At 37.4% G+C, this 72,089-nt stretch overlaps 1 pseudogene; it reads left to right on the forward strand.

Annotated features, from left to right (window-relative positions):
• The first annotated feature begins 11,557 nt into the window (after positions 1–11,557).
• LOC119524031 lies at positions 11,558–37,011 on the forward strand (annotated as a pseudogene).
• Positions 37,012–72,089: the final 35,078 nt, after the last annotated feature.

Genomic DNA, 72,089 nt, shown 5'->3' on the forward strand with positions numbered 1-72,089 from the left:
TGAGGAAGAGGCAGAAGCCAAGAGGACTTACCCCAGATTTCCTGACTCACATACCCTTTCCACCACCGCTGTCGGGGCTTGCCCTTTCCAGCCTGGCGTGTGCTCCTTGGATGACAAGCAAAAGGTCTCAGCACAAGGGCTCTGTTTTCTTGCCTGCAACAACAATGAGCTTAAGGAGAAAACAGATTGATTAAAGTTGAATTTATCTTAGTGGGAAACAGCATCTCTGGAGAGTCTCAGGCTGGACCTGGATGTCAGGATGTGGCCTGCAGCCTGACTTCCCTTCCTGGACCTCCCTTTGTCTTCCTACCCTCTTACATTGCCTTCTGCTCCCTGACCCCACTTCCCCCTGTTTGGGAGCTGAAAAGTAAGTGGCTCAGAAGGAAATAGCTTTTGTTATTTAACCTGAATAAGTGTCTTCATGTGCCTTCTCTGGAAATCTACTCATGGCTGAAGGAGGGGGACGTGGTCACCCTAGTTTTGTTTGTTGTTTTTCTTTTGGGGTCCTAAAGGCAAAGCAGTCAGCTCCTTACACACATCACTGGTTTTGTCCCCACTCCCTTTCCAATCATTGATGCTAACCCTATTTCTATAAAACATAGTAGATAAACATACAGACCCTTAGACTGACATTTTTTTTAGGATGGAGAAATAAACTTGCAGGTGTTAAGGCACTGAGATTTTGGGGGCTGCTCGTTACCCCAGAATAAACCTAGCCTAGGCTAACTATTACACAACACTTGTTTCAGAAGATGAGATAAAGATGTCTACAATAACATGACATAAATGGTGTGCTAGAAAAGTGAAACAATTACAGAGGAGGAAGTTATAAAGTCCTTCTGGTCCATGGAGTTAGCCATAGTCAGCAGTGTCAGGTGGCACGTGCTTCTCGCTGCAAGACAATATTTGGTCCAGACTCCAATCCGGGCTCGGTTACTATGGTGGTTTTCAAGCTGTATGTACCCTAGAAAAACATGTTCTTAAATTTAATCCATTCCTGTGGGTGTATAAGTAGGACCTTTTGATGAGGTTACTTCAGTTAATGTTGGCCCAGCCCAATCATGATGGATCTTAATCCTATTCCTGGAGTCCTTTATCAGTGGAATGAAATTCCAACAGAGAGAGAAAGCCACAGAGGGAGCAGCCAGAGGTTGAACATCAACAGAACCTGGAAGAAAACGGAGAGGCCAGGAGAGGCTGCCATGTGACAAGCTAAGGACCAAGCATTGCTGGCAACCAGCCCCAGAACACCAGTCTTGGGGAAAAACATTGCCTTGATGGTGCTTTGATTTGGATGCTCTCTTAGTCTCAAAACCATGAGCAGATAAATTCCCATTGTTTAAGCCGAACTATTGCATGCTATTTGCTTGAGCAGCCAAGGAAACTAAAACAGTCACCAATCTCCTGTGTCACCCTGGGTTAGCCTGACATTTAAAGTTACCAACAAGTCGGTCCCAAGCAGCCTTTCCAGTCTTATGATCTACCATTTACTTCCACAATTCTCATTTTCCTGCTGATTAAAATACCCACCATTCTCCATACATCCCCAGATTTCTAGTCTCCTTGTTCCTCCCATCTGTGCCTATTAAGTGGCTCTAAAGGATAGTAACAGGAGTTAGAATCTGAAGCCCTAAGTTTGAATGGCATACCTATCAGGCACAGACTGTTTGCTAATCATCCTCTATGAGCTTCAGTTTCCTTCTTTCTACAACGGGGCTCATGATACATAGCCCACCTACCTTGAAAATGGTTGGGATGATGACACAGAATAATATGAAAAACACTTCGTAAAATCTAAAACACCATCCAAACCTCATTTATTATTGTTCAGGGAAAATAATCCATCCTTTAAGGCTCAGGACAGTGGTGCCCCCCCCCCACTCCGGAGGCCCACCTAATGCCCTGAGCACAAGTGGGCACTCGGTCATTTTGCAGTGTCACAGCACTTGGAGATTCTTTATGGCATATGTCACTTTTTGCCCAGCAAGGGTTATTTGTGTCCAAGTCTGCATATCCCCTCTCCAAGGCTGAGAGTTATGTGGAGGGCAAAGAAGTGACTTAGACATCTTTGTTTCCCACAGGGCCTAGCCTTGCCCACAGCAACATTTACTGAACTGGGAAAGCTAAAAAAAAAAAAAAAGAAAAGCCACTTCTGTGACTTTGAAGCTAATCTTAGATACCACTTCTCTGTTCCCTCTAGGAGCTATGTGTGAAGTGAGGGGAAATGATGAGGGTGGTGATGGAAATCTTTCAAATGACTTAAATGAATCAGTTTCAAATCCCATTGACTCCTAAATTTTTAAAGTTTTCAATCAATTCAGGCCGCAGGATTCCTGTGACCCTGTCCCACCACCCCCAGGGAGAAGAAAGTTAAAAAAGTTAGTCCTGTGTTTATTATCTCAGGCTTGCCCTGAAGTCTGAGGATTCACCACATGTTTCATGTGGGTGAGCCAAAGAGCAGGACACAACTTGAAGACCTTGCCCAGTGGACCCCATGCTCTGCAACAACTGAGCAGCAATGAGGTGTCCTGGAATTCTGAAGCCTCCAGATATGACAGTTTCTAAAAAAGCAGCCTGTGCTATATCCGCAGAAAGTAAAAATAGGGTCTCAAAGAGATGCTTGTACACCAATGATTATAGCAGCATTATTCACATTGTCTATCCACAGATGAATGAATAAACAAAATGTGTTATATACATACAATGGAATATTATTCAGCCATAAAAAGGAATGAAGTCCTGAAGCATGTGACATTAAGCTGAATGAAATAAGCCTGACACAAAAGGACAAATATTGTATGATCTCACTATTATGAACTAATTATAATAAGCAAGCTCATGGAATTAGAATCTAGAATATAGGTTACCAGGAGATAGATTGGGGTTAGAGAGTAGATGCTTAACTTGTACAGAATTTTCTTTTTAGGTTGACGGTAAAAGTGTGGAAATGGATGGTGGTGATGGTAGCACATTATTGCGAGTGCAATCAGTAGCACTGAACTATAGAGGTGAAAGTGGTTAAAAGGGGAAACTTTAGGATGTATATATTACTAGAATAAATATTAAAGGATAAAACAGGACTGTACAACACAGTGAACCCTACTGTGGATGATGGACTATAGTTAACAGTGCAAGTATAACAATGTTCTTTCACAAATTAGAACAAATGTACGATACTAATACAAGGTGTTAATAATAGGTTAGTATATGGGAAAAGTATCCTAGTGTAAATTATGGATGATAGATAATAGTACAATTTTAATATTTTCATCAGTTGTAACAAAGGTGTCTACTGTTTTTAAAAAGTACAGTTATTTTTAAAATGCTATCATCCATTGTAACAAATGTTCCACATCAGTGCAAAGTGTTGGGTGTGGGGTGGTGTATCCTGTATTTTATGCAGGATTGTTTTGTAAATCCACAACTTCTCTGAAAAAAAAAAAAGCTGCCTGTGTGTGAAATAAGGTAGAGGAAATGCTGATCTTGAATCACAAAGCTACTAGCTACTTTGAGGCCACATTGGTGATCCTCAGGCCCTGCTAAGCTCTTCCTCAGCTCAACATTTGGGTCCTCCCCTGTCCTTGTTTTTAACATCTTTGAGGTAAAATTGACCTCCAATAAATTACACGTATTTAAGGTGTACAAGTTGACGAGTTTTGACATGTGTATACAACCATGAAACCATCACCCCAGTCAAGATAATAACAATGCCCATCACCCCCTGACATTTCCTCTTGTTGATTACCTTTAATCTTCTTCATAGCCTGAGTTTAGGGGAAAAAAGCATAGGTTTATTGGTGACTCTTCTTAGATTAGAACTCTTAGGGCAGTGGCCTTCGAGTTTTGGTACTGGGGCCAGCAGAGCCTTGTAAGTCAGTTCTCTGTGACAGCCAGTTTTTGCAGTGCTGGCTGTAGGGACATTCTTCTGTCACAGTTTCATTTGAATGACCTGAGGTGGACCGTCCTCTCTCTGGGTCTCAGTTTTTCCATCAATAAAATGAGAGGGTTGGACCTGATGATCTCTAGGTTCATTCGGGCCCACAGAACCTTTCTATGCCATGACCTTTGTAAAAAGTAGGTTTTTTTTTTAAAGTATAAAAAAAGTGCAATCTATCTTCTTTGCCTTCTTGTGCCTTAAGTCACAATCGGGCCGAGTCCTGGCTGATGATCAGAATACTGCAGGGTTCTGAGAGTTCTAAATGAATTACGAAACCCATTTTACAGAAGAGAAAGCTGAGTCTCAGAAAGTCCCAACTCAGCCAATAAGTAGCTGAGCTGGGATGCAAATCCAGCCCTGACCCCTAATCTAGTACAGTATTCTAGGCACTGCCCCACACTCCATTCAAAGATAATATTCCCAAGAATGCAGGTTTAGTTCTTTCCATGTTGTTGGGATAAGTCAAAGTTTCTTGCATCCAAGAGATAGTTCTGTTCCCTGGCCTCCTGGCCCAGTCTGAGGGCCATAGCTCACCTCCTCAGTTGGGGACAAGGGGGAAAAATATTGGACTCTTCTGCCCTCCTAAACCACCAAATCAGAACACAGAGCTGGAGCCTTATGTTTTTGTAGATTGGAAGTTTCCAGAAGGCAGAAACTCTCTGGGCATGTAATTCATTGTATTCAGTCTCCTGGTACCACATGCTGGGAAAATGTTCAGTGACCCCTGATGGTGGGAGCCCAAGGTCAGCAGGAAAAGGAGAGATCTTGAGAGAAGGAGGTAACTGTCCCTGCCAGTTGTTGCCTCATGGGCTGTCCCAGAGGTACAGACCTTCAAGGGGACCTGGGATAGGCTGGGGTCAGGGTAGCACTAGGCTGAGCTGCACAGTCATTTTGGAGCAAGCACATGTTCCCAACAGCTGCATCTTTTATATCTTCCCAGAGGAAGGGAGGATTGCCAGTTAATCTCACCATCCCGCATTTAATAATACTTCCTGCCTGCTTGCTGTGCCCCAGGGTAATGTGGGAAAGGAGTGCCCTGGAGATAAGTCTCAGCTAAGGGGAATTTGAGGTGGCAGCAGGGTTCGGAGCAGACCTAGGATGTTTACATCCTGAGTACTAAGCAAGTACCCAGAGTAAAGTGCTCAATAAGTATTTGTTGACTGACTGAATGAACTCTTATTCTGTGAAGCATTGTGGGGGTTACAAAAATGAATTTGTCCCAGTCCCTGCTCACAGTATAGAAGGAGGGATAAGACAAACACATAAATAACTGTTTCACGCCAGAGAGTGTGATAAATGCCTGAGGAGAGGAACAACAAAGAGATCTGGAGGAGGGGGGTTCACATCTGGCTCTGGTGGAGGAAGAAGCATCAAAGAAAATTTCATGCTTAAGGCAACATTCGAGCTGAGCTTGAATAGGGACTGGGTTTCTACAGCAGAGCGTCTTTGTGTTGTAGAGGTGGGGCTTGAGGGTAGAATGCATTACAGGCCCCAGCAACAGTCTTAGGGCCAGAACGCTTCCTGAGAATGTCCCCAGAGAACACAGAGAACTGCAAATTGTTGATAATCCCACAGCCTCAGTGTAGCTGAATTTTCAACCCTCTTTCCACCACATCTTGATCGGAGTCAAATACGCCACAAAGTAGTCAGATGAACTTAGCTGGGACCCTTGGTGGCCAATCCTGGTGGCTTGGCAGTAGTTTCCTCACGAAAGCCTTCCTTCCCAGCTCATCTCACTGGTGGGAACAACAAAGGTCCTTGACCCTGGGAGAAGGTCACACAGAGAACATCAGTTGCTGGCTTGCTTCATCCATCATTCACGTGACTGACATGGGCCATTGCTGGGCAGCGCTGGGGCCAAATGGGGAGGGTTCACATTATTTTGCATAAGATTGTTCACTAGGCTGTCCCCCAACTACATAGTGGGGAATTGGGTAGCAACATTCCTGGTCATGCTATACATAGGCATGAGCCTGGGAATAGTATCCAGCCCTGTCTCTGCCTCTTTGTTTCCAAGTTCCTGACTAAAAGAAGTTAGTTGCTATTTGCTGGTAAATGCAACAGTTTCACTTAACATTGAGACAAGATGTGGGTTCAATTCAGCAGGCACTTTCAAATACATTATCTCATTCAGTCTTCAGAACAACTTTATAAATCAGAATTGTTATCTTCACTTTACAGATGAGAAAACTGGGACTCAAAGAGGCTAAGTGACTTGCCAAGGACGCACAACTAGGGAGGTGAAATTTGAAACTAGGTTTTCTAACCTCTAGAGACCCCAGCTGCAGAAAGTCTGAAGGCTGGGAGTTAGCTATAAATTAGTTACAGACTGTCAACAATCCTCACCTGGATTGTTGCTGATGTTCTCACAAACATTGAGGACTGGAGGTTTGGTGTGCTGAGCCCTCTATCTCGGGACTTGCCCTTATGAAGCTTGTTACTGCAAAGGAGAGGCTAAACCTGCTAATAATGGTGCCTAAGAGTCTCCCCCTGAGTACTTCTTTGTTGCACAGATGTGGCCCTCTTTCTCTAGGTAAGCCAACTCAGCAGGTGTTCTAGTTTGCTAATGCTGCTGGAATGCAGAACACCAGAGATGGATTGGCTTTTATAAAAGGTGGGTTATTTGGTTACACAGTTACAACCTTAAGGCCATAAAGTGCCCAAGGTAACACATCAGCAATCGGGTGCCTTCACTGGAGGATGGCCAATGGTGTCTGGAAAACCTCTGTTAGCTGGGAAGGCATGTGCCTGGCGTCTGCTCCAAATCCTGGGTTCAAAATGGCTTTCTCCAAGGATGTTCCTCTCTAGGCTGCAGTTCCTCAAAAATGTCACTCTCAGTTGCTCTTGGGGCATTTGTCCTCTCTTAGCTTCCCCGGAGCAAAAGTCTGCTTTCAGTCGCCATCTTCAAACTGTCTCTCATCTGCAGCTACTCTCTCAGCTTCTGTGCATTCTTCAAAGTGCTCCTCTTGGCTGTAGCTCCTCTTCAAAATGTCACTCTCAGTTGCACTTCAAAATGTCACTCACAGCTGCACTGAGTTCCTTCTGTTTGTCAGCTCATTTATATGGTTCCAGTGATTTAATTTAGACCTACCCTGAATGGGTGGGGTAACACCTCCATGGAAATTATTCAATCAGAGTCATCACCCACATTTGGGTGGGGTGCATCTCCATGGGAACACCCAAAAGATTCCAAAATCTAATGAATACTAATATGTCTGCCCACGCAAGATTGCATCAAAGATAATGGTGTTTTGGGGAACATAATGCATTCATAACGGCACACTAACTTTCTGAGGAACTGCAAAACTGTTTTCCACAGCAGCTACACCCTTTTACATTCCTAGCGACGATGAACAAATGTCTCTTTCTCCACATCAATTCCAACACTTGGTATTTTCCATTTTCTTAATAGCAACCATTCTAGTGGGTGTGAAATGGTATCTCATTGTGGTTTTGATTCACATTTCCCTAAATGGCTAATGATGTTGAACATTTTTTCATGTATTCACTGGCCATTTGTATATCCTCTTTGGAGAAATGTCTATTCAAGTCTTTGACCCATTTTTTAACTGGGTTATTTGTCTTTTTGTTGTTGAGTGGTAGGATTTCTCTATATATTCTAGATTTTAAACTTTTATTGGATATGTGGTTTTGGTTTCCAAATAGTTTCTCCCATTCTGTAGCTTGTCATTTTACTTACATGATGAAGTCCTTTGGTGCACAAAAGTTTTTAAGTTTGATGAAGTCCCATTGACCTATATTTTCTTTTGTTGAACATGCATATGTTAAAGTCTAAGAAACCATGGCCTAATACAGTGTCCTGAAGATGCTACCCTAGATTTTCTTCTAGGAGTTTTATTGTTTTGGTTCTTATATTTAGTTCTGTGATCCACTTTGAGTTAATTTTTGTATATGGTATGAGGTAGAGGTATACCTTCATTCTCTTGCTTATGGATATCCAGTTTACCCAGCACCATTTGTTGAAGAGATTATTCTTTCCCCATTGAGCAGACTTGGCACCTTTTTGGAAAATCAATTTCCCATAGATGAGAGGGTATATGTCTTAACTCTCAATTCAGTTCCATTGGTTTATATATATATCTGTCCTTGGTGCCAGTACAATGTGGTTTTGATGATTTGGTAATAAGTTTTTAAATTGGGAAGTGTGAGTACTCCAATTCCATTCTTTGGCAAGATGGTTTTTGGCTATTCAGAGCTCCTTATCCTTCCATATAAATTTGATGATTGGCTTTTCTGTTCCTGAAAAGTAGGCTGTTGGGGTTTTGATTGGAATTGCATTGAGTCTTTAAATTTCTGGGTAGAATTGCCACCATTTTCTTTGGCATGTCTTCAGAAATTTTCCCATTCAGAAATGGTTTCATGCACCATTAGAATAATAATTTCATAGAGTTATAGAAGAATCTGTTCTGAAATCACAACATGCAGTATAATAAACTACCTACAAGAAAAATACAGGAATTGTTCCATATTCCAGCTACTGAAAGAGGGGAAAATGGCTGCTCATAATTTACTCTGGTATTAGCTTGGTATTAAATAATGCACTGAACAAAAGAGTGGAAAGCATTCCAGATAGTATCTACCAAGATCTTCTGAGATTAATGTAATGTCAATTCTTAAACCAATTGAGGAAAACTTGTGACCATTGTCCTTATATTACTTTATAGTTTCTTTTCTAGAGATTGATGATCAGAAGCTCAGCTTTCTATCTTGTCAGAAGAGCAACTCAATAAAGTAGGCATTTTTTTTGCTGAAAAATATATTTCCTAAAATGTAGAAGTTAACATTATAGCCAATATGTCTTCTCTCTCTTTAAATTTAAAATGGTGACAGGGCATTTTCTGCCTAATAAAGTTATATATGTCATACAATATATATGCATAAATATACGTGTATATACACATATATAACATATGTGTATATACACATATATAACATATGTGTATATACACATATATAACATATATGTATATATATTTAAATAAATAATATTATCTAATGATGATGGAGATGTGGGAGATTTGATAATACCATATATTGCTGGTGACACTGACAACTGGAAAACAATTTGTCAATGTGTAATTTAAAACATAAATACCTTCATGAGCGTAACTAGTAATTCTCTTTCTGAGAGGCTGTCCAAATATATCTCTACTTTGGCACTACTTCAGTAACTATGGCCTCCTTGGGATCCAGGGTAAATGCGGATATGAGAAAGAATAGCCTGGCTCAAAAAACTCTTAAATATTTGCTAATTTCAAAGTGCCTGCCTGCATCATGACAAAAGGTTTGACAGAAATTAATGTAGGTTAAACCTTTTCTCTCTTCTTGACATATTTTTTACACAAAATATTCAGCTCCCAATTCAGCTCCATTACTTTATCAATCCACAGCCTAGGAGAATAATAGGGACACAACCAGAAGACTTGGGCAGAACGAGCCCAGAATTGTGACCATCAATGCTGATGCCAAAATACTTGTCATTTCAGGTCCCATTTAGTACCCTTTAGTCTTTTTATTGCTTTTGGTACTTCAAGACCTACAGTACCTGCCAGTGAGCATGAACAGTCCTCAATTGGATCCCCAGGCTTCTGATATCTCTGTACCAAGTGTATCATTTATGTAACAGGATAAGTGCAATTCCTCCTGTAGGCTCAGAAAGAGGCCACAAAGGCTGAGAAAAGAACAACAGTTGCCTGGTAACCACATGATCTAAACCGAGGGGCTGGTTCATCTATGCCAGATTTCCAAAGAGGATAGCCCAATGCTGGGTCTTCCCATTAATAGATCACCACCACAAGCTCATGTAGGAGATTGAGTCAAGAGAGCTAATTTCATTTTTGTTGGTTTATTTTTATTGTGTTCTGTTTTATAATTTTATTGAAGTTTCACATCTGGAAAAGAAGTATGTGTCTTTTAAGTGTGCAGCCCAGTACATTTTTAGGAAGTGAATTTACCCATATAACTAGCACCAGATCAGAAAACAGAGCACTACCCAAACCCCAGATCCCTCCTCTTGCCTCCCTTCCAGCCAACCATCCCACTACTATTGACTTCTAACAGCATAGAGTAACTTGACCTCTTGTAAGGATTTTATATGAATGGTGTCATACAGTATGTATGACTAAAAGTATGTACTATTTTGTGCCTGGCATCACTGGCTCAATATTATGCTTGTGTTATTCATGCATTTCAGTGTGTGCTGTTGTAGAGCAATTATCCACAATGTCGTATTGCATTCTATTGCATGAATATACCATCATTTATTTTTCCATTCTTGTTTGTGATGGGCAGTTAGGCAACAGCTTGGGACTATGACAAACAGAATTTCTATGAATATTCTTTTGATGAACATATGGGAACATTTCTGATAGATATATACCTAAGGAGTACAATTTCTAGGTCATAGAGAATGGCTATATTCAGCTCTAATATAGAATGCCAAAGCATTTTCCAAAGTGATTGTGCCAATTTATATTCCCACAAGCAATATAAGAGAGTTCCCGTTGCTCAACATCCTCACCAATACTAGGAATTTTCTGTCTTTTTCATTTTAGTCACTCTGGTGGTTGTATAGTGGTGAAGGGATTTGCTTCGAGAAAGATTTCAGTGTGCTGTGCTTCACTTCACCTCAACTTAAGTGAGAAGAGCTTCAATACCCATATGGGAAGCCTCAAATGTGTTTCCCAGAGTATGAGGAATAAGAAGACAGGCATCTGGCTCATGCCTATGAATTCTAAAGGCAAAATCTGTGGCTGTTGCTGCCCCTTACTGATGGCAGAGTACAGAGGGCTGCCTGGGAGTCAGCTCCTTTTCCAGTAAAGGTGGGGCAAAGGTGCAAGTCTCCTGGGGACCAAATATGACCTTGAGAAAGGGATCTAATCTGGGATTTTCTTGAAATTCATTCCCATCAGAGGACCGTTTAGAAAAACATAAGGACCCCGACTGAAGGGTAAAAAGCTGAAAGCCCAGGGACTAAGGGTGGATTTGCATATAGCCAGCCAGAGAAGAGGCATTCCCCTCAGCAAGGGTTGAAGTGGAAGATCTCCAATAGGAAGACTGCTAAAGAACCCATAAATGTACCCCAAGGGGGAAAGGGACAACATTGGAAAAACAGTATCGCCAGCGTTCCAAAACCAGATTCTAATGGCACCAGCCATATAAACCCATGCCATTTTCCCCTGGGCCCACCTATATAGGAATGAACAAACAGCTAACGGAAGAATCAACAGTCATGCCCTTTTCCAGCTGCGGGCATCTAGTACTCAAGTAGGTCTGAGCTGGAGAAGGAGATAAGTTTAACTCTAAATAAGTTTGGCATTTGAAATAACACTAGATTGGATTTAAGCTACTATGATATCAGATTGAATTCGTTAATGCTTAAAAGACCTTTTTATTATTTAAGAGGGACTGGAAAAACTAGGGGACATGTCCAGGATTTCAGCCAGGAGCAGGAAACAATAGTTCCATTGTAAGAAATAAAGGATTTTGATGGGCACTAATAAGATAGAATTTCATACAATATGAGTGATTGGGTTAGTGTTTCAAAAAAACAAAAAAGTCTGAAAACCTGTGTTGATCCTCCCGTGATTTTAGTCTTTCACAGATGCAATTGATAGGCAAGCAATAAGCAGCAAGATGTTTAAAGTGAATGTGAAAATTTCTGCAGTGCATGTAAAAACAAAGCATCTTCAACTACTACCCTAATCATGTGTTTCAGAAAAGGGAAAAACATTCTACAGAAGCTGTCATACTGACACCTGTAAAAGACAGAAACCTCTTCTTATCAATGGACAGTGATAGAAGCATGTTCTGTGCCTTCACCTACTAGTGCTCTGTAGACTGAGCTATTGAACTGTTTTGACAGCTCTTGGGGCAGAAGCAGTTCTGCCCCAGATCTAATATCAGCAACTGTTACCAACATAAAGGCTAATGAAGTTTATGTGCCACAAGTTAAAGTCCGGGAAAAGCTAAAGGATACATCAAGTGAAAGTATTCCTTATACTGCCACACAACCAGCTATTTTTCCACCACCAAACCCAATAGTCTCTAGAAGCATTTTTTCAATATGCCTGGTAAACCAGCCACCTTGACATCCAAGAAAAGTAACAAAAAAATTACCTAATCTTATAGTAGGATCAAGATGTCATCCTCATTGCATAAAGAAGAGTATCCCAAGAAAACCAAACAGAAGAGGATAAAACAAGTGAAGGTGCTGTCATACTTTGAGTGGACTTGATAAAACAGAAATGAAGAAACAATCTGATATAAAGAAAAGAACAACTTAATGAGAAACTATTCTGACAGGTGCTTCTCTGAAAATACCCAGTATATAACTTTATGATACTCCTGCTTTCCCTGCAAATCCTATTTCTTTTATTAAGAATTCAATAAAACTGATATTGAATCAGTCAAAACAACCTCAGGGGTCCATAAACAATATCTGCCAACTCAACCTGTTGTCTTCAAATGCAAAAAAAAAAAAAAAAAAAAAAGAGAGAGAGAGAGAATAGAGCATATAAGACTAGTTGTGAATAAAAATGGATTTAGGTTTATTTGGTTGCCTCCCTTTTTGGGCTAATCAACATTTGATTGGAAGTTCAAGTTAGATGTACATCCAAGAGTGCTATTATTAATTTGTTAGCAACCGTATGAAGGATGCCAGGTATTGATAAACTTAGTTTCTCTTTCTTAATCTGTACAAAGCAAACCTAATAGATTTTTCTGATAAACATGCTTTACGAATCCTCCATTGTGCTCCATTCTATCATATGTGCATTTTTCATCTTTAATTGCAATTACTTAAACTCTTCCCCATCCTAAATTAATTTTCTGAATTGAAATACTGTCTTTCCCTCCATAAGCTATGGATCGAGGCTTCCTTTTCATCACTGGTTTATGATGTCTAGGATACAATATTTCTACTCCCTACATTTTTGTTCTTTGCAGTCACCTTGCCCTCCCTCCCACCACCTAAGAAAACATGGTCATATTAACAGGTGAAATATATAAAGTGTCTGTGTGTTTTGTTTTTGCTATAGAGTTAGACTGAAATTGCCAGGCACAAGTTTAGTCTTGGTATTATGTTTACACATTGGGGAAAATAATACGTTTATTAAACAGTTCATTAACTATACCCAAGTTTTTGCCAAGCTGTAAACGTGGACCTTTTCCATGTGGTGACTTTTTAATTCTAGTTTTTATAACATGGATTGGGACTGTTGGTTTCACGTGAAGTACATAGTATCTCATGACTGGAGTTTGCTTTATTTTCTGTTATAGCATCTATACTCCTGGTATTTCTCAAGAGCTATCTTGTAAACAGGTGATGTATATCATCATTGAAAACATAATTAAAAAAAAAAAAACCTGATACAAACTTAAAAAAAAAAAGATACCCAGTGAAATAATAAGAATAACAACCAAGCTTTAAGGGAAAATAAATTAGGAATGAAATAAGCAAAATGTTTAATATTAAAGTGGTTGGGGTTGTGAATGAATTTAACTGTGCATAATATTTCAAATTCTGTGTGATACAGGAATGCAATGCTGGTAATTTTAAGAATATGAAAATAATAGCTTGGAACTGTCAATTTAGAACAAACTTTAGAGTATTAAGGAATTAGGTCATACTTTAAATGATTAGGTAAATGTAATGATATTTGTAATCGCTTTTACATTTGAAAAGTTATTTTGGAAAATAATGTATAGCATTTCCATCTAGTTATGTTGTGATATATATATATTCAAATATATATAGGTATATACGTATATGTGTGTCTCTATATGGAGATTCAAAATCATTTTATTGTCTATTGTATTGTATCTAATAGTTTTTCATTTTAATTGCAAAATATTCATATAGCCATAGAATCATGCCTTTCTGGAACTTGAAAACTGTAAAGCAATAAAGAGCAAAAAATAACTTCTCATACATGTGTTTTCCTGTGGTTTTAAGGGTAATACAGGTCAGCTCCCAGAGGGCTTTTTAAACATGTTTAAGATTTGAGACCTCATATTAGGTATAATGAGAATTCCTTGAAATGTTTTATGCAGGAGAAAGCATGATTCAGTTGATAATTTAAGGGAACCACTCTGTTGTTTATGGAGGATAGATAGATGAACAACAATGAATGCCATCTGTTTTCATCAGCGTAGAAGAGCTTCTGAAATGGGGAATATATAACACAAGTTAGAAATAAAACAATAGACCTTTTCTGGGAAGAGTTAGGCAGCAGGAAATATATACTATTTGTCTAAAGAGAGAGGAGTTACCTATTAGAAAAACTAGAAATCTAGAATTAAATTCCTAGCAGATGTATTACATACATGAACTTCCTCATGTAGGTAAAGGTATCAATTACTTGAAATGCCTTTACCCGTTTGATCATTAAATGGCACATACTGAGTCCGATACGCCCATGTATCAAGGCCATGTAAGGTCATCCAGATAGAATGTCATACAACAAAGGTATTCAAAGTTAAGTCAAAAATTGCGAGTCAATTTATATTGCTTTTGCCTTCACACACTTCCATATAGCTGACTATGTGATTGCCACAGTGAAGAACGGGGATCCCTATATTTGAAAATACATTACCCATAACACATCATTTATATTTGTCCTAGTCACTTCACTCTATTAACTATAAAACTTGAATATAAATTCAAGTGTCACTGTGATGACTAAAAGACAGTACACACAGCACAACTGGCATGTAATATGCTGTTGGTGCCAACCACTTAGTGAATATGAGAACCTTTATTATAGGTTCACTAGGTATTTTTTCAATCGAATTTATACATTTTAACAACTGAATTGATTGCGTGCTGATTATAACAAGGAGGTAAGGATAGAGGGCCAACATTTGCTAAAATTGGTATTGTTCATAACTGCAAAACCGTGTCACATTAATTTCATGTTAATATCCAGATAATTTGAGGGGGGCCTTTGCTTCCTTTTTTGTACAGTTTTGCATTTTCCTAGCAGCTGGGGGTGAATAAGTTTAAATTTGGTGTAAGTTGGTCTGTTCCTCCAGCATATTTCCTTCCTTGCAAAACTACTGTGGAGCCTTTTAAATTTGAATGATCACAGTAATTCAGAGGAAGCTCTGCTGCCTTCCAACCCCTGAGCTCTTAATAGCTCAGTCACATGTAATGACACATGAAGTAGGCTTTATTTTGTATTTTACAAAATTGGGTGCATTGTGCCTTTCTTTTCTGGAGGTTGAAAAGTGTAAGTAAGAAATGCCCCCAAGCATAAAAGAGATGAAGATAAAGCACAATTGGTTGGACTCCCTACAGTTTTTCATAACACCCATTCCTAATCTTTCAGAAAAAAAAATCCTCATCTCTGCTTCTTGTGAAATAAAGAATATGTCCTTTGGTTATTACCCATTCTTGTCCAAACACTTAGCCCATTCATTCACTTTGGGGAACTTTTAAATCAATAAAACAGACCCCAATTTCAAAAATACTTCATGCCATTTTCAGAATTTGTTTTTAGAGGGTGCCACCAAGGGATTCCTATAATCCTAAACTGGTTCTTGGTTGTCTATACTATATAAAATATTATTTTTGTTCTCTGCCATCACATTGATGGAAATTATAAATGAATGAGGTTAAGATAGCCCATGGTATAGTTTTTGTTCTCTGCCATCACATTGATGGAAATTATAAATGAATGAGGTTAAGATAGCCCATGGTATTGTTTTTCTGTCTTTTGATTAAGATCAGGTGTAAGCTAGCTCAAGCAATCTTCTTCCCTAATGTCATGAATAAGGGAAAACAAAGGAATTGGTCTCTCTGAATTTAATTCATCTGAGATGCATGGGTGTTGGCTTGGGTGAGATTCAAGACTCCTACCCAACCTTTGCCAGCCAGTTCAGGGACTTTTGGTTGGGTAGCAATGGAGAGACAGGCAAAATAGAGAATGATGGAAGATGAATTTATATAATTTATTCTGGAAACAGCAGAGTAGGTGGTGAACACAGAAGAATAGACTGAGTCGAATCTGGAGGAAACAGGATATGGGCTGGAGAAGACTAGGTTTGAGAGTTGGGGAACATTTCAACAGAGAAAGGAGAAAGGCTTTGATTCTGTTGCCATAGATGTAAGATATTTTGACAGAAAGAAAAGGAGAAAGGGTTTTAAGTTGTGTTAATTGTTAAAATTATAAACCCCATAAATTTTTTTTTAGAGACTAAAGTTTAAAAAATTAAACGGCTCTGCAGTTTGTTTTGTGTGGTTAATTGTTTGTCATCTAATGCAGCACAAACATTGGGCTACTTGATGTTTCAGCTTGATATAAACTGTGCTTATGTGCCAGTTTGAATGTATTATGTCCCCCAAAACACCATTATCTTTGATACAATCTTGAGTGGGTGGACATATTAGTGTTGATTAGATTGTAATTCTTTGAGTGTTTCCATGGAGATGCGACCCACCCAACTGTGGGTGATAACACTTATTGGATAATTTCCATGGAGGTGTGGCCCCATCCATTCAGCATGGCCCATGATTAGTTTACTGGAGCACTATATATGCTCAGACAGAAGGAGAAAGCTTGCTACAGCCAAGAGGACACTTTGAAGAATGCACAGAAGCTGAGAGTACCTGCAGATGAGAGACAGTTTGAAGATGGCCATTGAAAGTAGACTCTTGCTCTGGAGAAGCTAAAAGAGGACAAACACCGCAAGAGCAACTAAGAGTGACATTTTTGAGGAACTGCAGCCTAGAGAGGAATGTCCTGGGAGAAAGCCATTTTGAAACCAGAACTTCGGAGCAGATGCCAGCCAAGTGCCTTCCCAGCTAACACAAGTTTTCTGGATGCCATTGGCCATCCTCCAGTGAAGGTACCCAATTGCTGATGTGTTACCTTGGACACTTTATGGCCTTAAGACTTAACTGTGTAAGCAAATAAATCCCCTTTTATAAAAACCAGTCCATCGCTGGTGTTTTGCATTCTGGCAGCATTAGCAAACTGAAACAGCTTATGTTGGAGTTCACGTCTAAATGAGGATTCTCTACCACTTTTACCTCCAGGTGAGGGCAGGAAGGCACAGCTCCAACTTAGCCTTGTCTTTATATATACAGCTATCATTTACTGAGAACCTACTATGAGTTGAACTTTTTGTATACAATATCTGGAATCCTGAAAATGTAATTATTATTGTGCCCATTTTGCAGTTGAAAGAACTGAGGTTCAGAAATGTTAATTGGCTTGTTCAAAGCCACAAAACTATAAAGTGGGCATACTGGAGATTCTTAAAGAAACAAGCAGAAAATTCTCTGATTCAGCTAAATTTCTTGGGACTTATAACTTCAAATAGACACTGCTTTTGGTGTGGGTGGCAGAACACATGTATAGAAGCAAGGAATTATCAGTCTCTGATACACACAGGATAGGCATTCTCCCTCTCTTCACGTAGCTCATGGCAAATGTGTGTAAACTTATGATATACATGAACTTCCTCATTAGGTAATGGTCTCAGTTACTTCATATGCCTTTTCCCATTTGATTATTAAACAGTATATACTAAGTCTGATATTCCCATGTAAGAAAGCCATGTAAGATCATCTAGGTGGAATTTCATGGCACAAAGATATTCTACATTAAGTCAAAAATTACAAGTCGATTTTGCTTTTGCCTTCACACACCTCAATATAGCTGACTGTGTAACCCATAGATTCACACAGAAATAAGTAAAGCATAAACCAATACTGAAAGCCCAAATAAAAGACGGTTATCAGAAACACAGGGCAGCATGCCTTCATTGATCATTGTCTGGTGAGGATACTGTCAGCAATACACAGGTTCAACCCTCTTTGTCTTATCAGAATGTTTGGAGAGGCAGTTTCCTTACAGATTATCTATTTCTGCTGAATAACTTGCAGCAAGGCTGCTAATCAAGAGAGAAAAGAAGCCACCTTTGGTGATGAAAATTGCTTTCCAGTGACTGATTGTGCTAATCAATCTTCTGCAAGGGAAATCAGGAGTAAAATATGGCCAATAATTGCAAAGCACTGCCACAAACATGAAGAAAAATAACTGATATGCAACGCACAGAAAAGCAACTCCCAAGAAAATGTTGGAGAGATGAATATTTTTAAAATGTATATTTCAGAAAGCAGTTTTTCAGAATTCAATGCTGTCCTATGCCTACCACCTAAACCTTATTTTCAGTATGTAGGTGAGGAGTATGCCTACTTTACTGTGCCATTATAGTATTTGACAAAACTTCACAATTTAAGAGTAATTTGGAATTTTTCATTGAAAATTATAAAAATTGTCATGATTGCCGATGCAGGGATTACATTTAGCCTCTGATCAAAATTTTCTGCATGCAATAACCACAACTGAATTCACGACAGCAAATACTTTGTTTCCAACGGCTCCCAGCTGTCAGTGCAGCTCAGGAAATGATCCATGTTGTTTTTCAATCTGTTTGTTTAGTTTCCTTGTAAATTCAGTGATAATCCATGTATGAAATCTATTGTAATGTTGACTCTATAGCTAGTTGTACCTAGATTTTGTGAAATACAGTCTAAAACTTATATTCTCGCCCCCCAAAAAATTATGAATTATTTTTCTCCAACCTGTTGTGTATTTAAAACCAAATATAATAGAGGTTTGTATAATTTAAGGGTCAACGACATAAAAGATCTGGAATCTTATATGTGAGTAAAATATATGAGCTAATGACTGAAATTTGGAAAATTGATTTTGGCTGCTAAGAATTCATGGCATGTTACATCACATCTAAAAGAGCATCAACTGTAAGACTCACTAGACAATTAAGGAAGAAAATGTTGCAAATTAAACAATGATATGTTGCTTTAATTACAACACACTTTTGGTACCAGAACAGTGGAGTGTTGCTATGGCAAATACCAAAAATGTGGAAACAGTTTTGAATTTGGGAAATGGGTAGAGGCTGGAAGAATTGTGAGGCACTTGAAAGAAAAGGCATAGATTGCTTTGAAGAGACTATTGCTAGACATATGAATGCTGTTCTAGTTTGCTAATGCTGCAGAATGCAAAACACCAGAGATGGATAGGCTTTTATAAAATGGGGGTTTATTTCACTACACAGTTACAGTCTTAAGGCCACAAAGCGTCCAAGGTAACACCTCAGCAATCGGGTACCTTCACTGGAGGATGGCCAATGGCGTCCGGAAAACCATTGTTAGCTAGGAAGGCAGCTGGCGTCTGCTCCAAAGCTCTGGCCTCAAAACGGCTTTCTCCCAGGACGTTCCTTTCTAGCAAGCTTGCTTCTCTTCAAAACATCACTCCCAGCTGCACTCTCTTTTCTCTCTTTGAGTCAGCTCATTTATATAGCTCCACCAATCAAGGCCCACCCCGAATGGGTGGGGCCACGCCTCCATGGGAACATCTCATCGAAATGATCATTACCCACAGCTGAGTGGGGCACATTCCAAGCAAATCTAACCAGCACCAAAAATGTCTGCCCCACACAAGACCACAAAGATAATGGCATTTGGGGGACACAATACACTCAAACCGACACAAATGCTAAAGTTACTTTCAATGAGGACTTAGACAAAAATGAATGTGTTATTGGAAACTGGAAGAAAGGTGATCCTTGTTTCAAAGTGGCAGAGATCTTGACAAAATTGAGTTCTGATGTTGGATGGAAGGCAGAATTTGAAAATTTGAAAATGATGAGCTGAGATTTCCAAGCTAAATGTGAAAAGTGCTGCCTGGTTTCCCCTTGCAGCTTATAGTAACATTCCAGAGGAAAGGGAAAAGATAAGAACTGAACTCCCTGGCACAAAGAAACCAGAAATTGATGGTTTGGAAATTTCTGAGCTTCCAGAAAATGGGTCTTCAGACAATAGTGCTAAATAGTGCTGAACATGGAACCAGTCGCCATTTCAGTGTAAGTCAGGATTGGAGATGCAGTTATCCAAGAAGGATCTGTGGAAAGTCTGCTGTCTGATGGTTTAGACCCATGTATACTATATGCAAAACCAATAAGCTTTTTGCAAGGTCTTTGTGAGCAGAGCTACTGCCAGCCTAGACTAAAAGGGACAGATTGAAAGAAAAGTCATCTCTTAGGCAGAACCATGGAAGCTGAGCTCTGGACCAGAGACCTCTTCTCAGGCCAAGAGAGTGGGCCCACCTGTGTGTGTGGAAAGGGTGAGTCTGTCCTGACCTTTGAAGAGGGTAGGCCTTCTGCCTTGTTGTTCAAGAAGAGTGTTGCTGCCCCAGTCTTCAAAGAAGGTGGAGCATAAGCCACAGGGATTGCAGAGAATCTGTCCACCACCTCAAAGCTTGATGAGGTTGGAATATGGGGCATGGTGCTCCAGGAGAGCCTGGCCACCATCCTGATGTTTGAAAGGGGTGGACCCTTCACCCCAGTGTTTGGGAAGAGTGTGGCCACTGTGCAAGCATTTGGAAGTGTAGGGGCTTACTCCATTGGGCCCAGAGGACAAAACATCATTCCATAGATGACTCTCAGACCTTGAAATCAAATGCAGTATGCCCTGCTGGGTTTCAGAATTCTTTGGGACCCATGACCCCTGTTTTCCTTCCTATTTCTCCCTATGGGAATGAGAATATTTTATCCTATGCCTGTCCCTCCATTCCATAGTGGAAGCAGACAACTTGTTCTCTAGGTTTCACAGGTCCACATATGGAGTGCAATCATGTCCCAAGCAGACCACACCTATAACTGATTTTGATGAGACTTTGTACTTAGTATTGTTACAGAAATGACTTAAGGCTTTTGGGATATTATGATAGAATGAATGTTTTTTACATATGGAAAGAACATGTCTTTTTGGGGTCCAGAGAGTGGAGTGTGGCAGTTTGAAACTGTATGTACCCCAGAAAAACATGTTCTTAAATCTAATCCATCTCTGTGGGTGTAGACCCATTGTAAGCAGGACCTTTCACTGAGGCTACTTCAGTTAAGGTGTGACCCACCTCTTTCAGAATGGATCTTAATCTTATTACTAGAGTCCTTTAAAAATAGAATGGAGAAAGAGAGAAAAAGAGAGAGAGAGACCACTATGAAAGCAAGAAGCTAAAAGCAAAGAAAGCTGGAAGAGAAGGGGAGACCAGCAGACTCTGCCACGTGCCTTGCCATGTGGCAGAGGAGCCAAGGACTGCTGGCAGCCAGTTTTGGCAAAAAAAAATCACCTTGATGATGCCTTATTTGGACATTTTCACAGTCTCAAAACTGTAAGCTAGTAAATTCCCATTCTTTAAGCCAACTCATTTCATGGTATTTGCTGGAGTACCCTAGGAAGCTAAAACAAATATCTTATATAATTTAGGATCTATTAACTAGAAGATGGATTTGTCATTATCTTTGATTAATTTTCCTAAAATAACACTTTCATCTTACCAAATTAAATGTCTTCCTTTTTTTTACTGCATCACATCTAGATTTCACTACTGAATTTTTAAGGCTTTCCATAATTTATCCATGTTAAATGTACTGAATTGTATTTCCATCCACTTGAAACCGTATTATCCTGATTTTTACTTTAGACATTATAACTATGAATAATAAAGTGTTTGTAAAATTATTCCTCAACCTCAGGATTTTAATTACTGTCTAGTTAATCTTTTGAAAGTTAGGCAATTTATTTAATGAAGTGACTTTGGCTAGTATCATATAATGTACACCTCTTCTGGCCTATGAGTGTTATTCCCCCTTCAATGCATTTGGCAAAGCAAAAACAAGATAAGAGTCAGCAAATCACTGACTGGACTCTCATATCAACTTTATTTTCTCTACCTAGCTTTAATGGTCCTTTTTCAGGTTGGTTTTTAATGGTGTGTGGTAGATATTATCACACATCAGGTGCATGTGAAGGTATTCCCAAGCAGAATATCACCTTTCACATTTTTCTCTTGTGAATATATATCCCCTTCAGTAATGAAACTTCTTGCTAAAACAGGCAACCAAATTTAAGAGACCATTAAATCAGGCATCACTAAATACATTAAAATTAAAATTGTTACCATGTAATAAATGGTTCATACTGACCTCTGATTATTATGTTCTTCACACACCCACTTTGCCAAAAACAAAGGGGACTTGAAAATATTAAAGGACTAAATCAATAGAGAAAAAAGAAACCTCATAGTAAAAATAGGCCTACTAAGGGGAGGGGCAAGATGGCAGCATAGAGAGGTGTGGAATTTAGTTAGTCCACCGGAGTAACTAATAACCAACCAGGAACAAGCAGTAAATGATTTGCAACAACTGCTGGGGGACCACTGTGACTGTCCACACATTGTATACCAACCTGGATTGGGTGGAATGGCTGAGATTACAGCATAAAATCTGTAAGTAAAAACTGCAGAAACACACCAGGAACACATTCCCCACCCCATGGCAGTCTGAGCTGCAAGACTTCACTTTGGGAGAAAGCAGCATTCCCAAAACAAGCAAATATAACTCAATCTAGCTTCAACTGGGGTTTTAATTAACAAATGTGGACTACTGAATACAAGCTACAAACATAGACAAACCCCTAACAAGCAGCAAAGTACCCTGAGGTCACTCCCAGTGGAGAGGAGGTGGGGCTGATGGGAAAAAAATAAAAAAAAATAAAAAAATCAGAGGCTTTGAGAGACAGCTGAACTTAGAGAGCCAGAAAACACCTGTGTCCTGGGAAAGGGAGCCCAGAAGACTGGTGCTATCTCTGGCCAATGGGAAAAACTGGGGAGGGGGGCATGGATTGGCTCTGAAAAGGGGCTTTCTTTCCCTTTTTTTCTTTATCAACCTGAGTGGCTCAGTGGAGAAAGCCCCAGCCATTTTCAGTTCGCAGCACTCTGACCCAGACCGGGGTGGAATTAACTGAGTCATAGAGACAAAAAAACTAATGAAATGCAGACAATAACTCCCCAGGGCATGTATCTTCCCTAAGAGGAAGGAGGTGAGGCGCAGGTCTAGTGCCTGCCCTCCCTTCAGAACTCAGACCCCAGGGCCTGGGGGAATACAGTCAAAACAGAAACAACTTAAGCTGAGAATTACAGGGACCACACCTCTTTACACCAGTGGGGAGCAACAGGTTGGCAGGCACTACCTATTGGACAGATTAGGAAAAGCACAATGGCTAGAGACTTCACAGAAAAGTCTGTCAATCTTCTAAGACACACCTCATGGAAACCTGACACTGAATATAGCCACATTCTGAGACCTGAACTCATTCTGGTCTAGGAAAATCTGATTGGGGTAACCAAGGAAACCACATGCCTAGGAAACAGAAAACTACAAATCTTACTAGGAAAAAATGAAGATATGGCCCAGTCAAAGGAAGAAACTTACACCTCAACTGAGATAAATTGAGATATTGTTTCATGTTAATGAAACAATCAATTAAAGATTTTCAAAAAATATGCTAAATTAATTAAAAACCAAGTCAATGAGTTTAGGGAAGATATGGCAAAAGAGGTGAAGGGTATAAAGAAAACACTGGGCGAACATAAGGTAGAAATTGAAAGTGTGAAAAAACAACTGGCAGAATCTATGGAAAGCCATAACACAAGAAATGAAAAACACAATGGAAGCATACAACAGCAGATTTAAAGAGGCAGAAGAAAACGTTTAGGAACTGGAGAACAAGACACCTGAAATCCTACACACAAAAGAACACATAGGGAAAAGAATGGAAAAACAGAAGCAACATCTCAGGGAATTGAATGACAAGGTGAAGTGTATAAATGTACATGTCATGGGTGTCCCAGAAGGAGAAGAGAAGGGAACAGGGGCAGAAGCAATAATAAAGGGAATAATAAATGAAAATTTCCCATCTCTTATGAAAGATATAAAATTACAGATCCAAGAAGAACAGCATAACCCAAACAGAATAGATCTGAATAGACCTACACCAAGACATTTAATAATCAGTTATCAAACATCAAAGACAAAGAGATAATCCTGAAAGCAGCAAGAAAAAAGCAATCCATCACATACAAGGGAAGCTTGATAAGACTATGCATGGATTTCTCAGTAGAAACCATGGAGGCAAGAAGGAAGTGGGGTGATATATTTAAGATACTGAAAGAGAAAAACCACCAACCAAGAATCCTGTATCCAGCAAAGCAGTCCTTCAAATATGAGGGAGAGCTCAAAATATTTTCTGACAAACAGACAATGAGAGACTTTGTGAATAAGACACCTGCCCTACAGGAAATACTAAAGGGAGCACTACAGGGTGATAGAAGACAGGAGTGTGTGGTTTGGAACACAATTTTGGGTGATGGTAACACAACAACGTTAAGTACACTAAACAAAGATGAATATGAGTATGGTTGAAAGAGGAAGGTTAGGGGGATGTGGGACACCAGAAGGAAAGACAGAAAATAAAGACTGGGCCTGTATAACTTAGGGAAACCTAGACTGTTCAACAATTGTGATAAATTGTACAAATATGTTTTTACATGAGGTAGAACAAATGAATGTCAATATTGCAAGGTGTTAAAAATGGGGTGGGATTGGGGGAAAAATATAATCAATGCAAACTGGAGACTATAGTTAACAGAAACGTATTATGCTTCCTTTAATATAACAAATTAATATAACAAATTAGCAATATACCAAAGCTAAATGCATATGCAGGGGGGCAGAGGGGAAGAGTATGGGCTCTTGACATTGGTGATGCTGTCTGACTCTTTATTCTACTTTAGTTTAATGCTCTTTCCTTTGGTTGCTTACTAGCTCTCATGTTTTTATTTTTCTCTCTTTTTCCTTTTTCTTTTGTCTCTCTACCTTCTTTGACTCTTCCTCCTTCTTTGTGGAAGAAATGGAGATGTGTGTGTATATATATATAATATATATATAACATATATTATATAGATCGTGTTGATGGTGATGAATACATGAATACGTGACTATACAGGGAACCATCAATTGTATGGTGTGTGAACAAAACCATCTTAAAAAACTGAGTTGATGATGAAACCTTGAGGGCACTATATTGAGTGAAATAAGACAGATACATAAGGACAAATATTGTATGGTCTCACTGATATGAACTAACTATACTATGTAAACTCATAGACATGAAATATAGGTTACCAGGATATAGAACAAGGCTAAATAATGGGGAGCGGTTGCTTATTATGAGCAGAATGTTTTACTAGGTTGAATGTAAAGTGTTTGGAAATGGACAGAGGTAATGGTAGCGCATCACTGTGAAAATAATTAACAGTGGCTGAACTGTGTGTGAATGTGGTGGAAAGGGTAAGCTCAGAGTCACGTATGTCACCAGAAGGAAAGTTGGAGGATGAAATATGAGAATGTATAAAACAGTGAATCTTGTGGTGGACAATGTCCATGATTAACTGTACAAATATTAGAAATCTCTCTCATGAACTAGAACAAATGTATGACACTATAACTAGAAGTTAATAATAGGTATATAGGGAAAAATATACCTACTGCAAACCATGAACTACAGTTAGTAGTATTTTAACATTCTTTCACAACAGTAACAAATGTACTATATACCAATGCTAATGAGTCAATGACGGAGGTGGGGTTAGGGGTATGGGACGATTTGAGTTATCTTTTTTATTTTTATTTCTTTTCTGGAGTAATGAAAATGTTCTAAACTATGAAAAATATTAATTGTGGTGATGAATGTACCATGAACAATTGATTGTATACTTTGGATGATTGTATGATACGTGAACAATCTGAATAAAACTGAATTTAAAAAATGGACGTACCAGAACTTGAATATATTTGTCATCATTCAGAAAGTATTCTGAATCAGTGGAAGTATGTTTAGCTAGATATCAAAGGACTAACAACTAATTATATATTTTCTGAATTCGATCAAGATAGGTGGTAATTTCTTTTCACCTTTTCTCTTCTGCAACTCAATAGACTAAAGTTCTAAGGACAAGCTTTAACCTGCAGGTCATAATCATATACATTATAAAGATTAATCAACAAGGCATATGATATAAGCTGTTTATCATATTTCTGTTTCAAATAAAATGAAACCTTCTTATATAATTACAGATATTATGGTTCAATCATCACCTTTTACATAGTAAAAGACCCAAACAACATAAACAATGCTGCGTATAGCACCATATAAATACAAATTTTAGATTTATTATGAGCACAGGCTTTACAATTACCATCTATAAATAAAATAATATGTCAGAAAATAAATATTCAAAAACAGAATTTAATTAATATAATGGAATACAAAGAGACATTAGAAATCATGGTCTCAAGCATTTTGTTCAGTATTTATAAAAATGTTAACCTTATATTAAGTTTTAAAAAGCATATCATATGTACAGCTAAATGAGCCTAACTAAAATGTATACATTTTATATGCATCTACCAATATATATATCTATTTATCATGTATTAGTATCTCAAAGGTTATATACCTAAATGTAAAATGAGAAGAGTGGTGACCCATTGGATTATGAAATATTCTGAGAAATTAAAATGAGGATTTCTTTAGTGTTTTAGGATGTTCATTTTTATGTTATTACACTTTTTTCTAATATTTAGTATAAATATTTTTCAGAAGATTCATTCATCTTACAATCTGAAAATATTTTAGTATGCCTATGTGATTTAAAAAACTATCTGCTAATAGGTCACCTTATTTCCAAATTGCATGACAGTGGTCAAAAATGTATTGTTATATCAACTTTGGTTAGCATTAAAAATCAATGGTCATCAAAAAGGGGATGCAAAATGAGATGACATAGTTTCAGTGGCTGAGAGATTTCAAATGGACTGAGAGGTCACTCTGGTGGACATTTTACGCACTATATAGATAACACTTTTTAGGTTTTAATATATTGGAATAGATAGAAGTAAACACCTAAAACTACCAAACTCCAACCCAGTGCCTTGGCTCTTGAAAACAATTGTATAACAATGGAGCTTACAAGGGGTGACAGTGTGATTGTGAAAACCCTGTGGATCACACTCCTTTTATCTAGTATGTGGATGGATGGGTAGAAAAGTGGGGACAAAAACTAAATGAAAAATAGGGGATGGGATGGGGGGGATGGTTTGGGTGTTCTTTTTTACTTTCATTTTTTATTCTTATTCTGGTTCTTTCTGATGTAAGGAAAATGTTCAGAAGTAGATTGTGGTGGTGAATGCATAACTATATGATGGTACTGTGAACAGTTGATTGTACACCAAGGATGACTGTATGGCATGTGAATATATTTCAATAAAACTGAATTTAATTTAAAAAAAACAATGGTCATATCTGTAAAACTGATATACGCTTAATTTGGCAAATCAACATAATCCATACCTATGTTGGTATAATAATAGTTAACATAACATTGTTTTAAAAATTAAATGTGATAATGCACATAAAGTACCTAGTATACTACCTAGCACTTAGTAAGCAATCAATAATAGTGCTTAAATTCTTCATAATAAAAAATATGTTGTTATTTTGTCTGTTTTACCAAAGAAAGTCATATTAGTAAATAAATCTACCTGTTTTAAAAATTAGGACAAATTTAGTTAAATAATGTTAAACCAAGAGTTAATGAAATTATTAAACCATATAGTAAATATCATACCTTGTGTTTACAGATACTTTGGAACCCGATGTTTATTTCACCAGTCGTTCCTATGCCCATCTGAAGGTATTTTAAATGACATCTTTTTTATTTCATAGAGATTCTACTTTAAAGAAATAAATGTACAGTTATATTAATCCAGAATAAAAAATGCATTGTAAACCCCACTTCCCCATTCTTTATTTCCAAGTTATTTTGTAAGCCATGTCTGCAACTTCTTTGAAAAACAATTAGGTTATAGAAGAAAACCATGACCTTCTTTAATAAAATAAAACTTGCAATAGCAATGGAGTGAAAATTTCTTAGGGGTAATTGTGAGTGTACATCAATGTTTCAAACTATTTCCTGAAATTTATTTTCCTTTGGTGTTTCTTGATAATTACTACAGAGAACACCATATTACCAGGAGTGGGGATGGAGGTTGGAAGGGAGACAAATAGAAAAACTCCCTAATAGCCACAAAACTAATCTGTGAATATTTTGCAGCACTATTGACTTTACGAAATGTTAGGGTAGTGGTTTCAATTTGTTATTTTTTTTAATTGTGGCTCAACATTGATCTCCTCCAGGTGAAGCAGAATTTCAGAATTCTGGGATCCACCTTCTCAAAGATGTTCTTTGGAACCCCTGGGGGTTTAACTAAACAGCGTTTTGAAAAGACCTGAATTAGGGGATAACTGAAGGGAAATAAACAGAGAGAGACATGAATCTAGATAATATGGTTTATAGGGGGAAGTTTGCTTGTTTTCAGCTTGAGGTCTTCTACAGAGAAGCCTCTGTGCAAAATTCATAACATATATCCATGAAGCAAAAACTCTAACTTATGTCATGGGAAAGAGCCTGTACATAATCCTAGATTCCTGAAGTTCTAAATTCAATAAATCGAAGTCAACAATGTAGTACTTTTATCCATTCTGGCCCATATTTGGCCTTCTTTCTAGATTCTAGATTCTACTTTCTAGACTGAGATCTTAACTATTCATCAAGCATTGATACAAGACCCACTTTGAGGAAAACTTCAGCAAAACCTTACTGGAATACATTGTCATACTCCAACATAACATACGAATATCAGAAATGTTTTCATAACACAAATTCCCCATCCCCTCAAAAGTCTAGTTCCTGATTTTATTTGGCCCCCATTCTAGTATATTGAGTCTAACAGACAAACAGAAGAGTGATTTTGTAAAATCACCCTATCTCCATTTACAAAGGAAAGGCACAATTGTGTCCTCATTCCAATTTTACAACATTCCATACAATCTAAAGAATGTCAGCTAGTGATTCCATGTGGAAATATCAAATTATTTTTATGCTATTAGAGCCTTTCCATTTGAGTATTTCCAACGTAATGGACCATCACAAGAAGATGGCATGAATATATTAAATAGGAATGTGAATAAATATTTAGAGACATTTTCCCAGTTAAGTAGTACAGAGAGTACTTAAAATTACAGTGCACAACCCAATTTTAATTTTTCTACCTCACACATTCTAATAGCACTCTTTTCTACTCCAGAATTTGGATGTCTTATCAAATGCAAACATGTTCTTTTCATCTACATTAATTTCAATAATTAGAACTTTTATTGAACTGTTCCAATCTAGAACAGGGAATCTGGAAAAAAACAAAACCTTAGCTGATATTTTTCAATGTAAAGTATCTACTTTTCTTGTCATGGTAAAGGAAAGAAACACTGATAGATTTTAGTAACATTTAATAAATAATTAATATCAGTGCCTTTTCCATAAAAATTTATTATAAAAAGTGTTTTATCACATTCAAGAGACATGTAAATAATTCTATGCAATGCCATTTATAAATGCTTTATAGCAGGTTGATAGAGCATTATTTAGAACCTGCTTGAAACCTGGAAAAAGGTAAAAGCAAGCCTAATAATGACTGAATCTTAAATGTCTGTGTTCTCATTAATCAGGTTTCTTAAATCATTTCTAAATGTTACTTCAATTTAAAATGCAACTGCCATTTCTTATCCAATTTGCCCTCAAGCAGGAATACAGCAAATTTACAGCACTCAACTCACAGTAACACCATGGCATAAAATTGTTAGGTTCAGTGGTAGCAAAACAGTTCCAGAAAATTACCTGTCATAAAAGACTAGAATATTCTGTTATTAATTTTAGACAGATTCTAAATAAACAATGTAGTAGGAGGGAGTTTATGACAGATGTTTTTAGATAAACTTTCCAAATTAATTTACTGATATTAATCCTAAGTTAGAAATGGATGCCATATATCGTTGGAAAATTAGAAATTTCCATATGTGGCATTTTTCATCTCTCCAGTCTCTTGATGGAAATTTCATTGCATATCCATGGAATGCAACAACCAACTCCAAAAGTTAAAATGGGGAGAAGAATCCCAAACCAGCCACTCTTGGAGGTAAGGAGTCAAGAAGTCCTAGCTGACTTTGGAGACTGGTGGATAAGTGGAGCACATGGGGAGATTCCTTAAAAGTTGATACCTTCTTAGCCAATGGTCAGAAATTAGTCAGAAGTTGGATTTAATGGAATTTAAAAATACATTTTTTATTTTCAAACCTCTTCTCCTTTATACACTTGATCTGCTCTTTTAGGGAACTAAACCATTGGCTAAATTCATGAACACATGCAATCAGAAATGTTACTTTCAAATAAAATGGGAAAATACATTTTATATACATTGGGGTAAAGCAAAATAAATAAATAAATAAATAAATAAATAAATAAATAAATAAGGAAACTCCTACAGTAAACACTAATCCAAAATTTGACAAAATAAATTTCACATGTAGAAATACCTATTTAATCCTGTAATTGTTACTGTTTTGTAAATAGGAGAGACTGGTCTAGCCAATGTGTTCAAGCCTTAGGAGTTCTTCCTGGGTTATCTTCTTACCATTAATTCCTTTCTCCTCACACCACTCTCTCTGCTCAGATTTGCTCTTTCTGCCTCCAGACTGCCCCTCTCCTCTCCAATTTGTCTTGCAGACTTCTGCAGGATTCTTTCCCTAAACCTCACTCTGGTTGTGTCACTCTTTCAAGGACTTGCCCTTCCTTACATTAGCATTTTTCAACTGAAATCCTCAGAACACATATGTCTTGGGAGATGTTATGTGGTGTTTGATGAAAAAATAATCTGTGATCAAATGTACTTGTGAAATGCAGGGTTGAACAAAGTAAAGCCAGATTCTCTACTCATAAACAACAGTACCCCAAAAAACGATGGCAATTTCCAGGTTAGAGCTAAGATATGAAGAACTTCTCAAAATTGTTTTGTCTATCAGAATCATTTTTTGCAGAACACCTTTCAACACTTCTAAGGGCATTTAAGAATGCTTTTGAGATACTGGTCTACACTATAATGACTCAATCCTAAAGCTGATATTCAGTGAGCTTCACAATAGAGTCCCAACCACCACTCTAGCCTTTTCTCCCACCTTTTCTTCAGTGTACCCTATATCTCAACCAATAAGGTTGTTACTGTTTGCTCCAATAGACCCTGTAGTTTCCTCCCTTGCCAGTTCATACTTACAGATTTATGTGCCAAAATAATTACTCTTGGGCAGAACCTATATGTTGGCTCACTCAATAGCTACTCCAATTCCCTCTCCCTCACCTTCTTCAATTATTGAGGCTAGAAAGGGAAATATTTGAATTCCCAGTATCCCCCCCACCCTTTGCAACTAAGGTGGCCATGTGATAATTTCTACAGAAAAGTCCTTGGGGAAGGATTCAGCCCCCAAAATAAAAATCCAAATCATTATGAGGAGAAGAATGTTCCCTTTTTTATTTTAGACTTTCCCTGTCCTATAGGGAAAATGGGGAGACATGACACTCCTCACCACCCTCACCATGCAGGCAGGAAAATCAAAGAATCTGGGGTGCTTGGTGAGATTACTGAGCCCTCCATACCATGGATTGCCTATTCCTAGATTTTTCATACGTACAAGTCACATACAATTAATCCTGCCGAGACAGGTGGCATTTCTTCCATTCTACTTGTTCTAGTTTGCTAATGCTGCAGAATGCAAAACACCGGAGATGGATAAGCTTTTATAAAACGGGGGTTTATTTCACTACACAGTTACAGTTTTAAGGCCACAAAGCATCCAAGGTAACACATCAGCAACCGGGCACCTTCACGTGAGGATGGCCAATGGTGTTTGGAAAACCTCTGCTAGCTGGGAAGGCAGCCAGCGTCTGCTCCAAAGCTCCGGCCTCAAAATGGCTTTCTCCCAGGACACGCCTCTCTAGCAAGCTTGCTCCTCTTCAAAACATCACTACCAGCTGCACTCTCCTTTCTCTCTTTGAGTCAGCTCATTTATATAGCTCCACCGAGAGATATCTGCATGCCAATGTTCATAGCAGCATTATTCACAATTGCCAAGAGATGGAAACAACCCAAATGTCCTTCAACAGATGAGTGGATAAAGAAAATGTGGTATATACACACGATGGAATACTACGTGGCAGTAAGAAGGAACGATCTTGTGAAACATATGACAACATGGATGAACCTTGAAGACATAATGCTGAGCGAAATAAGCCAGGCACAAAAAGAGAAATATTATATGCTACCACTAATGTGAACTTTGAAAAATGTAAAACAAATGGTTTATAATGTAGAATATAGGGGAACTAGCAATAGAGAGCAATTAAGGAAGGGGGAACAATAATCCAAGAAGAACAGATAAGCTATTTAACGTTCTGGGGATGCCCAGGAATGACTATGGTCTGTTAATTTCTGATGGATATAGTAGGAACAAGTTCACAGAAATGTTGCTATATTATGTAACTTTCTTGGGGTAAAGTAGGAACATGTTGGAAGTTAAGCAGTTATCTTAGGTTAGTTGTCTTTTTCTTACTCCCTTGTTATGGTCTCTTTGAAATGTTCTTTTATTGTATGTTTGTTTTCTTTTTAACTTTTTTTTTATACAGTTGATTTAAAAAAGAAGGGAAAGTTAAAAAAAAAAAAAAGAAAAACAAGGAAAAAAAAAAAGATGTAGTGCCCCCTTGAGGAGCCTTTGGAGAAAGCAGGGGTATTGGCCTACCCCACCTCGATGGTTGCTAACATGACCACAGACATAGGGGACTGGTGGTTGGATGGGTTGAGCCCTCTACCATAAGTTTTACCCTTGGGAAGACAGTTGCTGCAAAGGAGAGGCTAGGCCTCCCTATAATTGTGCCTACGAGCCTCCTCCCAAATGCCTCTTTGTTGCTCAGATGTGGCCCTCTCTCTAGCTAAGCCAACTAGGAAGGTGAAATCACTGCCCTCCCCGCTACGTGGGATCAGACACCCAGGGGAGTGAATCTCCCTGGCAACGTGGAATATGACTCCCGGGGAGGAATGTAGACCTGGCATCGTGGGACGGAGAACATCTTCTTGACCAAAAGGGGGATGTGAAAGGAAATGAAATAAGCTTCAGTGGCAGAGAGATTCCAAAACGAGCCGAGAGGTCACTCTGGTGGGCACTCTTACGCACACTTTATACAACCCTTTTTAGGTTCTAAAGAATTGGGGTAGCTGTTGGTGGATACCTGAATCTATCAAACTACAACCGAGAACCCATGAATCTCGAAGACAGATGTATAAAAATGTAGCTTATGAGGGGTGACAATGGGATTGGGAAAGCCATAAAGACCACACTCCACTTTGTCTAGTTTATGGATGGATGAGTAGAAAAATAGGGGAAGGAAACAAACAGACAAAGGTACCCAGTGTTCTTTTTTACTTCAATTGCTCTTTTTCACTCTAATTATTATTCTTGTTATTTTTGTGTGTGTGCTAATGAAGGTGTCAGGGATTGATTTAGGTGATGAAGGTACAACTATGTAATGGTACTGTAAACAATCGAAAGTACGATTTGTTTTGTATGACTGCGTGGTATATGAATATATCTCAATAAAATGAAGATTAAAAAAAAGAAGAAGCAATAGCAAGGAAATTAATTCTAGTTAAGTTTGAGTGAATTTCTAGTTCTCACTACAAGGAAAGATAGTAAACTAAGTCAAGTGATAAGCAATACAGTAGTAGGAGAAAAGTGAGAGAGGAGTGCAGATATATTGTCTGCACCAAAGACAAAGTATTTTATCAATAGTATATGACAAATTCCTGAAGACAAGTAAGAAATACAACAAGGAATAAAATAGGAACAAATGGTGAAAGGAATAAAAAAAATGCAAGGAAAAAAACAAATGTAAATGCATTATCAAAAGGTATACTTAAAAATGATTAATTTCATAACAAAAAACCAAAAAACTACTGTTGACCCCTTAATCTGCCATGTTGGTTTTAGAACTAACTTGATGAGTTCCACAAATTATACATTTGGGGTTCAATTCAATTTATGGATAATTTAGGAAAACATGAAAGGAAATGATGCCCATTGTGATGGTTTGAAACTGGTATGTACCCCAGAAAAGATCATTTTCTTTTAATCCATTCCTGTGCGTTTAGACCTATTGTAAGTGGGACTCTTTTGAATAGGTTATTCAACTGAGATGTGACTCACTTATTCAAGGTGAATCTTAATCCTCTTACTTTATAAGAGTCCTTTACAAGAAGATGAAACACAAAAAAATAAAGCCCCACACAGAAGCTGAAAAAGACAGAAACTAAGAGAGAGGAACACATAGAGAAGCTGAGAGAAGAAGCTACTGAAGCTAGAAGCTGAAGCAATGAAACCCAGGAGAGAAGAACCAGCAGATGCCAGCCAGGTGCATCACCACGTGACACAAGTTCAGATATTACCTGATGATGCTTGATCTGGACATTTTTCACAGCCTAAGAACTGTAAGCTTGTAAGATAATAAATCTCCAGTGTAAAAGCCAAAAAAAAAGCACATAATAACCAAAATATTTTATCAAAATATGTCCATTATGTTACTAAATTTGGGGTTCATAACCATCTTGAAAGATGTCATCTAATATTGTTTTCTCCAATAGTTCTTTTTGCTGAATCCTCTGCCACAGCCAACAGACAATGCTGCCATTATCCTACTGCATAATAGACCTGGAGGCAATCATTGCAGATATTTTCAATAAGGGAGGCTTAGTACATAAGTTGGTTTCTTTGAGGAAACAAATTAGGGCTTTGGAGTCTGGTACTCAAAGGGTCAACTTAGAGTTTGGTTTTTGTTCAAACCATAACTTCCCTCTGCTCTTGGAACTAGCCTCTTGACAGAGAGATAAGCAAGCCTAAAATGTTCATTGGGGATTCTAGAGAGAAGGAGCCAGAAAAGACTGATGCTGATGTTTGCAATAAATTTTGAAGAATTCAGTGAATGTTCCATTTATCCCATGATAACCTTTTGACAATCTTAGAGGAGAGTCTCCTTTATGGTAATGAATTCTGAAGGCATCCTTATGTCTGCCTAAGATTCACTACATGGCATGGACAGAGCCAAGCCTATATTTAGTGCCTTTGCTACACACACACACACACACACACACACACAAACACGCACACATTCAAAAATGCACACACACAGACACATAGATTCATAAATATACACATAAAGATACACACCTTCATAAATACATAGAGACACATATATTCATAAATATATATTCACAGAAATATACATTTATAAATCAAACACACACACACTCATAGAAACTCTGAACTAATCCTTATGTATCTTGAATATGCCAGATATTCTAGGTAAAATGGAGAAAAGAAATGATCACAGTGTTTTCATCATAAGCTTTATAATGAGAAGTTTCTGTTGTCTCACCATTGAAATAAGGAACACCAGGAATGATGGCAACTACTTTGCTTTTAATCAGGATAGAGAAGCCCCTGACCTCAGACCTGGTAACAACTACTGTTTTAAAAGAATGCCATGCACTAACCTCTCCCAGGTGATCTTCGTGAGCCACCTACACTGGCATTTATTTAGTTCCATAAATGCTGCACCCTATTTCTTCCTGATTCAGGGACTTTGTCCATGCTGTTCCTTCCTTCCACCTAGTTAACTGTTACCCTCTTCTGGATTCCAGGGTAAAGGTCTCTGTCTTAGGGAACCCTTGCCTGGAACAAGTGCTAGGTTAGCTCCTCCTTTTATAGCCTTTTGTGACCCTCAGTATATTTCTTTTATTGTTCTCATCACAGATTGCAATTGTACATTTATTTGTGTGATAATTTAATGACAGGTTGTCTCCTCTAGCAGACTGCTAACTAAGGGAACAGGAATTGTATCTAATTTATACAGTATTCTCTCCCCTGCCTCTAGTAGAGTCACTGGCACACAGTTGGCGAACAAAAAATATTTACTTGAAGGAAGATTATCTTTGTAAGATCAGAAGGCATAAAGCATCACTGCTTTGTATCAGAATGCATTCCGCTGCAGAAAAGCAAGCTGAATATGGCCCAAACAATAAAGGAAATTTACTGGCTTATGTAGCTAGAAAGTCCAGAGGTGGGGTGAATTTCAAGGATGGTTTGATTCAACAGATCAATGGGGTTTACAAGAAAGTGTAAACCTGCTCTCCTCCATGGTTACAAGATGGCTGCCAACAACTCCAGAGGCTACCTGTTTTCTTGTCCACATTCAGGGGGAAAAAGTTCTGCTACAGCGAAAGAAAGGGACCTAGAAGTTCATGGTGACTGGGTTGGCTTATATCACATACCAGCACTTCACCAATGACTGTGGCCAAATAGAATAGAATATGCTGACAGACCTAAGTCAATGTGGGATTGCTTTTTGGGGCTGATAATCCCATGAGCAGATGGATTCCTGAGGAAAAATCTTGGTAATCTGAAGAAAGGGAAGAAATACATGGATAATTAATAGGCAGCCAATTGAAATGTGCTGTATTTATGCTATGTAGCACTGTGGCCCATGCTGAGGTATAACACATGAGGAGGGTTACAGATCAGCAATAAGAGACTTAATGAAGAGAAAAGAGCTTAATGGATGCATGCTGACAACACAGAGTTGGTACAGGTATACCACACATTTGCATAATTTTTCATTGGACCCTGGGTTCCCTCCATCATACAGAGCTTCCCGTGGTACTCCCACTCAATTTAACTACTGTCAGAGTTGAAAAAACAATGAAATTCTTGCTATTCTATTGCCCTTTTATACTCAGGCTTACCTCACACTCCTAGAAGGCCTAACACAACAATTTATACATTTCTGGTTAAAAGATGCCTCAGCATACCAGCATTCTGAAAAAACAGTCTCCCCGTAGTCTAACTCTAAGGACTATTATCACAAATCCATCTCTTTAACAGATATTAGCACTTCAACAATGTGACTATTGGTGAATGTGATATAAGATTTGACATTTTCCCTCACCTCAGGAGTGATGACAAACACAGAAGTCTGCACATTCTAGAGAATTGTGACAGGGAACCTCCAAAGCAGAAGAGGAATCAACTGCAGTATAAACTTAGTAGCCTTGAAAGAGCAAAGCAACAGTCTCTGCTTTCCTTCTCTTACTGTAGAGTTCCTGTGACAGACATGTATATCAGGCCATAAATTCAAGTGTGCCAGAATTTCTGATTTGTTTATTGCTTTAGAGCTCTTTAATTTCTGGTATGATCTCCCATTCAACCATTGTGCCATTTGCCCCAGCACATCCATTTTCACCTCGTCCTGCTTGGCTTTTTGCCGGAGAAGGCTGACCTCCATGGACTGCATACCCAAGCCAAGATGAGTTGTTCTCTGAGTCGAGTGGGTTTGGCCAATAAAATAATAAGGCAGGAAGTAGTCAACTCCCTCCCCTTTCCTACTTCCTTCCGGCTGGGCAAAGTAGTAAACAGGGTACAGGAACTTCCTTCTAAACTGGTTATGCTTTCTGTTATGTTGAATTGTGGGGCAATCTGGGAGTTTCCCAGGTGAGGAGGGTTCAGGTAGGCTGGTGCCAAGCAGAGCACAGAGGTGGGTGGCATGGCAGTATTCTACCTGGAAGTTAGGGATGGCAGCAAATTATCAAGTGGTCCAGAAGTATTTCCAAATAATTTTGGCTGAATCAGTACTTACTGGCTGAACATCAGCCCTAGTTCTGCTCTAATCCACTGAGCTGCCTGTGGGAATAAGTACGAGGCTCCTGCTGAACTATCCCATGGCCTTAATGAGACACTCTGACCTCACAGAATTATAACCAAATCTATGTTTGTAAAACTAGAAGAAAACTTTGTGTAATTTCAATGAACAATGTAACTACTTTGAACTGTAGTTTCTTCAACTGAAAGCAGGGGCAATACCTACATTGTAGGGTAACTCCAAAGGATAAACTCAGAATGGGTAATACGCTAGACACTGAATGACACCTTGTTTGAGAATGGTATTGGACCAACCTATGATCTAAATGAGACAACTGACATGTGTGTGCACACATATATATATATTTTAAAAAGCAATATTTCAAGTGTATACTTGCTATGGCAATATGGCAATTGATACTTTCCAAACAATTTGAAATGCTTTCTCTCATTTTATTCTAACTCATTGTCTCCACAGAAAAATCAGAATGGATTGGTCACCTTGTTCTTACCAGATAAAATCTTTCCAGGTGGTAAGTTTAACCCTAGCCCAATCCAGCCCTCCACATTCTCAACATTTGCACTTTTGCTGTGCTGGCTTTCCCCTCCTCCTAAGCCAAAGAAGAAAATGCTTTCTTTTAGATTTTGAAAAGCCTTTAAATAGGCAAGAAAAATATTTTTATATTGAAATTAACCATCTGGCCAATGTATCCTGTTCTATATCTGACATCCGGCAGTTACTACAATATTTATTTATTGGATTCTTCATTCAGGAAAATGGTATTGCAACTATAAATTGCCACGAATAGACAGCAACAACTGCTCTTAACTGTTTCTTTTCCTTCTTCAATGAAGAAAAAAATCTGTTTAAGAGCTAGAATTAAGAAATGAGCATGAAAATTAAACCAATGATTAAGAAATCTAGTTTCAAACCTTCAATCTTTCACTAATTTTGTAATCAACATCACTTCACTCAGTTTCCTTTCCAGTTAAATGAAGGATTGGGCAAGGTGATCCTAAAGAAACCCTCCATATTTCAAATTCAATTATTCTATCTTGAGATTTCTAAGGTATTTTTAGCATAAAATAACAATATAATATATTCAGCAATTGCATGTCAAACAATGTGCATTTAATAATCACAACCTTAATTTGAAGATAAGAAACATACCTAGTGAGCTAATGTCCCTAACTCAAGACTTTATAAGTAGTGAGAGAGTGTCTTGGTTTGCTAGGTTGTTATGACAAATCTCACACAATGGGATGACTTAAACAATGAGAATTTATTGGCTCCCTGTTCTGAGGCTAGAAGTCCAAACTTGAGGCATCAGCAAAGCCATGCTTTCTCTACAAAATCTGTAACATTCTGGTTTTGGCTTGTGAGCAGTCCTTGAGGTTCCTTGGCTCACATCTCTGCCTTGCATCACATGGAAATGTCCTGTCCTTTCTCTTCTGGGTTCCATTGACTCTGGCTTCTGGCTCCTCCCCTTGGCTTTCTCTTACTATGTCTGAATTTCTTCAGCTTACAAAGGACTCCAGTGATCCAAATTAAGACCCAACCACATTCAGTTGGGAAACATCTTAAATAAAAATGGCATTTTCAAGAGATTCTATTTATAATAGGTTCGCATCCACAGGAATTCAGATTAAGATTAAGAACTGTCTAAACTGGGGTACATGCTTCAATCTAGTACAGAGAATCATGGCTTGGAACACACATTTTTAATTCAAATCGCATGATCCAGTGAATATTACTTCATTTTTTATTGTGATTTTCCAAAATAAATTAGAAGCTTAAATGACTGAAAAAAAATAAGGTTTCTCAAGCAGTCAGTCAGTAATTAAATAAATAAGCAACAATTTTAACAAATCTGGAAGACTGATATGTATTCAAAAGTGTCAGTTAAGAAATGTGGAAATTTTTTAATCCATTTATAAATAAATTATGTGTGTGTGTATATATATATATATATATGCCAGTTTAAATGTATTATGTCCCCCAAACCCCATTATCTTTGATGTAATCTTGTGTGGGCAGAAGTATCAGTGTGTTGATTAGACTGTAATTCTTTGAGTGTTTCTGTGGAGATGCGCCCCACCCAACTGTAGGTGATAACTCTGATTAGATAATTTCCATGGAGGCGTGGCCCCACCCATTCAGGGTGGGCTTTGATCAGTGGAGCCATATAAATGGGCTGACAAACAGAGGGAACTCAGTGCAGCTATGAGTGACATTTTGAAGAGGAGCTACAGCCAAGAGGGACACTTTGAAGAAAGCACAGGAGCTGCAGATGAGAGACAGTTTGAAGACAGCCATTGGAAGCAGATTCTTTCTCTGGAGAAGCTAAGAGAGGACAAATATCCCAAGTGCAACTAAGAGTGACGTTTTTGAGGAACTGCAACCTAGAGAGGAATGTCCTGGGAGAAAGCCATTTTGGAACCAGAACTTTGGAGCAGATGCCAGCCATGTGCCTTCCCAGCTAACAGAGGTTTTCCAGACACCATTGGCCATCCTCCAGTGAATGTACCCGATTGTTGAGGTGTTACCTTGGACACTTTATGGCCTTAAGACTGTAACTGTGTAACCAAATAAACCCCCTTTTATAAAAGCCAATCCATTTCTGGTGTTTTGCATTCTGGCAGCATTAGCAAACTAGAACAATATATATCTGCATTTCTAAGGAAAAGAACAATAACAGCTGCAAGAAAGAACATACCCTTCTCCTTGGATGGAACCAGGGAATGCTTTACTCTAGGAAAATCTCAAGAGTGTGGCACTTGCTGCCTATTGCTGCCTATTTCCCTGCTGTGTTTCCCTGGCAGGTGTTACTTTGTGTGTTGCTTGTGAAATTCAATAGATGATTGGCTCATATCCTCAAATCTTTATACACGTTTATTTTTCTAGTCAGTGGATTGCTTTACTGCCTTACATGAAACTGCTGACTCTGAAATTCTTAATGGTAGGAGTTTCATAAAGATTCATATACGAGGGGTATTTTGAATTGTTTTATGCATAGAAAAGCCTAAAAATATAAAATAATCTTCAGCACAAACCTAAAAATTATGTATTTTAAATTAATTTTTGTAAAAAGAAATGACCAAAGCCATCTCTACGGCAGTATTGTGAAGAGGAATGGAATGGTATCTACAAAACTTTTTTAAAAGTGTGAAATGATATTGCTCTTGGTTTAGTTATTACTCTCATTTATAAAGTCTTGAAAAGAAATAGCTTTCTAAGCCTATGTTTCCTTTCATACTAAGTGTTGAGAATTGAATCTTGTCCCCCACAAAACATGTTCAAGTCCCAACCCTCAGTTCTGTGGGTGTGGACTTATTTGTAAATGGGATTTTCAAAGATCCTATTAAGATGAGGCAAAATTGAATCAGGGCAGGCCTTAATCCAATTTGACTGAAATCCTTATAAACAGAGGAAATCCAGATGCAGTCACTCAGTAGGAGCCAAAAGGGGAGACAGAAATGGATCACCATGTGATGGAGGTGAAGGTTTAGCTCTGCATTGCAGCAATCCACCATCAGAACACCACAGACTTGGGAGAAAATTTTATCCTGCCATCACCTTTGATTTAGGACTTTTAGCACCCAAAACTGTGAGACAATTGATTCCTGTTTTTTAAGCCAATCAGTTTGTGCTATTTTTCACAGCAGCCCTGGAAAACTAGGCACCAAAGAATGCTTGTCTATATAGAAGTGCTGTAAAAATGAATTTTTTTTTTGGAGTTGTAGATCGTCAGCAGCAAAAGCATCAGTAACTAGAAATGACACGTCATTTCTATTTGGATATGGTCTGAAGCCAGTCCTTTTGATTCGTTGACATTAAAGCTCAGCATACTCTTTTCCCTGGATAAGATACCAGAAAAAAATCACAACCAACTGATCAAGATAAACCTTTACTGTCAATATAACAGTCTCAGTTTCCCTGACTACTAGGCACTTCAAAACCATTATACCTAAGAGTAGCTCAACAAGAATATTGTCATTTCTGACCATCCTCTTACAGGAGAATTTGTTTCTAACATTAATAAATATCACATACAGTGTTCATCTAAATGGCGAGATATATTTTTAGAACATTGATCTCAGGAAATACACTTTCAAATGAAGATTATCAATCTCAGTATACACAGTAGAACCATAACAACACCTGTGGTGATTATTTGGCTGTCAAGAACACCAAAAATAATATTCAAGCTCATTTTCCATACAGTTTCAGCCATCTTTAGAGAAAGAATTGTTAAAGTGTTGTACTTCTGTGTCTCTAAGACAATTTAGAAAAAAATCCAAGTGAAATGACCACTATAAATAAGGCTACTAATCCTATCTATGGTTAAGTTAGCTTTTCATATCATGACAAAAATAAGCCCCTCCCCCCATCTAGAAGCCATTTACTTCTAGGTTAGAAGATTCTACCTGCCAAATTGCCTGTAAACAAAATACTAAACTGCCTGCTATAGAGTTATTTCATATTAATATTCTTGGGCCACAACTTAGTGTATCAGTTTCTTGGACAAAATTAGCGCAATTCAGCATTCATTTCTTTTATTATAACTGTGCCAGTTTGGATGTATTATGTCCCCCAAAATGCCCTGTTCTTTGATGCAATCTTGTGGAGGCAGACATATTCGAGTTGATTAGGTTGGAACCCTTTGATTGAGTGTTTCCATGGAGATGTAACAATCAACTGTGAGTGGAATGTTTGATTGGATAATTTCCATGGAGATATGGCCCACAACCATTCATGGTGGCTCTAAACTAAATCACTGGAGTCCTATATAAGAAGCTCAGCTAGAAGGAGCTTGCTACTGCAGCCTAGTGAGGAATGTCCTGGGAGAAAGCCCTTTTGAAACTAGAACTGTGGAGCAGATGCCAGCCACGTGCCTTCCCAGTTAACAGAGGTTTTCTGGACACCACTGGCCATCTTCCAGTGAAGGTACCCGATTATTGATGCCTTACCTTGGACACTTTATGGCCTTAAGACTGTAACTGTGTAACCAAATAAACCCCCTTTATAAAGGCCAAGCCATTTCTGGTGTTTTGCAAAATGGTAAAATTAGCAAACCGGAACAATAATTATAGAGCTCAAATGAATGTCAGAAACTTTTGTGTTGTTAAAATACATACCAATGAGCAGCATTTTGTGAAAGAAAGAATTTCCTCTTTTAAAAATATTGTTTATACACATGCATCTTACCTTTTACCCATGGTAGAAATCCTGGATTCATCCTTCACAGTTTCCTCTCCCTTAGAAGAAATTACTCTGCTCATCTCAATTTACTAGGTAATATTATGGAATCCATTTTGTTTTGAACAACAGCTGATGTGGTACATGTTAAGCATGTAGACTCTGGAAGAAAACATGCTAGGTTTGTATCCCAGCTCATCCTTCCTAACTGAGATCTTTAGCAAATTGTGTAATCCCTCTGGGCCACAATTTCTGATAAGTGGATAGAATACTTTTCTTCCTATTGCTATGGTTGTTGTATTACATTACTGATTATGTAAAAAGCTAAAAATGTTTTTGGCATGTAGTAAGTGCTAAATTATATTAGCTATTGTTGTTGTCTCTATCATCATTGTCATAATTCTAAATCCTGTGGTGTCATGATTGGCCTGTTTCTGAATTAGTCCACATCAATTCCATCCTCCAAGTAGCCTCTAGAGGCTGAGCCTACTTATAATAGTGCCTAAGAGTCTCCCCCAGAGAATCTCTTTCTTGCTCAGATGTGGCCCTCTCTCTCTAGCTAGGCCTACTCGGCAGGTAAACTCACTGCCCTCCCCACTACGTGGGACATGACTCCTGGGGTGTAAATCTCCCTGGCAATGCAGGATATGACTCCCAGGAGTGAGCCTGGCCCTGGCATCATGGGATTGAGAAAGCCTTCTTGACCAAAAGGAGGAAGACATATGAAACAAAATAAAGTTTCAGTGGCTGAGAGATTTCAAATAGAGTCAAAAGGTCTTTCTGGAGGTTATTCTTATGCATCATACAGATATCCTTTTTCAGTTTTTAGCATATTGGAATAGCTAGACGGAAATACCTGAAACTGTCCATACTGCAACACAGTGGCCTTGATTTTTGAAGACAATTGTATAACTATGTAGCTTATGTGGTATGACTGCGTGATTGTGAAAACCTTGTAGCTCACACTCCCTTTATCCACTGTATGGATGGATGAGTAGAAAAATGGGAACAAAAACTAAATGAAAAATAGGGTGGGATGGAGGGGATGGAATGATTTGGGTGTTCTTTTTTACTTTTATTTTTTACTCTTATTCTGATTCTTTCCGGTGTAAGGAAAATGTTCAAAAATTGATTGTGGTGATGAATGTATAACTATATGATGGTACTATGAACAGTTGATTGTATACCATGGATGATTGTATGGTATGAGAATATATCTCAATAAAACTGAATTTAAAAAATAGCCTCTAGAGTGATCAATCTAGATTGATTTGCATTAGAGTGCAAATCTGACTACATCATTGCTACACTTACAATCTTTCCATGGCTTCCCATCACTTGCAAGGCAAAAGTCAAAGGGAACCAATATGGTGAACAAGAGCCTCCATGATAGGATACATATTTCTTCAGCCCTGTTCCATGTCATCTGGCCTCTTACATTTCACTCTAGCAGCAGCCAACTATTTTTGGTTCCCGGGGTATGTCATATTGTATCTTGCCTTCATACAAGTGAAATGGTGTGTCTACCTTCATTTCTTCCATTGAGAGCTTTCTCTGGCCCCCAAGGCCTGTTTTCTTAGCTGCATGACAAACCAATAGTGCTGAGGAATCAACACCTCCAGCAGAAGCCCTCAATCAATGATTATAAAAATTCCAGCTCCCTTACCCTTTAGGAGAAATGACACCAAAATATATATTCTACACTATTCCCCAGAATTCCCTGGCAGGATAAAGCTCAGTATGCACAGTAACTACTTAAAAACAAACTTTTTATTGTCTGCCTTCTCTTAACCATCTCATCTCCTCACTGACAGGTCCTGATGTCACCTCCCAAATAAACTACTTGTCCTTGAATTCCAGTGTAGGGTCTGCTTCTCGGGAAACCCAAACTAAGAACCTTCTGTATTAATCTTGGTAATTAACATTACCCGTCACAACAGCCATATTCCCAATATCCCATCACTAAACACAATCAAAATTTGTTTCTCACTTTTGGGAAGTTTAACGAAGAGTGGGCAGTCCTGCATATTGTAGCCATACCATCTGGAACACATGGTTTCCAAGGTCATGTGAGCAGGCAGAAAGGGATGGAGGAAACACCTCAATATTAACTGCCTTAGCTCAGAAATGACTTATGACACTCACTCCTTGTGCATTGGCCAGAACTAGTCACATGGCTAAACCTAACTGCAAAGTAGATTGTAAAATATAATGAAGCACATGGGATCATTGGTGAGAACTCTCTCCCCTACCTTACTTACCATTTTTCTGACAAAACGATGATAGCTCACTATGGCACAAGACCTCATCCCCATCTTACTGGACCAGGGATCTCTTTTATCTGTACCTATAATGCCTTTTGCAGATCTCTATTCATTTTACCAATGTGATTTATGTTTTAATAGGTCAGGCTGCAGTACCACACAGTGAGCAGCTTGAATAGAGATGTCCTACTCTTCTATTATTCTCAACACTTATAGAAAGTAAACTTCTTTTGTCAAGGAGCTATATTTTCCATATTAAAATTCTGAATTTTACTGATCAAATTCCATAAGCTTTTAAGTGTAAGTCCCATGGTTGTCAGACTGAAAATTAATAATTAGGAAGAAATCAGAAAGAAGCTCAAGACTTGGGTTTTATACATTTCTCTTTCATAGCAGCTGTCCAATTCCCTGGAGAAACTAAGAGGAAACACAGCATTAAAATGGAGATTAGATTGAGTGGCTTTTACCTCTAACTTGCAGAGTAACAATTTTAAAAATGGTTACCCACATTTTATATCAAAAACTGTGGCTTATTATCCAAAAAACAGAAAATGACAAGTGCTGGAGAGGATGTGGAGAAAGAGGCACACTCATTCATTGTTGGTGGGAATGTAGAATGCTGCAACCACTCTGGAAGACAGTATGGAGGTTCCTCAGGAAGCTAAATATAGATTTGCCATATGACCCAGCTATTCCATTGCTGGGTATATACTCAGAGGAACTGAAACTTAAGACACAAACAGACATTTGTAAATCAATGTTTTTTGCAGCATTATTCACGATTGCCAAGAGATGGAAACTCAAATGTCCATCAATGGATGAGTGGATAAACAAACTATGGTATATACACATGATGGAATATTATGCAGCTGTAAGACAGAACAAAGACATGGATCATGTAATAATGTGGATGAACCTTGAGGACATTATGCTGAGTGAAGTTAGCCAGAAACAAAAGGACAGATTCTGTATGGTCTCACTAATATGAACAGACATTAATGAACAAACTTTGGGAGTTAAAAGCTGACAACCCAGGCGACCAGGAGATAGAAAGAGGGCAGAGATCAGCCATTTGATGCTGAAGGACTACAGAATGTTTAGGATTGATTGCATAGATCCAGAAATAGATAGGATAATGCTGTGTGTTGGTAGAACAATATTGTAAGTACATTGAACAAAGATGTCTGTGAGTAAGACTGAAAGAGGTGGGATAGGGGAATGTATGACACCAGAGGTAAAGATAGATGATAAAGACTGGAACTATGTAACTTGGCAAAAATTGGAGTGGCCAATGACTGTTGCTAAATGTACAAATATAAAAAGGTTTTTACGTGTGGGAGAACAAATGAATGTCAACCATGCAGAGAGTTGAAAAAGGGTTGGTATTTGGGAAAAATATATAATCAAAGCAAACTGGAGTCTATCGTCAACAGTAACATTGTAATATACCTCCATTAAATATAACAAAGGCAATATGCCAATGCTAAATGTATATGAGAAGGGGATATAGGGGAGTAATATGGGATTCTTGGTAGTGGTGTTATTTGCTGTCCTTAGTAGTATATTGTATTGTATGACATGTTATTTTTCTTTTTATCATTTTTTCTTATTGCTAAAAAAAAACAAACAAAAAAAACAAAAAAAACAAATTTTCTTGTAGTAACAAGTATGTTCAAATGCTGATTGTGGTGATAAGTGTACAACTTTATGATGATACCATGAACAACTGATTGTACACTGTGGATAAATGTATGGTATGTGAATATGACTCTATAAAATTGTAGGAAAATATATATATAGGAGTAAAAGTGTTGGAGAAAACATGGTGAGAGGGATGATGCCTCACCAATATGGACTAACTACAATGTGTAAACTCAGAATTGAATCTTAGAACATAGCCTAACGTGGACACAATAATTGTAATAGTCCCTAGATTGTAAGCTCTTACAGCAGTTAACTCTATCCCTGAAGTGTAAGGCCTATCTCTAAACTTTGAGATGCTGATCCCCTAGCATATGTTGTCACAAACACTGGGACTGGCGGTTTGATGTGCTGAGCCCTCAAGCATGGGACTTGCCCTTATGAAGCTCATTACCACAAAGGAGAGTCTAAACTTGTATGTAATGGTGCCTAAGAGTCTCCCCCTGAGTACCTCTTTGTTGCGCAGATGTGGCCCTCTCTCTCTCTAACTGAGCCATCTCGACAGGTGAGCTCGCTGCCCTCCCGCCTACGTGGGACCCGACTCCCAGGGGTGTAAATCTCCCTGGCAACGCAGAGTATGACTCCTGGGGATGAATGTGGAGCCGGCATCGTGGGACTGAGAGTATCTCTTGACCAAAAGGGGAATGCAAAATGAGACGAAATAGTTTCAGTGGCTGAGAGATTCCAAATGGAGTCGAGAGGTCACTCTGGTGGACATTCTTATGCACTATATAGATAACACCTCTTAGGCTTTAATGTATTGGAATAGCTAGAAGTAAATACCTGAAACTACCAAACTCCAACCCAGCAGTCTGGACTCCTGAAGACAATTATATAATAATGTAGATTACAAGGGGTGACAGTGTGATTGTGAAGACCTTGTGGATCACACCCCCTTTATCTAGTGTATGGATGAGTGGAGGAATGGGGATAAAAACTAAAGGACAAATGGGGTGGGATGGGGGGATGATTTGGGTGTTTTTTTTCACTTTTATTTTTTATTCTTGTTCTGGTTCTTTCTGATGTAAGGAAAATGTTCAGAGACAGATTGTGGTGATGAACACATAACTATGTTATCATACTGTGGACAGTGGATTATATATCATGGATGATTGTATGGTGTGTGAATGTATTTCAATAAAACTGAATTTAATAAAAAAAGAAATTAACAAAAAAAAACTGTGGCTTATATTTTGCTGCTTTCTAGTAGACTTGAGTGATAACATAATTGGATAATTTTCTGATAACATACTTAAATATTAATTGTTTCTCTCCAATTTTTACCAACAATTATCAAATTATCAGGATTAACATAATTATCACAGTGAACTCCTTCATGGTATACAATCTTTTGGGAAGGCAAAGTGAAGCAATATACAAGCCACACATATAAAAGAGAAAAATCATACGTATGAAGAGAAAGAGAGTGGGGCTGAAGTGGTTTCTATTTGAAACAGTGTGGCAGACTTAAGACCTTGAATAATAATTCCAAGAAAAACAGCACAATGTTGGATAAAATATAAATATCTTTTTAAAATGTTATCACTGATCTGGCAAGAAATAAAGAACAAGTGAATAACCAAAAAAATGAAAACAGAAATCCCAAAATGCAAGAGAGAAATAAAGCCAGCCTTTGTGTTCAGAGCATCTGTAAACCTTGCCGATCTTGAGCCCAGCATTTGCTAATGCTATGAAAGGACAGGGACAGGAGCAGCGCCTATGGCTTGCCCCAAGGTTGGAATCTAATCCAACTCCCAGCATAAAGCTAGCACCCAAAAGGAATAGACCCTCCAAGTAATGGTAAATGAGAAATAAATCTGGCATACAAAGAGGACAGCAAGGAAACTTGCCTATTTTGGCACTGACCTTGTATAGAGGCAGGAAACAATCTCCCCTGAGAATATTTAAGCACAGGCTATCCTCAGGCAAGTTTGCTGCCAAAATTTGCATAACCAGAAACCACAAGAGGAGTATTTAAGATAAATGTTCTGGGTACCCAGATGACTGGGAGAAGCAAATGCAAATCTTTGGGAGAAACAACTTCAAGCTAGCTATCAATTTCCACAAATAGGAATCCAAGGAAAATGAGCTCACAGAAAAAATAAAACAAAACATAAAAAAACTAAAAATGCCACAAGAAACAAGTCACTGTAACCTAGAGGCATGATCAGATGTGCAAAGACTTCTAATATTAGAAACATCAGAATCAGAATATAAAATAACTATGTTCATATATTTCAAAACATGAAATAGAGGTGTGAAAATTTTGAAAAGTAATAAAAAACTATAAAAAATAAAAAGGAGATTTGAAACAGAATTACAAGAATTTGTAGAAAAGCACAATAAGTAGTTTAGTGGTGAGTTAAACAGTGAATTAGGTAAGCTGGGAAGAAAAGAAATAAATTGGAGATAAATCTATAAAAACTCTCCAGAATGCAGCTCAAAGAGCCAAAGGTTTGGAAAATGTGGAAGAGATTAAATAAAGTATTCATGTACAAATATCTAGGATAAACACTAAAAGAAAAGACATACAGCATATTATATCCAAATAATAGAAGGGGAAAATGGAATAAAGAAGAAGAAAATCTAGCAATGCTACAGAAAGACGAAAAATAGAAAAACAAATGCATGAAGATAACAGAAAATAATTCTAATATATAAGTAATCATATAACAATGTAAATGGACTAAACTCAACATGAAAGGCAAAGATTTTCCAGACTATCTTCTAGATATAAAATAAAATAAAATCTAGCCATATGTTGCTGACATCATGAGACCCATCTAAATTATTAAAAAAAAACATATACACACAACAAAGTTGAAAGTATAATGATGGGAAGATACACCAGGAAAACACTAGTCAAAAGAAAGGTTGTGTGGTAAGTTGAATCATGCACTCCAATTTAGACGTGTTCTTAATCTGAATCCACGTCCCTGTGGGTATGAACCCATTGTAAATAGGACCTTTTGAAGGTGTTATTTTTAGTTAAGGTGTGTCCAACTAAAGCAAGTTAGGTCTTAATCTGGATTACTGGAGGCCTTATAGGGGGTAGGTCACAGGGAGTGGGAAGTCAGTGGGGAACATGGAAGAGAAAAGGAAGACATTGCCATGTGACTGGAAGCAGAGACCCAAAGCCAAGGAACCCCAAGGATTGCCAGAAAGCCAGCACCAGAATACTAATGACCCCTGAAGGAAGGAAGCCTTCTAGCCTCCGAAACCATGGGACAATAAATTTCTGTTGTTTGTTTAAGCCAACACATTGTGTGTTATTTGTCATAACATCCTGGAAAACTAAGACAGGTGGTGTCCATATTTTTAAATCAAACAAGTAGATTTTAAGACCAATGCATTATTAAACATAAGGAGAGTCATACCTAGTGACCAAAAGTTTCAATTCATCAGAAGATAATAACAATTCTTTACTCCTGTGTGCCTAGCAGCATCACTTTAAACTCTATAAAGCAAACAATGACAGAATTAAATGAGAAATTTCTAAAAACACTACCACATTGAGATACTTTAACATATAACTCTAGTAAATAATGAATCAAACAGATAAAAATTAGCAAGAATAAAGATTTGAACACCACAATGAATAAGCTTGATCTAATGAATCTATTTACAATATTGCATCCAATGATTGAGGAATACATATTTTCGGCAAGAACTTGAGGAACATTAAGAAAACTGACCACGTTTTAGGCCACAAAGTAAATGGCAATACATTTCTTGTCTTATGGCTTCTCTTTGGTCCCCATTTGGTCTATTCTCAAGTCCATAACCAGAGTGAACCTGTGAAAACTCGAGTTGGATGTGCCAAACCTCTCTGCAGATTCCCCTAATGGCTTCCTATCATGCTCCAAGTGAAAGCTCAAATCCATAGCCATTAGAATAGCCCACCTACCCAACCAGCCAGCTTTGGCTTTCTGACTTCATGTCCTCTCCCTCACTCAGTCTGCTCCATACACACTGGCCTCTGCTGTTCTATTAACACATCAAGCATGCGATGACCAGTGAACTTTTCACTTGCTGTTTCTTCTGCAAGAATCATCCTTTCCTCAGATATCTGAACACTCCCTCATCCTCTTTAGGTCTTTGTACATGTCGTATTTTTACTGAGATATTCATCAACCACCCTATCTATAACTCAATTTCTATCCATCTTCCATTTTTTATTATCCTTCAAATCATTTCATACCATCTAAAATACTGTGTATTTTATCATCTGTCTCCCCCCAATGGAATGTAAACTCCTAGAGCCTTTAGTTTTTATTCTGCTTTATTTACTGTTATATCACTAGTGACAAGAGCAGTGTCTGGCACTATTATGTATTTAATAAATATTGCTTGAATAAACAAAGAATGAATGAATTTGGAAACTGAAAACACTTTTTAAATTAATCCTTCAGAGAAAAAAATCATCAAGGAAATTATAAAATATTTCAAACTTAATGACAAAGTTACACAAATAAAAACTGTAGGAAGTTGAAACGGTATTTAGTAGAGCTTCTATACCCTTTAGTATATATATTAGAAAATAAGAATCATTAAAAAATAATTAACTAGGCATCCAATATGAAATAAAAAAAGAACATGATAAATCCACCCAAAATAGAATGGTGCTGTGATGGTTTCAAACTGTATGTACCCCAGAAAAGTATGTTCTTAAAGCTAATTCATTCCCGTGGGTATAAACATATTGTAAACAGGGCCTTTTGATTAGGTTACTTCAGTTAAGGCATGGCCCAGGATGGGTCTTAATCCTCTTATTGGAGTCCTTTATAAACAGGTTGAATAAAGAGAGAGAAAGAAAGCCATGGAAGAAGGAAGCTAAAGACAGAGAAACCCGCAAGAGAAGGGAGAGACCAGCACATACCACCATGAGCCTTGCCATGTGACAGAGTAGTAGAGGATCCTTGGGAGAAAGCATCACATTAATGATGCTTTATTTGGACATTTTTCTCAGCCTCAAAACTGCAAGCCTGTAAGCTAATAAATCCCCATTGTCAAAATCCAATCTGTTGGCCTAAGGGTACGTTGACTGATGAAGAGAATGGTGAACTGTGGTGTACGCATACAATAGAATATTGCTTGGCTACAAGAAGGAATGAAGCTGTGAGACATGCAACTAAGTGAATGGATCTTGAGGATGGCCCTTTGAGTGAACTACACCAAAAATGAAAAGACAAACATTATAATGCCTCACTAATAAGGACTAACTATAATGTGTAAACTCTGAGAATTGAATCTTATAGCACAGCTTATCAGGGGAATGCTTATTGTAATGCTCCCTAGATTGTAAGCTCTTACAGCAGTCACTGAGTTCCTGAGTTCCTGAGCACTTCCTGAATTGTCATGGTTATCTTTAAATTCTCAGATGCTGAGCTCTTTGTATATAACCTGGTCAGTCTCTGGAACTTTGGTTATCTGTGTGACACCAGAGACTCAGAGCTAGAGCTTGGCAGATATGATTGTCAGTATTAGCACATACAGCAACTGTTAAAAAAAGCTGAAAAAGAGTTCAGACTTCAATCAGCAACTGTTAAAAAAGCTGAAAAAGAGTTCAGACTTCAATTAGAGATAAGAATAAGTGGATCTGGTTAGGACTAAGGAAAATCAGGCCAAAGCATATTGACTGTGTTTTAAAACTTCAACTTCTGTGTGAGACCAAGGGAAGAGTTGTTTCTTTGGTACAGGATCTATATTTTCTGCAGCACAGTAAATAATTTGACTTGTATGATCAGTTTATTCAAATACCATAATTACATGGAACTTTGAGTAAGAAGTGAGATGTGGTAGGTTTGTACAGGTTCTCACAGAGGTTGAGGACTGACAGTTTGGTAGGATGAGCCCTCGATATTGGGGGCATTCCCTTGTGATGCTTCTTGCTGCAAGAGAGAGGCTGAGCCTGCTTATAATTATGCCAAACAGTCTCCCCCTGAGAACCTCTTTGTTGCTCAAATGTGGCCTCTCTGTCTAAGCCCATGCAGCAGGTGAACTCACTACCCTCCCCCCTATATGGGACATGACCCCCAAGGGTATAAATATCCCTGACAATGTGGGACAGGACTCCCGGGGATGAGTCTGGGATTGAGAAAATCTTCTTTACCAAAAGGGGAAAGTGAAATAAAACAAAATAAAGTTTCAGTGGCTGAGAGATTTCAAATGGAGTTAAGAGGCCACTCTGGAGGGCATTCTTATACACTATATAGATAACCCTTTTTAGATTTTAGTGTATTCGAATAGCTAGAAGGAAATACCTGAAACTGTTGAACTGCAACACAGCGGCCTTGATTCTTGAAGACGATTGCATAATTACATAGCTTACATGGTGTGACACTGTGATTGTGTAAGCCTCATGGTTCACACTCCCTTTTTCCAGTGTGTGGACAGATGAGTAGAAAAAATGGACAAAAACTAAATGAAAAATAGGGTGGGATGAGGGGGACTGAATGTGTTGGGTGCTCTTTTTTACTTTTATTTTTATTTTTATTTTATTTTGGAGTAAGAAAAATGTTCAAAAGTTGATTCTGGTGATGAATGTACAACTATATGATGGTACTGTGAATAGCTGATTGTACACTATGGATGATTGTAGGGTATGTGAATGTATCTCAATAAAACTGTATGAGAAAATATAAAAAATAAAAATAAAATTAAAATAAAGTGAAATGAAGACTTTTCAGACACATTAAAACTAAAAAACAAAATCACTGTCAGCAGACAAACACTGCAAAAATATGTTAAAAGAAGTCCCTCAGGCAAAAGAATATGATATCCCATGGAAATACTGATCTCCACAAAGGAATGAAAAGCACCAGAAGTAGAAGTGATAGCAATAGCACAAAAAAATACAGTGAAAATGGAAATATACTGCTCTTATACTATACATAAAGTGATACAATATCACTTGAAGGTAAACTGTGATAAGTTAAAGATGTACACTATAAACTCTAAAGCAACCACTAAAATAAGTCATCACTAAAAAGATAACAAAGGCAATTAAATGGAATAAATTACTCAAATGATCTAAAAGAAGGCAGAAAAGGTAAAAAGAAAAAACAAGGGTTGAGACAAATAGAAAACAAAGAGTATGATGGTTGATTTAAAGTTAGCCATATCAATAATCACATTAAATGTAAATGGCCTGAGCAAAGCAATTAAAAGGCAGAGATTGCTACTATACTTTTTAAAAAAGCAAGTCCTAACTATATGCTGTCTACAAGAAATGCAATTTAAATATAAAAGCACAAATAGATTAAAAGTAAAAAGAAGGGAAAAGACAAACCATATTAATACTATTCAAAATCGAGCTGGAGTGACTCTATTAATATCAAATAAAGTGGATTTCAGAGCAAAGAATATTACCAGGGATTACATCATTTCATAATGATAAGAGGGTCAACTCATCAAGATAAAATAATAATCCTAAACATGTGTGCATATAAGTTTTTCAAGATACATTAAGCAAAAACTAATGAAACTGAAAGGAGACAGAGATGTGGATATTTCATTATCTCCAATAAATGATAGAACCAGTAGATAGAAAATCAGCTGGGATATAGAAGACCTGAACAACACTGACAATAAACTGGACCTAATTCACATTTATAGAACTCTCCACCCTACTACAGCAGAATACGCATTCTTTTAAACTGGTACACAGAACATTTGCCAGAAACAAATAAAACAACAACAAAAAAACATATTCTGGGAGATAAAACAAGTTACCAATAAATTTAAAAGGATTAAAAATTCATACAAAGTACATTCTGGACACAATAATCACAGGAAGATATATGGAAAATTCCTATAGTGGTTGAGTGGTGTCTCCCAAAGATATACATCCAAGTACTAAACCCTAGTATGTGTAAATGTGATCTTATTGGAAATAGGGTCTTTGTAGATGTAATTAATTAAGGCTCTCAAGATCTCTCATTTTTGCATGCATAAACTATTCTACAGGACAACAAACCCAATTTCCTCAACAATGCTTAAAAAAAAGCAAAGGAGAACATACAGATTTCTTTTTTAAAAAGATGAAACAAATGCAGTAAGTGGACTTTTTCAGATCCTAATCCAAGCAAACCATTTGTTTAAAACAAAAAACAAAAAAAAATTAAATTTGATATCTGACTTTAGATTGAATCCTGTAGTAGAGAAGGGGTAACACTATAAAAGATATTATTGGTCAATTGGCAAAACTATAATATGGATCGTAATAGATTAGATAAAAGTTTTTTGTCAGTATTAAATTTACTAAATTTGATAACTGTGCTGTGGTATTATCTTAGTAGTAGTAAATACACACTGATGTAATTAGGGGGAAAGGGCCATTGTATATGTAACTTACACTGTGAGAGAAAGAAAAAGAGGGAGAGTTGTGGGATAAGGAGAAAGAATGCAAATGATACAAATGACCAGACAAATAAGATATAATGTTTATAATAAGTGAATCTGAACAAAAGGTATTAGTAAGTGTTCTTTACACTATTCTTATTCTTGCAAAAAAAAAAATCCCACCTGTTCTATGGAATCTGCTTTGGACAAACTAGCAAACTAAAACAGGTATGAATAATAAAAATCATAAATAAATAAAATAAGAACAAAAGGTAAAAGGACCAACAAATCTCATCGAAAATTATTCTTGGAAAAGACTAATAGCATACACAAACTTCTGGTCATATTAACAAATCAAAGAGAGAAAGCAAAATTGTATTAGAAATGAAAGATAATGTAACTACAGATGCTACAGTGAATGAAAAGGGAAGATAACTTTATGAATAATAAACTACAGATATTACATGAAATGGGAAATTTTTCTAGAAAAATACAACCTACTTAATCTGGTTCAATTAAAAAAATAGAAAATTATTTAAAAATAGAATCAATAGTTCAAAAATTGTCCTACCAAAAAAATAAAAAAACACAATTTTCCAGCAGAGAAAAAAGAAGGAATACTTCCCTAACTCATTTTATGATGACAGAATAACAATAGCAAAATTAGGAAAAAATAGTACATTTTAAAAGTTACAGTCCTGGTCTTCTTAGAGAAATGGCTGATTCTAGTGCTGGTGCAGGAAATATACAAAATGACCTTAGAGTATCTTGTAGTTCCAGAAACAAAGGAAGGAAGTGCTTAAAAGTAAAAGGAAAAAAAAGCACAAAATGATGGGAGTATGTCAAAGGGGCACAGAAGCCAACTTTAAGGAACAAAATAAAGTAGTACTGGATTATAACCCAACATATAAAATAAATATCCACAAAACCATAATGTTAAATAAATGAGGGAAAAGGAAAAAAATCTGTGCAGAAGAATTCCAAACAGTTTATGTAAATATTGTGTTCTCAAAGAGGTGAAACATAATGCTACACTCCTTAAGTGTGGGTTGCACATAGCGACTTCCTTCTAAAAAACACGGTATGAAAAGTTACAGGATCATTTCATGAATATAGATGCAGTACTCATAACACCTACACAAGCTACCAACTACCTCCATCTAGCCTTGTTTAAAAAAAAGGATAAACATTGCCAAATTGGGATTATCCCAGGAATTATTTTAATGTTAATAAAAGTATTAAAATAATTCACTACTTGAACAGACTATAGGAGGAAAAAACACACCTCATCATATAAATAAATGAATAAAATGTGTTTGATAGAATTCAACTTCTTTTCCTGATTTAAAAAAAATATTTAGAGAACTAGGGATAAAAGGGATTCATTAACCTCTTTCCTTGACTCTAAAAGGCAGATCAGTGATTGCCAGGAACTGGACAGTGCAGGGAGGGAATTGACTGCAAAGGAGCTCAAGGGAACTTATTGGGGTGATGGAAATGTTCTAAATCACAACAGTGGTGAAGGTTACACAAACATATACATTTGTTAAGCATCATCTAACTGTACATTTAAAACTGGTGAATTTAACCGTATTTATATTTTGCTTCAATAAAGCTTACAAAGCTCAAAAGGGAAGTATTACCTCGAAAAAGGACACTGTCTTAAGTTTTGCCATGCTGCAATTGCAAATACCACAAACAGGAATTCATTGACTCATGGTTTCAGAGACTAGAAGGCTTGCTTCCTCTAGAGGGTGGTAGCATTCTGGCATGCAATCCTTGTGTTCCTTGGCTTCCCAATCACAAACTTTCTCTTCTGGGTTTTGTTGACTTCTGGCTTCCAGCTTCACCCTATGGCTTTCTCTATGTCTGACTTTCTTATCCTTATAAAGGACTCCAATCATCGGGATTAAGGACAAACCTCATTCAGTTAGACTACATTTTAACTAAAAATAGCTTCTTCAAAAAGTCCTATTTACAATGGGTTCACATCCAGAGGAATGCTGATTAAGATCAAGAACATGTCTAAATTGGGGTACACAATTCAATCCACCCCAGACAAAAACAAAGAAAAAGAACTTCTTGTGTACCATTCCAATTGCTCTAAGCCTTAACTCTTATTTGAACCCCTACTGCGACAAGTAGATGACCACTTCCATGGAGGCTTTGAGTTTTTTCAGGCGATACCTTGGTACACCATCCCCTGGAATTTCATTCTATACCCCTACCTTCCTGGCATCGAGCTGGCAAGGCTTACCCGCATGAACTCACTTGGCACTCACACGTGTGAAACCTAAAATTATGGGGGAGTTACACCAAGAAGCCATCCTGGACTAAGAAAAGACAAGAGTCCATGGATCAATCAGTGCTTTCCTCCTTCTTATCCCAGGTGAACAGTTCTGAGATGTTTTTCAGAAGGGTTCTCAGAAACCCGTGGGATCAAGAAACCAGTAGCTCAAAAAGTAGCATATTGAGAATTGTGGGAACATGGTGAAATAAGAAGTTCCGGGAATCAGTTCTTCCACCACAATTCTTGAATTGGCGGGAACTATTTGAACCAACCACTTTGAAACTCTGGAGTCTAGAGGCACATTGCGGTTTCCAGGGAAGAGGAAAGAAGAGGCTGGTAATTTGCAATGAAGACCAGTGATTTTACTGTCCCTGCAGCAGCTACCTTCTCCCTTGCCCCACCATCATGGTGGCAGCAGGGGGGACTGGAGCTCCGTCTCCAGGCTCAGCTTGCTGGTGTAGGTTGGGAGGTAAAGAACTAGTCCCCCAGACTCTGAGGATTTGTGGTCTGATCCCAGCTCTCCACCTTTGATCAGCTTCTTCAGATCTCTGGGGGAAGCTCTGAGGGTGGCCATTGTTCCAACACCCCTGGGCAAAGGCGGCAGAGGAATCTTAAAGACAGTAACCTTCTCAAAATTAGAAAAAATACAAAGGGCTGCATTAACCTGGGAAGTGTCAAATTAAGAAAAGACAGCTTCCTTTCTTTCTCCTTTCCCCACCTTTGTCCTTTCTCCACAACACAGGGTGGAGCCAGCTTGCACACCCATGTGGGTGCTTGGCCTTGTACCAGAGGGAGCAGAGTGGTCCCTGTGTGCGTACTAGGGTGCATATATATCAGTGGCAACCTACTGGGTGGAAGTCTGAAAACCTAAACCAGGGAACATGTCTGGGGCTCGCCCTCCCAGAGATCATCCTGAGGGCAGAGAAGCTCCTTTCCCTACAGCTGAGACATTGTGAGGAACAATGAAGTTGAAAAACCAAGGGATCACTGCATTAAGTCACTTGAAGGAGCACTTAGGAGGGGGAAGAGGTCCTTTTCAAAGGAAGTAGATGGGGAGTTCACTCAAACTCCTGTGGGTTCTAAACAGGGAATTCCTGGGGCTTTCAGTGTGCACAGGCCCAGAAGAAGAGACAGACTCAGATAGGACAGAGAGAACCTGGCGCTACCCATTTCGTCGGGCTGATCTGCTTGATAAGCAACATGCCCACCAACCAAAGCAGAGCCAATTTGCAAAGAGGGAGAAAGGTGATTTTTAACATGTTTTTTTTTATTATTTTAATTTTTATTTATTTATTTTATTAGAAAAATTGTGAGTTTACAGAATGCTCATGCATAAAATACAGGATTCCAACACACTACCCTATTATTAATGATTGCAGTGGTGTGGTACATTTGTTACAAGTGATGAAAGTGTATTTTTAAACTTGTACTATTAACTACAGTCCATGGTTTAACTTAGGGTTCACTGTCTAGTGCAGTTCCATGGATTTTTTTTTAATTTTTATTCTATCATATGTACAAACTAACATTTTCCCCTTTTAATGTATAGATACATATATATAATAGATACATTTATATATATACACATATATATATTTCAGTGCTGTTAATTATATTCACAATATTGTGTTACCATCATCACCATCCATTATCAAAGCATTTCCATCATTCCAAAAAGGAACTCTGTATATTTTAAGCATTAACTTCCCATTTCCTTTCTGCACCCAGTCCCCTGATAATCTATATTCAGGATTCTGACTCTGTGAGTTTATTTATTGTAATTATTTCACATCAGTGCGATAATACACTATTTGTCCTTTTGTGTCTGACCTATTTTTCTCAACAATGTGTCTTCAAGGTTCATCCATGTGATTGCATGTATCAGAACATCATTCTTTTTTATGGCTGAATAATATTCCACTACTACATATATATTTCTTTATTTTAAAATTACTTTACTTACCAAATGAAAAAAAAATTTCCAAGTAAAATAAAGCAAAGCAACGGGAAAAACAAATATCCTGAAATAACTTCATTCCTTCCAATATACTCCTACCATACCAAATGAAAATTAACGAACTATAGTCACACCTGAGCAGTCCCATATCATTAAGATCACCCTCAATATCTTGTCTGTTCTTATTAGATAATCATTCCCCCTTCCCTAGCTGCTGTTTATCTTTAGGTCCCTTAAATTCTACAATATAAGACACTTATTTTTCATTTTTCACAGAGTTCGCATGAGTGGTAACATACAATATCTCTTCTTTTCTTTATACAACACCACATTTTGTTTATCCATTCATTGGTTGATGGACACTTGGGTTGCTTCCATCTTTTAGCAATTGTGCTAATGCTGTTGTGAACATCAGTGTGCAGATATCTGTTTGAGTTCCTACTTTCAATACTTTGGGGTATATATCTAGTAGTGAGATTGTCAAGACATATGGTAATTCCATACTTAACTTTCTGAGGAATCATTGAACTGTCCATCACAGCAGCTGCACAATTTTACATTGTCATCAACAAAGAATATATATTCCTGTATCTCCACATCCTATCCAATACTTGTAATTTTCTGGTTGTTTTTTAATAGCCATTCAAATGGGTGTGAAATGGTATCTAATAGTGGTTTTGATATGTATTTGACAGCTAATGATGTCGAGCATCTTTTCATATGCTGTTTGGCCATTTGTATAACTTCTTTGGAGAGAAGTCTATTCAAGTTTTTAACTGGGTTGTTTGTCTTTGTGTTGTTAATTTGAAGGATTCCTTTATATATTCTGCATATTAAACCTTTACTGGATATGTAGTATCCATATATTTTCACTCATTGTGTAGGATGTCATTTTACTTTCATCATAAAGTCCTTTAAGGCACAAAAGTTTTTAATTTTGATGAGGTCCCATTTATCTGTTTTGTCTTTTGTTATCTGGGATTTGGTTGTAAAGTCTAAAAAATCATTGCCTAACAAAATGTCCTGAAGGTATTTCTCTATATTTTCTTCTAGGAGTTTGGTAGTTCTGCTCTTATATTTAGGTCTTTGACCGATTTTGTGTTGATTTTTGTATAACGTGTGAGGCAAGGGATCCTCTTTCTTTCTCAAATGTAGTTCAAGCTTTCCCAGCACCATTTGTTGAAGAGATTATTCTTTCCCAATTGAATGGTCATGGCACCCTTGTGAAAATTCAATTGGATATAAATGAGAGAGTTATGTCTGAGTCCTCAGTTTGATTTTACTGGTCTGTATGTATATATACCTGTCCTTGTACCAGTACCATGCTGTTTTGATTACTGTGGCCTTGTAAGAAATTTTAAGATTGGGAAATGTGAGTTCTCTAACTTCATTCTTTTTAGCATGGCTTTGGCTATTCAGAGCTGCTTACTCATCCATATAAATTTGATTATTGGCTTTTCTATTTCTGCAAAGAAGGCTGTTGGAATTGGAGGGTGGGTTTGCACTGAATATGTAAATTGCTTTGGGTAGGATTGACAGCTTAACAGTATTTAGTCTTCCAATCCATGCACACGGAACGTCCTTTCATTTATTTAGGTCTTCTTTGATTTCTTTTAGCAATGTTTTGTAGATTTCTGTGTACAACTACTTTACATCCTTGGTTAAATTTATTCCTAGATATTTGATTCCTTTAGTTGCTATTTGTAAATGGATTTTTTTTCTTGATTTCTTCTGATTGTTCATTGCTTGTGTGTGTAAATGCTACTGATTTTTTGGTGTTGATCTTGTACCCTGTCCCTTTGCTGAATTCATTTATCTGCTCTAGAAGCTTTGTTATAGATTTTTCAGGATTTTCTGTATATAGGGCAACATCATCTGCAAATAGGGAAAGTTTTACCACTTCCTTTCCAATTTAGATGCCTTTTATTTCTTTTGCTTGCCTAGTTGCTCTGGCAGGAACTTCCAATACAATGTTGAATAGCAGTGGTGGCAGTGGGAATCTTTGTCTTGTTCCAGATCTTAGAGGGAAAGCTTTCAATCTTTCACCATTAAGTAGGATATTAGCTGTGGTTTTTCATATATGCCCTTTATCTTGTTGAGGAAGTTTCCTTCTATTCCTAATGTTCTAAGTGTTTTTATCAAGACATGATCATGTGTTTTTTCCATTTTGTTTTGTTTATGTGGTTTATTAAATTAGTTGATTTTCTCATGTTGAAACACTCTTGCATACCTCAGATAAAATCCACTTGATCATGGTGTATAATTCTTTTAATGTGCTGTTGGATTCTATTTGCAAATATTTTGTAAAGGATTTTTCATCTATATTTATAAGAAATATTGACCTGTAGTTTCTTTTTCTTGTAGTATCTGTACTGGTTTGAAACTGTTATGTATCCCAGGAAAGACTATGTTCTTTTAATCTACCCTTGTGGATGCAGACTTATTGTGGGTGGGATCTTTTGATTAGCTTGTTTCCATGGAGATGTGATCCCACCCATTCAAGGTGAGTCTTAATTAGTTTACTGGCATCCTCTATGCAAGGATAAAGGGCAGAGACATTTTGAAGAGAGCTGAGCAATGCTTAGAGAAAACACCCAGACATATTTTTGAGACAGCCATTGAAACCAGATGTTTGGAGATACTAAGTTAAAAGATGAAGCCCAATGTTTGCCCCAGAGAAGCTAAGTGAAAACCTACAGATGCTTAAAGAGAAGGCCACTGGAATTGGAAGCTGAAAGCAATACAACCTGACAGCAAAAGACCAGCAGACGCCAGCCTTCCCAGCTGACAGAGGTGTTCTGGACACCATAGGCATTTCCTTAGTGAATGTATCCTCTTGTTGATGCCTTAGTTTGGACACTTTCATGACCTTAGAACTGTAAATTTGTAACCTAATAAATCCATTATATAAAAGCCAATCCATTTCTGGTATTTTGCATGATGGCAGCTTTAGCAAACCTGGCTTTGGTATTAGGGCAATGGTGGACTCATAGAATGAGTTAGGTAGTGTTCCTTCCACTTCAAATTTTTGGAAGAGTTTGAGCAAGATTGCTATTAATTATGTTTGATATAATTGGTAGAGTTCACATGTGAAGCAATGTGGTCCTGGGAATTTCTTTGTTCAGAGGTTTTTGTGGACTGATTTGATCTCTTTTATCTGGAATTGGTCTGTTAAAGTCTTCTATTCCTTCTAGAGTCAGTGTAGGTCATTCATGTGTTTCTAGGAATTTGTCAATTTCATCTAGGTTATCAAATTTGTTAGGCATAAGGTTATTCATAATATCCTCTTATGATCCTTTTTATTCTTCTGAGGTCATTAATAATGACCCCCTCTTGTTTCTGATTTTATTTACTTGTGCCTTCTCTATGTTTTTAATTGTCAGTCTAACTTAGGGTTTGTCAATTTCATTATCTTTTCAAAGAATCAGCATTTGGTTTTGTTCATATTTTACAATGTTTTTTTATTCTCAGTTTCATTTATTTCTGCCCTAATCTTTCTTATTTCTTTCCTTCAACTTTCTTTGGGGTTAGTTTGGTGTTCTTTTTTCAGTTCCTGCAGGTGTGCACTTAAGTCTTTAATTTGACTTCTTTTTTTTTAAATCTTCATTTTATTGAGATATATTCACATACCATGCAGTCATACAAAACAAATCATACATTCGATTGTTCACAGTACCATTACATAGTTGTACATTCATCACCTAAATCAATCCCTGACACCTTCATTAGCACACACACAAAAATAATAAGAATAATAATTAAAGTGAAAAAGAGCAATTGAAGTAAAAAAGAACACTGGGTACCTTTGTCTGTTTGTTTGTTTGTTTCCTTCCCCTAATTTTCTACTCATCTATCCATAAACTGGACAAAGTGGAGTGTGGTCCTTATGGCTTTCCCAATCCCATTGTCACCCCTCATAAGCTACATTTTTATACAATTGTCTTCGAGATTCATGGGTTCTGGGTTGTAGTTTGATAGTTTCAGGTATCCACCACCAGCTACCCCAATTCTTTAGAACCTAAAAAGGGTTGTCTAAATTGTGTGTAAGAGTGCCCAATAGAGTGACCTCTCGGCTCCTTTTGGAATCTCTCTGCCACTGAAGCTTATTTCATTTCCTTTCTCATCCCCCTTTTGGTCAAGAAGATGTTCTCCATCCCACGATGCCAGCTCTACATTCCTCCCCGGGAGTCATATTCCATGTTGCCAGGGAGATTCACTTCCCTGGGTGTCTGATCCCACGTAGGGGGGAGGGCAGTGATTTCACCTTTCAAGTTGGCTTAGCCAGAGAGAGAGGGCCACATCTGAGCAACAAAGAGGCATTCGGGAGGAGGCTCTTAGGCACAATTATAGGGAGGCCTAGCCTCTCCTTTGCAGCAACCATCTTCCCAAGGGTAAAACCTGTGGTAGAGGGCCCAACCCATCAAACCACCAGTCCCCTATGTCTGTGGTCATGTTAGCAACCATCGAGGTGGGGTAGGTCCATACCCCTGCATTCTCCACAGGCTCCTCAAGGGGGCACTACATATGTTTTTCCTTGTTTTTCTTTCTTTTTTTTTTTAACTTTCCTTTCTTTTTTAAATCAACTGTATGAAAAAAAAATTAAAAAAAAAACATACAATAAAAGAACATTTCAAAGAGACCATAACAAGGGAGTAAGAAAAAGACAACTAACCTAAGATAACTGCTTTACTTCCAACCTGTTCCTACTTTACCCCAAGAAAGTTACCTAATATAGCAAGATTTCTGTGAACTTGTTCCTACTATATCCATCAGAAATTAACAGACCATATTGACTTCTTTTTTAATGTAAACATGTAAGGCTCTAAATTTCTCTCTCAGCACTGCTTTTATGGAATCCCATTAGTTTTGATATATTGTGTTCTTGTTTTCATTCATCTCAAGGTATTTACTGATTACCCTTGCAATTTTTTCTTTGATCCATCGATTGTTTAAGAGAGTGTTATTTAGCTTCCATATATTTGTAGATTTTCCAGTTTTCTACCTGTTACTGATTTCCAGATTCATTCCGTTATGGTCAGAGAAGATGCTTTGTATAATTTAAAACATTTTAAATTTATTGAGATTGGTTTTGTCACCCAACATGTTGTCTATCCTGCAGAATGATCCATGTGCACTTGAGAAGAATGTATATCCTGCTGTTTTTTCTTGGGGGGGGGTCAATATTCTGTATTTCTCTATTAGGTCTAGTTCATTTATTATATTAGTCAAATTCTATGTTTCCTTATTGATCTTCTGTCTAAATGTACTCTCTATTGATGAGAATAGCGTATTAAAGTCTCCAAGAATTATTTTAGGTGTGTGTCTTTATCCCTTCACTTTTGCCAGTGATTGGCTCATGTATTTTTGGACATGATAGTTATGTGCATAAATATTCATGATTGTTATTTCTTCCTGGTGGATTGCCCTTTTTATTAATATATAGTGTCTTTCTTTTTCTCTTATAACAGCTTTTGACTTAAAGTCTATTTTATCTGATAACAATATAGCTTTATTGTTTTTTAATGTATGCATTTTAAAGCTATAAATTTGCCTCTCAGCACTGCCTTTACTGCATCCCATAAGTTTTGTTATTTTGTATTTTCATTTTCATTTGCCTCAAGATACATCCTAATTTCCCTTGTGATTTTCTCTTTAACCCATTGGTTGCTTAAGAATATGTTGTTTAATTTCCACACATTTATTAGTTTTCCATTTCTCCCTCTGTTATTGATTTCTAGTTTTATTCTGTTGTAGTCAGATAAGATATATTGTATGATTTTAATATTTTTTAATTTATTGAGACTTGTTTCGTGATCTAACCTGTGGTCTATTCTTGAGATAGATCATGCACACTTGAGAACAATGAGTATTCAGTTTTTACTGAGTGAAGTGTTCTACATATGCATATTAGGTCAAGTTGGTTTAGAGTATTGTTCAAGTCTTGTATTTCCTTATTGATCTTATGACTAGATTCCCTATCCATTACTGAAAGTGGTGTATTAAAGTCTCCTACTATTAATGTAGAACCATCAATTTTTCCCTTCAAATTTGTCAGTATTTCCTCCATTTATTCTGGGACTCTGCTGACGGGTGCATATATATTTATAATTATTACATCATCTTGTTGAATTAATCCCTTTATCAGTATATAATGACCATCTTTGTCCCCTGTAACTGTTTTTGACTTAAAGTCAAAATATTATATTAGTATAGCTAGCCCTGCTCTCTTTTGCTTACTACTTGCATGGTAAATATATTTTTTCCTTCTTTCTTTCACTTTCAGCCTACTTTTGTCTTTGAATTTAAGGTGAGTTTCTTACAGACAGCATATAGTTGGGTCATGCTTTTTTATTCTTTCTGCCAATCTTTGCCTTTTGACTGGAATGTTTAATCCATTTTCATTTAAAGTCATGCTGACAATGGAGGACTTTCTTCTGCCACTTTGCTATTTAGTTTTTACAAGTCTTATAACTTTTTTGTCCCTCAATTCTTCTTTCAATGCCTATTTTTATATTTATTTGATTTTTTTGTGTGTGTTGTACCATATTGAGTGCCTTCTCTTATATCTGGATATATTTTTCATCCATTTTCCTTGTGGTTACAATGGGGGTTAAATTTTAATATCCTAAATATATAACAATCATATTTCAATTGATTCCAACTTGCGTTCAATAGTACACACATACAGTTTTCCTATTCACCTTTTCCCTCAAACCGTTTTAATTCATTACCATTTGTGTCTTTGTACATTGTATGTCTGAAACCATAGATTTATCATTACTTTTTATGTATTTGCATTTTGGCACCTGTAGGAGGTAAGAAGTGGAGTTACATACCAAACAATACAATTCAATATTACTGGCATTTATAATTATACAAATGATTACCTTTACTGGAAGTTTTTATTTTTTATGTCATTATAAACTACTGTATAGTGCCCTTTCATTTCAGTAGAATTACTTGTGGGGTTAGTCTAGTGGTAATGAACTCCCTCAGTTTTTGTTTATCTGGGAATTTTTAATCTCTTCCTCACTTTTGAAAGAAAGTCTTGCTGGATATAAAATTCTTGGTTGCAATGCCAGTTTGAATTTATTATGTTCCCCTAAACGCCATTATCTTTGATGTAATCTTGTGTGGGAAGACCTATCAGTGTTAATTAGATTGTAATTCTTTGAGTGTTTCTATGGAGATGTGCCCCACCCAACTGTGGGTGATGACTCTGGATAATTTCCATGGAGGTGTTGGCCCACCCATTTGGTGAGTCTGAATTAAATTACTGGAGTGCTGTATAAGATCAGAGAGAAGAAGCAAACTTGCCACAGCCAAGAGGGACACTCTGAAGAAAGCACAGGAGCTGCAGATGAGAGACAGTTTGAAGATGGCTGTTGAAAGCAGACTCTTGCTCCACAGAAGCTAAGAGAGGACAAACACCCCAAGTGCAACTAAGAGTGACATTTTTGAGGATCTGCAGCCTAGAGAGGAACGTCCTGGGAGAAAGCCATTTTGAAACCAGAACTTGGAGCGGACACCAGCCACGTGCCTTCCCAGCTAACAGAGGTTTTCCAGACACCATTGGCCATCCTCCAGTGAAGGTACTTGATTGCTGATGTGTTACCTTGGACACTTTATGGCCTTAAGACTGTAATTGTGTAACCAAATAAACCCCCTTTTATAGAAGCCAATCCATCTCTGGTATTTTGCATTCCAGCAGCATTAGCAAACTAGAACAGTTAGGAATTGTTTTCTTTCAGCACTTCAAGTATTTCAAACCCCTGCTTTCTTGCCTCCATGGTTTCAGAAGAGAAATTGGCACTCAATCAAATTGGGACTCCCTTGTACATAACACATTGCTTTCCTCTAGCAGCTTTCAGAACTCTCTCCTTGTCCATGGAATTTGATACAGTGATCAATATATGATGGGTTGTATTTTTCTTTACGTCTCTGGGCTTCTTGGATGTGCATATCAACATCTTTTGCTAAGTTTAGGAAGTAATGTGTCATTATTCTTTGAATATTTCTTTTACCCCTTTCTCTTTCTTCTCTTTCTAGGACTCCGATAATGTGTATATTGGTATGCTTGGTGGTGTACTAGAAGTGTCTTAGGCTACTTTCACTTTTTATAATTCCTTTTTCTTTATGCTACTCAGCCTGACTCATTTCAACTGCCTTGTCTTTGAGTTTGCTGATTTTTTCTTCTTCTTGCTCCAATCTGCTCTCAAAATCCTCCTGGGATTTTTTCATTTCAGTTATTGTGGTCTTCACCCCCAGTAGCTCTGATTGGTTCCTTTGTAAAATACCCATCTCTTTACTAAGGGTCTCATATTTCTCATTGTTTTCCTAATATCATTTAACTCTTTCTCTGTATTTTCCTTGACCTTCTTGAGCATTTTAAAGGCCATTTTTAAAAAAGTCTTTGTTCAGTATGTTTACATTTTGGTCTTCATTGGTATTTTCTGGATTTTCATCCTTTTCTTTTGGATGTGCCATCATTTCCTGTTTCTTTGTTTGTCTTGTATTCTTTTGTTGTACACTATACATTTTAACATGTTTAAATGGTAATTCTGGAATTTATTCCCCAAGATGTCTGTTTCTTAATTTTGTAACCAGTTGGTGATAAGACAAAGATTTTCTTGAGCTTCAGGCCTCCTATCAAAAAGGTCTGCCCAAAGCAAATGTGGAGTGCAGGGTCCTTTCTGTCTTTTCTGGGCCTGTGTCTTGTCCTGGGATTGTGCTTGTTAGTTGTTTCAACATTCCCCTGTTTACAGAAGTTTGAAATACCCCTGTTTACCAGAAGACAGACATCCCTCTCCCAGGTGTTTAAAGCAGGCAGACGTTTGTCCCAGGCTCTCTGCCTCTATGGTTTCTTACACTGCTTTAGTTGTCTCAAGCTGCTTTTGCCTGGAAGGCAAATTTGGAGGGGAGTTGCTGAAGAGGACTATACCAACTCAGTCTTTCCCAGATGAAAGGGGAATGCAAGGGATGAAAGGGGTGCAGACCAGCTCCAAGCTGTCCTGGGGAAGGAATCAGGATGGGTGCCAGGATCTTCTTACACCCCTTCCCTAAGCTGAGTTTTCTTGATCTGCCCAGCAAATGCAACCCTTCAGCTTTTCCCTATAGCCCTGAGGAAGGATTGCATCTTTAAATCTCCTCCACCAGTGCCTTTGTCCAAGGCAGTTTGGAACATTGGCCACCCTCAGAGCCAGGGCCCCCATCAATCTGAAGTCACTAATCCAAAGCTGAGATCAGTGTGGCCTTGGGGAAGAGGATTTTTATATCCCTTTCTGTCACCAGTGGGCTAGCCAGGGCCTGGATCCTATGGCAGCCTGCTGCAGGAGTAGGGGATGGGCACTGGTAATCACCACATGGAGAGAGCAATTTACAGCTCTTTACTGTAATTTACCAGCCTCTGGTAAAATTCCTTGGATGCTGTACAGTGTTTGACTAGACTACAGAGTTTCAAAATAGTTATTTCAAACAGTTCTTGCCTGTTTAATACTTGCTCTGGTGGAGGGTTTGAATATCAGAGCTTTCTACTCTGCCATCTTCCTATGATCTGGTTTGTTGATTTGATTAGCTCCTGACATTCAAGAAAGTCTTTATCACATCACTAGCTACATAAAAACTTAAGGGGCAGTGCCTGAACTAAATCCCAGAGTTAACACTTTACAATATTGAAATATACAGTGTACAAAAAAAGATTACATGATGAAGAAACAGAAAATCATGGCTCATCCAGAGGAACAAAATAAAAATCCAGAATCCATCAAGGAAGAGGAATAGACTTTGGACTTAGATAACAAAGACTTTAAAATAATACTCTTCAGTATGTTCAAGGAGATAAATGAAAACATGGAGAAAGAACTAAAGGATGTGAAGAAAACAGTGAATGAACAATAGGAGAGTCTCTTCAGAGATATTTGGGAGTTTAAGAACACAATAAGTGAAATGAAAAATTCTATATGCTAGTAAAGAACAATCAGAAGAATAAATTAAGAAAAAGATTCTATTTAGAATAGCAATCAAAAGACTCAAATGTCTAGGAATAAATCTAATCAAGGATGTAAAGGACTTGTACACAGAAAACCACAAGACATTGCTAAGAGAAATCAAGCAAGACCTAAATAAATGGAAAGACATTCCATGTTCATGGATTGAAAGACTTTAAGATGTCAATTCTTTCCAAAGCAATTTACTTAGTCAATGCAACCACCCCCCCCCCAAAAAAAATTCCAACAGCCTCCTTTGCAGAAATGGAAAACAATCATCATATTTATATGGAAGGGTAAGGGGCTCTAGATAGCCAAAACCATCTTGAAAAAAAAAGAATGAAGTTAGAGAACTCATGCTTCCCAATTGTAAAACTTTTCACAAAGCCACAGTAATCAAAACAGCATGGTACTGGCACAAGGACAGACATATAGACCAATGGAATTGAATTGAAAATTCAGAAATCAAACTTCATATTTATGGCCAACTAAGTTTTGTCAAGGTTGCCAAGTCCATTCAATGGGGAAAGTATAGTCTCTTCAACAAAATGGTGCTGGGAAAACTGGATAGCCATATGAAAAAAAAAATGAATGTGGACCCCTTACCTCAGATCATATACAAAATTCAACTCACAATGGACAATAGACTTACATATAAAAGCCAGAACTATAAAACTACCAGAAGAAAACATAGGAAGCATTTTCTGTACCTTATGTTCAGCAATGGTTTCTTAGAGTTTACACCCAAAACACAAGAAACAAAAGAAAAAATAGATAAATGAGACCTCATCAAAATTAAAAGCTTTTGTGCATCAAGGGACTTTATCATGAAAGTAAAAAGACAACCCACTCAATGGTAGAAAATATTTGTAAACCATATATCCAGTAACAGTGTATTATCCAGAATATGTAAAGAAATCCTTCAACTTAAAAACACAAAGTAAAACAACGCAATTAAAAATGGGCAAAAAACTTGAATAGACATCTCTCCAAAGAAGACATATAAATGGCCAGAAAATGCATCAAAAGTTTCTCAACATCACTAGATATTAAATAAATGAAAATTATACCAGAATGAGATACCATTTCACACCCACTAGAATGGCTACTATTGAAAAAAAAAAAAAACAGAAAATAACAAGTGTTGGAGAAGATGTGTAGAAATAGGAATACTCATTTATTGTTGGTGGGAATGGAAAATGGTGCAACCACTGTGGAAGACATTTTGGCAGTTCCTCAGAAAGTTAAGTATAGAATTACCACATGACCTAGCAACCCCACTTCTGTTATACCCAAAATAATTGAAAGCAGGGACTCAAACAGTTTGCATGCCAATATTCATAGTGGCATTATTCACAATTGCTGAAAGATGGAAGTGACCCAAGTATTCAGCAACAGATGAGTGGATAAAGTGTGGTATACAATGGAATATTATTCAGCCATAAAAAGGAATGAAATTCTGATATGGATGAACATGAAACCTCGTGTTAAGTGAATAAGCCAGACACAAAAGGACAAATATTGCATAACCTCACTGTTACGACATAATTAGAATAAGCAAACAATAGAATCAGAATGAAGAATATAGGTTACCATGGAATAGGGTGAGGATAGGGGTTAAGGAGTTAAAGCATCAATTATACAGAGTTTCCATTTGTGATGATTGTAAAGTTTTGGTAGTGAATGGTGGTGATGGTCACACAACATTATGAACATAATTAACAGCACTGACTTATATATGTGAATGTAGTTTAAAGAGGAAATTTTAGGTTGTATATATGTTACTAGAATAAATTTTTTAAAAAACCAACAACATAGTACTGTACAGCACAGTGAACCATATTGTAAATGATGGACTACTATAGTTAATAGTACAATTATAAAAATGTTCTTTCATGAATTGTTGCCAATGTTCCTCACTAATGCAAGGTGTTAACAGTAGGGTGGTATATGGGAACTCTGTGTTCTATACATGATTTTTCTGAAAACCTACAACTTCTCTGAAAATAAAGAAACCAGTGGCTCAAAGCAGGGGCCAACTTAGTAACACATCTTTATATGGATTTTCACTCTTTCCCTGTTTCCCTATCCCTATCCCTCCACTCCCGATCTCTAGGATCACATTCTCAAATAAACTCTCTTTAAATAATTCTTCTTCCCAGGCATTGCTTTTAAGGAAAGCCAAACTAAGACAGTATCAAAAAGCACTCCTTTGTATATCAGCAACACTATAAAAATGCCTGTAGTCATCACTTTTATTCAACATTATATTGGAGATCTGAAAAGCTACAGTAAGAAAAGATACAGAAATTCATAGTGTAATGACTAAAAAGGAAGATACTCACCTATCATTGTTTACCTATAATTGTGATGATATAATTGTTGAATACACAAAAGAATCCAGAGATACATTACTAAAAAACAATTTTAGAATTTAGCAAGGTTGCTAAATGTAAAAGCAATTTACAATGCCAGAAAAATTCTGCGTTTTGTTGGCAGAGCATTTCTGCAAAAAATGGAATGAACTCAAAGGGTCTTCCACCAGAGAAAAGACAAATATTCATTCATGGCATGAATATACACTGGAATATTATAAAACAGAAAAAAATGAATGAACAGCAGCACATACCTCAACATGGATGAAGTTTCTAAAGAAGAGTCACAGGAAAAGACACACTGTGGGATCCTATTCACATATAGCACTAAATGAGGAAAAACTAAATAATAAACTGTATATGTGGTAAATATATAAAGAAAAAGCAAGAGAAAGAGTAATATAAATTGGTAGGTGGTGTGCACATCCAGGCTGAAGTGAGGGAGGGGAGATCAGT

The sequence above is a fragment of the Choloepus didactylus genome, chromosome Y (genome assembly GCF_015220235.1).
Source record: "Choloepus didactylus isolate mChoDid1 chromosome Y, mChoDid1.pri, whole genome shotgun sequence".
Lineage (NCBI taxonomy): Eukaryota > Metazoa > Chordata > Mammalia > Pilosa > Megalonychidae > Choloepus > Choloepus didactylus.